The sequence below is a fragment of the Eretmochelys imbricata genome, chromosome 6, assembly GCF_965152235.1.
Source record: "Eretmochelys imbricata isolate rEreImb1 chromosome 6, rEreImb1.hap1, whole genome shotgun sequence".
Classification (NCBI taxonomy): Eukaryota; Metazoa; Chordata; order Testudines; family Cheloniidae; genus Eretmochelys; species Eretmochelys imbricata.
In genome coordinates, this window is record NC_135577.1 from 78,965,275 (window position 1) to 79,037,363 (window position 72,089).

A 72,089-nucleotide genomic window follows, 5' to 3' on the forward strand; every position below is an offset into this window, starting at 1 on the left:
CTTACAGGCCTTCACAACAACTTTTATAGTTCCCTGAGTTTCTTGTAACAAACAGCACAATTGCGGATGGGTTTGTTACATGTCTGGCTTACTCATTCTTTGCCCCTCTTTCTTCTCACTCTCACAACATCTACTAATTGCTGTTCATTTCATTTCTTGTCTTAAACCTGCAATATTTAATTTCTTATCAAAACTTCCATCAAAACGTTTTATGACTTGCTTTTTACATGCTTCATTACTGACAGTTTCTTCAAATCCCCCATTCTCTCCCTCCAAATCCTCTGTGTCTGATACTTCTTCTATTCTTAACTCTCCAGATTGTTCAGTTTCCTGTTGTTCTTCCTGTCTGAGTTTAGCTCTCAATCTGGTGAGATTCTACCTCCACTTGTTGTGGGTTGTTCTTCCCCAGGTCCCACCATAGCTACTGGAATATCTGGAATTATATTTACAACATATACAGGTGGCAACTCCCAGGGGAGACAGGTTTGTAGAAATTTTGGTGGTGCCTCCCAAACTCCACCCCCTGCCTGCCTAAGACTCTGGGAGGGAGTTTGTGGGGGAAGGAGGGAGGTCTAGGGTGCAGGCCCTGGGCTGGGGCAGGGGATTGGGGTGCAGGATGGGTGAGAGGTTGGGCTCTGGGATGGAGTTTGGGTGCTGGGTGCAGGCTCCAGGCTGGGGCAGGGGGTGAGGGGTGCAGGAGGGGGTGAGGGGTGCAGGCTCTGGGAGGAGGTGGGGGACTGGGGTGCTTACCTGGGGCTCCTAGGCAGGGTGGGGCGGGGCGTCTCTGTGTTTTGCTACCACCAGACACTGCCCCGCAGCTTCCTAGACAGACCCACCCCAACCAGGGGCTGCAGAGAGGGGCTGGCAGCCGTGTGGAGCGAGCAGACAGGAAGCTGCTCAGCTCCACTGAGCTGCCGGTGGTAAGTGTGGGCCCCAGGCTGTTTTAAATGGCCCAGGTGATGTGGGGGGGGGACGCCCGGGGGCGGAAAGTGGGGCTGAGGGAGAGACCAGTGCTGGAGCTGGGCCCATGGTGCCTGGGCGCATAGAACTTGCTGCCCATGGCAACTCCATCTCCACACAGTTATCCTCCTCATCTACTCACATCTGCTAATTTTCACCTTCAATATTTATTACCTGATAATACATAGCCTCCAGAATGTCAGAAGTTTGTTCTAATACCTGTGTTCTTTGAGCCAGCTCTGTTGTTCTCACTTCTTGCCCAAATGAACGTTCCTGACCCATTGCTCTGTCTCTCCACATCAGAATTTCATAACTAGCCTTTTGTAACTGTTGCTTGCTGTAGCTTAGGTGTCTTGCCAAACTGTCCTTTTGATCCAGGAGTATGGAATTTACTTCTCTTGTCCTACTAAGTTGTTCTCTCAGGGTATGTCTACACTACGGAATTAGGTCGAATTTATAGAAGTTGATTTTTTAGGAAGCGATTTTATACAGTCGATTGTGTGTGTCCCGACTAAGCGCATTAAGTTGGCGGAGTGCATCCACAGTACCGTGGCTAGTGTCGACTTCCGGAGCGTTGCACTGTGGGTAGCTATCCTGCAGTTTCCACCGCCCATTGGAATTCTGGGTTAAGCTCCCAATGCCTGATGGGGCAAAAACATTGTCGCGGGTGGTTTTGGGTACATGTCGTCAGTCGCCCCTCCCTCTGTGAAAGCAATGGCAGACAATCGTTTTGCGTCTTTTTTCCATGCGGACGCCGTACTGTTTTCAGCAGACAGTGCAGTAGGACTGCTAACCATCGTCATCGAACCACCACTTCTGCTGCAACTCTGCTCTCCTGTTCTTGTCTTGATAGCGAATTTCTCCATGTTGGCTGTCATGGGCTCCCACTTTCGCTCTGCTCTCCTGCTCTCATGAATCCACCTCACAGGTCCTCTCATCATTCTCTATAAATATCTATTCTCGTGGCATCCGTCATCAGCCACCGCTTCCACTGCAACTCAGCTCTCCTGCAGACGCCATACCATGGCAAGCATGGAGCCCGCTCAGATCACCGCAGCAGTTATGAGCATTGTAAACACCTCGCACGTTATCCTGCAGTATGTTCATTACCAGAACCTGCAAAGGCAGGCGCGGAGGCAACGGCAGCACGGTGACGAGAGTGATGAGGACATGGACACAGACTTCTCTCAAAGTACGGGCCCTGGCAATTTGGACATCCTGGTGGCAATGGGGCAGGCTCATGCTGTGGAACGCCAATTCTGGGCCCGGGAAACAAGCACAGAGTGGTGGGACTGCATAGTGTTGCAGGTCTGGGTTGATTCCCTGTGGCTGTGCATGCATAAGGGCACTTTCATGGAACTTTGTGACTTGCTTTCCTCTGCCCTAAAGCGCAAGAATACCAACATGAGAGCAGCCTTCACAGTTCACAAGCGAGTGGCGATATCCCTCTGGAAGCTTGCAATGCCAGATGGCTACCAGTCAGTCAGGAATCAGTTTGGAGTGGGCAAATCTACTGTGGGGGCTGCTGTGATCCAAGAAGCCAACACAATCACTGAGCTGCTGCTCTCAAGGGTAGTGACTCTGGGAAATGTGCAAGTCATAGTGGATGGCTTTGCTGCAATGTGATTCCCTAACTGTGGTGGGGCGATAGATGGAATGCATATCCTTATCTTGGGACCAGACCACCGTGCCAGCCAGTACATAAACTGAAAGGGGTACTTTTCAATGGTGCTGCAAGCACTGGTGGATCACAAGGGACGTTTCACCAGCATCAACGTGGGATGGCCAGGAAAGGTACATGACACTCGCATCTTCAGGAACTCTGGTCTGTCTGAACAGCTGCAGCAAGGGACTTACTTTCCAGACCAGAAAATAACCACTGAGGATGTTGAAATGCCTATAGTTATCCTTGGGGACCCAGCCTAACCCTTAATGCCCTGGCTCATGAAGCCGTACACAGGCAGCCTGGACAGTAGTCAGGAGCTGCTCAACTACAGGCTGAGCAAGTGCAGAATGGTGGTAGAATGTGCATTTGGATGTTTAAAAGCACGCTGGCACAGTTCACTGACTCGCTCAGACCTCAGCGAAATCAATATTCCCATTGTTATTACTGCTTGCTCTGTGCTCCACAGTCTCTGTGAGAGTGAGGAGGAGACATTTATGGTAGGGTGGGAGGTTGAGGCAAATCACCTGGCCGCTGATTACGCGCAGCCAGACACCAGGGCGATTAGAAGAACACAGCAGGGCATGCTGCGCATCAGAGAAGCTTTGAAAACAAGTTTCATGACTGGCCAGGCTACGGTGTGACAGTTCTGTTTGCTTCTCCTTGATGAAAACCCACCCCCTTGGTTCACTCTGTTGCCTCCGCAAGTGGTGATCAAAAGGGGGAGGGTGGTTGGCTTACAGGGAAGTAAAGTCATTATTGTTTCAAATTCATGCATTCTTTATTAATTTGTCACACAAATAGGGGGATAACTGCCAAGGTAGCCCAGGAGGGATGGTGGAGGAGGGAAGGACAAAGCCACATTGCACTTCAAAACTTTCTGAATGCCAGCCTCTTGTTGCTTGGGCAGTCCTCTGAGGTGGAGTGTTCTTGGGCGTCTGGGTGAGGAGGCTATAGAACTTGGGGAGGAGGGCGGGCAGTTACACAGGGGCTGCAGTGGCAGTCTGTGCTCCTGCTGCCTTTCCTGCAGCTCAACCATACGCCGGAGCATATCAGTTTGATCCTCCAGTAGCCTCAGCATTGCATCCTGCTTCCTCTCATCATGCTGCTGCCACCTCTCCTCTCACACGTCCCTCCTGTCCTCATGTTCATTTTGTGCTTTCCTGGACTCTGCCACTGCTGGCCTCCACGCATTTTGCTGAGCTGTTTCAGTGAGGGAGGACTGCATGAGCTCAGAAAATATTTAATCGCGAGTGCATTTTTTTTGCCTCTTATCCGTGCTAGCCTCTGTGACAGACATGATAAGGGGAGCGTTGAAACATTTGCAGCTGTGGGAGGAAAAAAAGGGAGAGTAGTATTTAAAAAGACACATTTTAGAGAACAATGGGTAGACTCTTTCATGTGAACCAAGCTGTTAACATTACATAGTACATGTGCTTTCGGTACAAGGTCGTATTTTGCCTCTTATATTGAGGGCCTTCCAGTTTGGTGTGAGAGACCACACACGCAGGGCCAGGCAACAGAATTCGGAGTGCAGGCAGCCATGGTAAGCCACAGTCTTTTGGCTTCTTTAACCTTCATAACATGTGGGAATGGTTTCAAATAGCAGCGCCCCCATTTCCCATACCAAGCACCCATTGTGTTGCCCATTTAAAAAGAGGGGCTGTGGTTTTCGGGTTAATGTGCAGCACAAACCCAACTAACCCCCCGCACCTCCCAATTCTCTGGGATGATTGCTTCACTCCTCTCCCCATCGCATGGCTAACAGCAGGGATGTTTTTTTTTCAGCCACAGGCAAGCAGCTCAGCAGGAACGGCCACCTCTGAATGTCCCCTTAATAAAATTTCCCTATTTCAACCAGGTTTCAGAGTAGCAGCCGTGTTAGTCTGTATCCGCAAAAAGAAAAGGAGTAGTTGTGGCACCTTAGAGACTAGCAAATTTATTTGAGCATAAGCTTTCGTGAGCTACAGCTCACTTCATTGGATGCATTTCAACCAGGTGACCATAAATGAGATCACTCTTCTGAGGCTAACACAGGGAGATAAAGAACAGATGTTGCTTGATGCCAGCAAACATGGGACCATACCCTGCTGTGCTTTGTTATGCAATGATTCCAGACTACATGCTACTGGCCTGGTGTGGTAAAGTGTCCTGTCATGGAGGATGGAATAAGGCTGCCCTCCACAGAAACCTTTTGCAAAGGCTTTGGGAGTACCTCCAGGAGAGCTTCATTGAGGTGTCCCTGGAGGATTTCTGCTCCATCCCCGGACACATTAACAGACTTTACCAGTAGCTGTACTGGCCATGAATGCATCCCAATTCTTCAGAGCAAATCAAACATTAAACACTATTGCTTTTAAACGCTGTACTGTAGTTACAAATGTGCACTCACCAGAGCTGCCTTCTCAGCCTTCAAGGTCTGGGAGCCTGCCTTGGGAGGGTATTGGATCCAGGGTGATAAACAGTTCCTGGATGTTGGGGAAAACAATTTCATCCTCCTCCTCCTCCTCCTCATCTTCCTTGTCCCCTAAATCCTCGTCCCTGTTGTGTGAGACTTTCTGCTTCCAGGAGTCCACATACAGGTTGGGGCAGTGGTAGGGGCACCCCCTCGAATTGCATGCAGCTCATCATAGAAGTGGCATGTCTGGGGCTCTGACCCAGAGCGGCCGTTTGCCTCTTTGGTAGGCTTGCCTGAGCTCCTTAATTTTCACACGGCACTGCACGGGTCCCTGTTGTATAGAATCATAGAATATCAGGGTTGGAAGGGACCCCTGAAGGTCATCTAGTCCAACCCCCTGCTCGAAGCAGGACCAATTCCCAGTTAAATCATCCCAGCCAGGGCTTTGTCAAGCCTGACCTTAAAAACCTCTAAGGAAGGAGATTCTACCACCTCCCTAGGTAACGCATTCCAGTGTTTCACCACCCTCTTAGTGAAAAAGCTTTTCCTAATATCCAATCTAAACCTCCCCCACTGCAACTTGAATTTGTTGTAGCCTCTGTCCTTCATGCTCTTGGAGATTTTTTCAAATATTTTGGAATTTCGTCTTTTGGAACGGAGTTCTGATAGCACGGATTTGTCTCCCCATACAGCGATCAGATCCAGTACCTCCCGTTGGGTCCATGCTGGAGCTCTTTTGAGATTCTGGGACTCCATGGTCACCTCTGCTGATGAGCTCTGCATGGTCACCTGTGCCATGCTGGCCAAACAGGAAATGAAATTCAAAAGTCTCTGGGACTTTTCCTGTCTACCTGGCTAGTGCATCTGAGTTAAGAGTGCTGACCAGAGCAGTCACATTGGAGTACTCTGGGATAGCTCCCGGAGGCCAATACCATCCAATTGTGTCCACGCTACCCCAAATTCGACCAGGCGATGCCAATTTCAGCGGTAATCCCCTCCATCGGGGAGGAGTATAGAAATCGATTTTAAGAGCCCTTTAAGTCGACAAAAATGGCTTCGTCGTGTGGATGGGTGCAGGGTTAAATCAATCTAACGCTGCTAAATTTGACTTAAACTTGTAGTGTAGACAAGGGCTCAGTGTGTCACTAGTCTCCTGCTCTCTGGACAAGGCTTGTCTTGTCTCTTCCAGTTGCTTTCTTTTAAATATTCTCCCCAGGATATTACATGCCAGATATACGTAATCCATGGCTATTCCTTTCACCTCTTGAACTTTTTTCTATACTTTTTCCTTCTCAAAGAGGGAACACATTAAATTCCAAGGATCTATGGGCCCAGAGGATGCCAGTGCTTGGTTTTCCAACTAATCCTCCCCCATGGGTTTTGATGTAGTTTCTCACAAAGGCCTACAAGGACGTTTGTGGGTCTGTTAAAACACATGCCTGAACAGATAATTTATTCTGTTCCATACTTTCCTTAGAAAAATTATAGAAGGTGTCTCTTCCTTGTCCTGATAAATATGTTATAGGGATTTCTCTGTTTGAAAAGGGCTTGTGGTGCTTACTCCTCCTGTAGCTGTTTTACAGCTGGAGTACACCGAGAGGAGGGGTGGTGACCCAAGGTAACCCCTCAAAGTTTTACTTGATCCTCCATCGGTGATGCAGTCCAGAGGAGTCTAAAATTCATGGAGCTTATTAACAGATTTGAGGAGTTTATGACTTACAGATGACGGTGGAATATCTGAGTCATTCTGCCATATGTGAGTGCTAGGGTCCTTTTACACAATTGCAGTCTCCCTATTTCTTTCCCCTGAACTCAGTTCTTACAAGATCTCACAGGTAGACAAACAAAACAACATAAAATGCAAGCAAGCATAAATGAAAGCAGGAAATCTCCATTTTAGTTCATTAGGACTTTTGATCTCTATATATTTTCTTCTCAAACTTTTGTTTCTTATTGGTTTTGTGTATTCTCTATGGCCCTGCTGTTGGACACCAAATCTGTAGCCTTTTATTTTATTTAAGGTTAATCATACTTCAGTGGGTTCAGCTCTGGCAGCTAGAGTCTTAAGTTCAACAGAGTTTTATCTCTGTTTGTTTTAGATTTAGAGTTCATAGGAACACATGAAACCATAGGCAAATAAATACAATGACGAGCATTTATCTTTTAGTAATTTTATTAAAGTTACTGACAAAGCTATAAATGTTACAGCATATGCAATTCCTAAAGATAAGTATAATGGACCAGTTATACCTACCGACATACTCACATCCTCCTAGATGGTGCTACTGTTGGCCCTCTCATGGCTTGACCATCAATATGAGAGTGGTCCCTGTTCTGGGCAAGCTTTTTTATATTGTGAGTTTGTCTATACCTACATTCTGCGCATGTACATGAAAGTGCCAACCCTCTTTTTCTATTGGTTTGTGGACCCTGGAAACACAAGGGATGCCAAATTCTATAGTGTGGGTAGATTTTTGTTAACATTGACATACCACCTTTATTCTTAGGTCAGGGCACATGTTAGAGACAACATTTGGTATCACATAATTTTATAATTTAAATTTAATCTTCCCAGCTATACTTTTGAAATATTACTGATTGGTACCTCTTTTCCATCATCTTTCAGGTTATTTCTTGGTCATTGACTTGAGTCATCATTTCTTGTTTCCAAGGCCCAAAATAGCTAAGCTAAAGTCTTGCAGGCTTCAGCCTATAGGTTTTTGCATTTCAGCTTGTCTGTCTTATGTCTACCACATAGTTCCTTTAAATACTGATCAATCTTATACTTTTATAGTCCTACAGATTAACTCTAATTAACATACAGTGACTATATGTAATATAACCTAACATCACATGATAAATGAATAAACGAATACTAAACTAAAATCATTGGTTGCATTACTTATTTCCAGTCTGAATTTGTGTAGTTTCAACTTCCAGCCACTGGAACATCTTATACCTTTCTCTGCTAGCCTGAAGAGCCCATTAGCAGATATTTGTTCCCCTCATAGGTATTTATAGAGTGATCAAATAATCCCTTAACCTTCTGTTTAAGATAAATAAATCAAGCTCCCTGAGTCTATCACTAGAAGGCATGTTTTCTAATCCTATGATATGATAATCTTGTGGCTCTTCTCTGAACCCTCTCCAATTTATCAACATCCTTCTTGAACTGTGGGCACCAGAACTGTACCTAGCAGCGGTCACACTAGTGCCAAATACAGAGGTAAAATAATCTTTCAATTCTTATTTGAGATCCCCCTATTTATGCATCCCAAGATCCCGTTAGCTCTTTTGGCTACAGCTTTGCATTGAGAAATCATATTCAGCTGATTATCCACCAAGATCCCTAAATCTTTTTCAGAATCACTGCTTCCCAGGGTAGAGTCCTCCATCTTGTAAGTATGGCCTATGTTCTTTGTTCCTAGATGTATACATTTACATTTAGCTCTATTAAAATGCATACTATTTGGTTGTGCCCAGCTTACCAAATGATCCAGATCACTCTGTATCCGTGATCTGTCCTCTTCATGATTTACTACTCCCCCAGTGTTTGTGTCACCTGTAAACTTTATTAGTTTACAGTGATAGGTTAGGGCAGCTGGGGCTGAACTGGCTTCTATCTGCCTTAGGACTGGGGTGCGCAAAAATGGTTTAAAACCACATTTTCCCTTATCCTTTCCAGTTCTGTGCTAAGTCTGGGACAAAGGGACTACTAGTGTAAGTAAGAAACATGTGTGTGTTTGCAGGTTTGGGCCCTTAAATGTGTGTCATTTGTTCATTATTTTTCTCTTTCATTTTCCTGTTCTATTTCTTTCTTATCCTTTTCAGAATTTGCAATTGTTTATTTCCATCCTTCCATTACCAGCTCTTCTCTGTGATCTGTTTAACCTCTGATTTACTTTTATTTTTCACTTCTCCTTCAGGGTTTTAATGTATTTATTTCATTTCAGTTTATTTCCCTCTTTCCATCTTTCTCCACATTCCGTCTCTCCCCCCACTCTGCCATTATAATAATGTATTAGGAATATTTTATTTTAATTATTCTTTTATTACTGTTGCCTCCCTTAGTTGCGGTGCCTTTGTTTTCTTTTTATAGAATTGTGTTTATGGATTTCTTTTCCCCTGTTAAAATATACTCTTCAAATGTGCCCAGCTTTCTAGGGTAACCGCAACAGGGTGGCAGTTGGAAGGGTCTGAACACACTGCAGGCTGAACTAAACCCCACCCGGGGGGGGGGGAGGGGGGGAGAGAAGAAGACAGGAAAGATTAAGGGCTGAGGGCGTTTCTGTTTATGTTCCCACCAAAGCTATGGACTCCTAGTAATTCAGTGGGGCCAATTCAGAGTCAGCTGGGAGGGGAAGAGCCTGGTTGATTTGGGGGCTGTAGGCTGCCCTTCTTGCCTGCTCCCTGAGGGCAGTGGGGCAGTCTGCCTCCCCTCTCCTTACGGTGAGACAGGCCTCTCATCCACATGGAGCCATGGGCCCCTGCCCCATGGTAACTATGTTAATCTGATTGGAGCCCCCATGGCCAAGCCCTGCACTTGCCATTTCCCCCCCACACACCCAAGGGGTGCCAAGCAAAAGGTTGCTTCACTTGGTGCTTGCACGAGACTGGGTGTGGGATGGGTACATGCCTCTGACATCCCCAAGGTCGGGCACAATGTGTGACAGGGACCCAAAGTGAGGGGCAAGAGCAGGAGAGACAGGGCAACTAATTGTATAGGATGTGTGAGCATAGACTGTGTGTGTTCAGTTCTTAGGTGATCAATGGCAAATCTTTTCCCCCAAGTTTATACTGTCAGAGATATTTGTATGACAACAAGACATGTGTTTCAACTCACCTGCTCCCTGTTGCCCACATGAAACAGTGGCTTGTTTGTGATGTCACATTGGTTACTGTGGGAGTGTTAATGTTTTGATACACTTCTGTTAGATGATGTCAGCAAGTTGCATAAGGGGGAACAAAGGCTTTTCTGTTAAGATCCTGGTGTTATTCAACTTGCTTGTTTTCTTGTGCTTCAGTGAATGCCTAGAAGACTACATCTGGCCATTTAAAAGGCCACAGAAACATACATACTTTAAAGGTAAGCCTTCTAATGTTATGTTACTCCTAGTCAAACAAAATATTTACCTTTCTGTGTCAAAGGGCAGTTTAAATTAAGTTAGTAAAGCAGCGTCCTCTCATGCACCCCAGCTACTTGATGCTAATATGTTGCTGTATTCGTCTGTTACTAATTTAACACAGAATCCTGGAAATCAGCAATAAAAGAGCCTATTATGGAATCTTGTCCCTTAGCCACTGATTATACTCTGTGATGCAGAGCATTTTCTAGCTGTGCTTTAAATGTCTCAAGCAACAGAATGTCTTTTGGGACACTATTGCCCAATGTGAATAATCTCACTGTCAAGAAGTTTTTCTTGGTAGCCACCCTAAACTTTCTTAATTTCGTCCCATCATTTATTTACCCACAGTAGAACCTCAGATTTATGAACCCCTCAGGAATGGATGTTGTTTGTAACTCTGAACAAACTGTTATGGTTGTTCTTTTAAAAGTTTACAACTGAATATTGACTTAATACAGCTTTGAAACTTTACTATGCAGAAGAAAAATGCTGCTTTCCCTTTATTTTTTTTTTTTAGTAGTTGATGTTTAAAGTAGTGTACTGTATTTGCTTTTGCTTTTGTTTTGGTCTCTGCTGCTGCCTGATTGTGTATTTCTGGTTCCAAATGAGGTGTGTGGTTGACTGGTCAGCTAGTAGCTCTGGTGTTTATAACTCTGAGGTTCTACTGTATTTTATTATTTATTATTTTTTTGCACAGTGCCTATTGCCATGGCATCCTTCGCATCTTAATAGCATCTCAATTAGAAACAACAAATTTAAATCAGTAATATTGTAGTATCTACAATGATACTTCATTAAAGCTCAGTGTAAATTCATGATGGCTAATTATACTACCATTTTGCCACCCTAAGTCATTTCCCACTATCCGTGATGTTTAACCACTTCATCTTCATGTATTTATAGATGGGTATCACAATTTCTTAAATCTTCTGATAAAGAAGCAGTTCTTTTAACTTTTCCTCAATAAACCCCAGCACCATAGCCATTTTTTTAGTATTATTTGAACTAGTAGTATTCCAGTCAACCTACATTTTTCTGGTGCTGCGGTGCCCAGAGTTGAATGCGATGCAGAACAGAATGCAGTATTCCAGACATAGTCAATTTATTTTGTTCATTAACTGTTTTGACAGTATCCTGATCCTGTTGTTCTAGTTTCCTTAGGTGGAGCCTTATCCAAGCATCGATTTTTTTTTTGAGTAAGGTGACAATTGGGAGTTCTGGTTAAAGGTACCAATTTTTTTAAATATATTTTGTGTTATAATTCATATATGACAAGTGATACTACTTTAAAATGATTATTTATATAGTGCTGTAGGTATGTGTAATTACTATTTAGAGACAATTACAAAATAGTACATATCTTCCCCAAGGAACTTACTACCTGAAGGCCCAAACCTTCATGTGCGTAGTTCCAACCCAATGGGACTATGTACATGAATAAGGATTACTCATGAAATTGGGACTACTTGTGTAATTAAGAATAGATTCATAGATATTTAGGTCAGAAGGGACCATTATGATCATCTAGTCTGACCTCCTGCACAACGCAGGCCACAGAATTTCACCCACCTACTCCTGCGAAAAACCTCTCACCTATGTCTGAGCTATTGAAGTCCCCAAATCGTGGTTTAAAGACTTCAAGGAGCAGAGAATCCTCCAGCAAGTGACCCGTGCCCCATGCTACAGAGGAAAGTGAAAAAACTTCAAGGCCTCCTCCAATCTGCTCTGGAGGAAAATTCCTTCCCGACCCCAAATATGGCGGATAGGAAGGACCGTCTTCTGGTTAGTGCACTGGACTGGGAAACAGGAGATTTGGGTTTATCTCTTGGCTCCACCCTTATTGATAAGGCTTGGTCAAGACACTTAATTGTTCTACGCCTCAGTTTCCCCATCTGTCAAACTCAGATATGCCCTTTCTGTCACCTTTTATCTGTCCCCGGGACAGAGACTCTTTCTTACTCGTGTTTTTACAGTTCCTACACAATGTGACTGTCATTTCATGGTAACCTTCAGCTACTACTGTGTTACAAATAGTAAATAGAGCTAGATGGAAAACTACCTTTTCATTCCACAGGAAATACTCACTTTTTGACATTTGCCTTTGTTCTGAATCGGAACAAAATATTGAAATTTCAAAATTTCTCTCAGAAAATTTCCAAAAAATTTAACTTTGGAACATTACATTTAGATAAAGTTGAAACTTAATATAGAATATTAAATGCTAAATTAATATATATATGAATGTTATATTATAACATCAAAATGAAATGGAACAAAAAGAGTAAAAAACCAAACATTTCAACCATGTTGAAATGAAACAAGAAAGTCAAAATAATTCATTCTGACATTTTTCTGTTGAAAATTCTGTCTAAATTGACACATTCCAGTGAAACATTTTGATTCTGGCAAAACTCCATTTTCTGATGAAAAATTATTCTGTTGAAAATTCTTTGACCATCTTTAATGAATAACAATATTAATTTCCTGACTACATGAAAATGGAATTAAGGTTGAAAATCCATAGCAGTAATTTAGGGTAAAATAAATTACATTGTAATTGTCCCAAAAACTGGCATTTTAAACTCAGGAAATTAAGAATTATTATTAAACTTCAATCCAAATGTGTTAAGGTATGGACATGAACAGTTAGGGCACACCGAAACACCTTAACTCTATCCTATAGTGATAACATCCAAAAAGCATATGTTTTTGATTAAGGCATTTTAGTGCTTGTGGTCTCAAATTAGATTACATTGATTTTGAAAGATGCATTCAAATTTTTTCTTTTCCCCTCACGGTGCCACTACAGAGCAGAGTGAAGGTTGTCTGGATAAACTGCATTTCCACATTTTAACATATTTGAATTAACATATAACAGTAAAAGTAGTCCAAATAAAACTTTTTTTGGGAAAAAAAACTTTTATGAGGAATCCTTTGTCACCTTTATGTTCCTGTAGGATACATAATCACCACTAAATAGCAACTGGAGTCCTCACAAGTATAGCAGGATGCACCAAGATGCATTTAGGGTTGTGTAATATTTTAGGATGTATAGTCTTAATGTTTTCCCAGGCTGCTGGAAGAGAGAGCAAGACAAAAATAAAGGACCTGACAGCTCACAACATATGTCTCAGTTGAGGGGGGGCAGGGGAAACAACTATTATGGTGGTTCTGGCCCCGACCTTATTGGGCTGTCATGTAACCCGGGGTTCTTTCAACCCAAAGCTCTTGGTAACTTTTACTCGGTGCGAGGTGGTGTCAGAAAATAAATCAGGGGCGACATGGCTGTCCGACCGATAAATGACTGGCACAAACAGGACAACACAAGAGTGCTTTCACTTAAAGCTAAACTTTAGTTAGTCTCAAGCACTTATACACACGTCCACAACAGGTTAGTAAAACACCCCCAACCATTGATAATTACCAAAGCTGAGTGTGGCTCTCGAGTGGCATAGCAGCAGACGTGAGAAACACAAGATGCATCCAGAGGGAGAGTCCAGTCCTGAAGAGACCCACCACTTCAAACTTTTCCCCCTTTATTTATAAATTAGTAATAGAATGACATGTCCTCGAAAGAAAACTTGTCAAGCAAGCAGTTTCAATGGTCAAGAAAGAGGCTTTCTTCTGATTCATTGATTAACCAGGTGTGGTTTTTTCCAGAGTTTGCAGCCTTGAGACCCCAATAGACATTCCTGGGACACATCCTGCTCTTCTTCTAAAATGCATGTATCAGCAACTTCAACACAATTCTTATCAGGAAGGACGTGGGGTCAAGCTGTCCTTTCTTTGGCACCCAAAACCCCTCCCTTCCCCGCTGCCTTGGTTAAACTGAGACTGCTGGATGGCCAATTTACAGCCTGCTGACTTGGCTGCTTTTCGCAATAAGCCATAGTGGTTTCAGGCACTTTACTGGTTTGCCAAAGTGTGGGACAGTCAAAGAAATCACAGACTCCCAGCATTGGGCTTCCAGAGGAAGTAGCAGAGAAAGGGGCCAGCAGGTACTGAGATTGAGCAGAGCTGGTTCTAGTTGCGTACACACGGTATCTCCCAAGCCAGTCAACAAGCAGCAGGAGTTGACCTCATTCAGCATTGCCTGTTGGCGTCCTGAGAGGTTACGTGTACCCTCCGAAGGCCTGTGAATAAGACCTGGATTACTTTACACTGTTAACATCATATGGTCTTCCTGCCTTACTAATCTTCATTGTGTTCCTTATCTGGAGTCATATTTTCTTGTAGTTTAAAAGCTAGTGTCCCACACTTAGCCTAGCTCTATATAGATAAGTATCTGAATTCAAGACATTCTGGGCTGGGAGACGGGTTCTAATTTAACTTTTCTTACACCCAAGGCTACACGTGTGACTTGAGAACTGTATTGCATTTGATTGTTTTGTAAAATATAGGAGTTAGATTTGCTTTGCTGAGAGAACTTTTTTTTCCCTGAATAGGAATTTTTCTTAGGAAGTAAAATATGTATAAAATATCCTTTAACAGTACCTGCCCAAATTAACCCCTATTTTCTATCTGTCTCACTAGGTTCAAGATGGCAGATTGCAGCTGCCTAATGTGGGGAATATTTTGGCTCATCATCCTGGTGTTTTTTGGCTGGCCCTTAAGCATTGTCTTGGGTGGCCTCTATGGATTCCTCTCCCCTCTCACTACCTTAATAGGACTGGATGACTTCAGTGAAGCACTGCTGAAGGGAGTAAATCTGGGGAGACAGTGTGCTAAGAATGTACAAAATGGCAAGCCCCTTTGCTGAGCAATAAATACAGAATTTCAGCTGACAAGCATTTTACTGTGTACTGCACTGGATTTCAGTTATTCTGTTAACCTTAAAATGTTTGCATTTCTGTACAAAAGTTGTTTGGTTCTTGGATAATGTATAAATGGCACTTGATAATCTCTGAAGGAAACTCTAGCAATGCTGTTGTTTGTCTTTTAAAACCATTCTTCCTGTTTCTGCAATGAGCTATGATGCCGTCTTTACTTGTTTGTGTACACAAATTGAAATTAGAGAGAAGCCAGAACTGAAACTCCAGGCCTAAACCTCAAATTCATGTTAGGATTAGCGGCCACAATTCTCAAAACTTGGGTTCCAAACTGTGGGCACCCACATTTGAAAACATTGTCCCAGAGCTCAAGTCAGTCTAATGGGCCTAATCAAGAGACACTCACATTTGGAAAGATGGGAATCTGCGTTTGAACCCTGTTTGGGGGAATATTTGGCTCCTGAATTTTATTTGGCCTTGTTATAAAATATGTGAAAGTTAGATTGGGCGTTCTTGTCAGATCACTGTTTCATTTTAGTATTTATTCATTCATGTATATATTTAAATGGATACATAGCTTAATTGTTTATAGTAGTCATTAGTTTTCTTTCCACTTTACCATTTTGTTTGATGCTAATTTACTAGGCATATTTATGATGGCAACTTTGTTTGAGAGCTTGCTACACTGAAATATTAATTTCAAGTATATTCATAAATCAGTTGTCATAAATACAGACATTAGAGTTTCTTTTGCTTTGCCATTTTCTTATTTTATGATACACTAAACTATAAGCTTGAAACATTATCCAGCCAGTTGTCAAGAATCTTTAAAGACATGCTAAAATTTATAGAAACCAAGTGTTCTAAAAGTTTTCATTCTGTCTTTATATAGCTTATCTTTGCTGCGTATCTCCTCTCATATTTTTGTTACAGTGAACATTTGTATGGAACATTATCTTTGGGTTTAGAAGAGCTTATCTGTTCCTGCTGCAGCGGACATTAGTTGGATGTTACTGAATGGGTATTCGTTACACGGCAGGGTGAAATTGGCATATACTTTCCTGGGCATTTCCAGTAATCGCTTAGAGACACGACCTCTGAAAGCCAATTGCCCAGTGGTTAAGGCGCTCACCTAGGATGTGGGAGGCCCATGTTCTAGCGCCTTGTAGTAACTTGAACCTGGTTTTCCTCCAGCCCTAACCTCTGGACTAGTGGCTATTCTGGGGGATCTCTTTGGTTTTGACCAGAAGTTCCAACCTGGACTTGAGAAACATTCTCAATTAAATTTTAATTGAAACCAGCATGTTTCTGCAAAATTTCAGATTCAATGAATTAACATTTTCTAATGGCAAATTGTTTTGTCAAAAAATTCCTGGCCAGTTCTGCTTTGGACCATTACTCTGTGCTACAGTTTCTCCATCTGTAAAACGGGTATAAACAATATTCCTTCCTCTCACCATGGTGATCTGAAAAGAAATCTATTAATGTTTAAGAAGCACTCACACTACACTGATGAATAGAACTGGGCAAAAGTTTTTCAGATGAATAGTTTATTTGCTGAAAGATGAAGTTTTGGGTTGACTGAAATTATTTGTGAATTAGGGTTAAATTTGTAAAATAGATTCAAAAATACTTTCTTGCCTCCAAAAATAAAATAAAATATATATATGCAAATACCCCCCACAAAAATTAAATAAAAAATTTATTTTGCGTCAAACAAAATGTTTAATTTGACCTGAAAAGATTTTTTTTTCCATTCAGCCACCAAACTGAAAAAAATCAACTCATCTCTAGTGATAAGTGTCACAGAAAGCTTATAAAGAAATTTATAATTCTGTCTTCAGAGTAGGGGTGGAATAGTGTGCATTAAATAAGGCTGGGGGGGACATACAGGACAATAAGGATAAAACAAAATAGTGCATAACTACTCTATCATTATACACTGAATGAGGTAAGGGTCCTGAGGAAAAAATTGTATGTGACCATGTAATTATAGACTGTATCATAATTAGAGTTGGGACATTTTTTTCTGGTGAATAGTAAATTCACCAAAAAATGCATTTTTCAGCAAACAGAAATGATTTGGCTAATTTGTGGCCAATTTATGGAATAGTTCCATCCAATTTTTTTTTGGGGGGGTGGGGGGAACTGAAGACCCCTTTACAAAATGGGGCAGCTGGCGGTGCCCCTATATAACTTACAGCTAGGATAGGGGAGATCAGGGATTCAATGCCCCCCTCTGCTTGACGCAGAGAAGGGATTATGAACTTGCATCCCCTGTATTGCAGGTGAGCTAACCCCTATTCTGGGGGTGAGTCTCAGTATCTCCTGTTAAAGCTGTATAAAAATTGGTCCTTTGAACAGGGATCTCTCACATTTCAGGGGAATGCCTAGGAGAGCATCCATCACCAGCACCACCTCCCTTCTCCTCCTGGTGTTTTGTGAATCTAGCTTTTAAAATACCTGCAAACAAAAGGTCTGGGTGCATTGAAATGTTTTGTTTGATCTCAAATGAACTCTTTTAATTTGCCAAAATGTTTTGGCATTTTCAAATTTTGTTTTGAATTTTTATTTTTTGAAACTGCCAGTGAACTAAAAATTCAATGATTTGCCCAGCTCTAATCCCAATGTATACCATACAGGACGGCCTATCAAGATTACTAATTAGAGCTGGTCTGGAAGTTTTTTGTCCAAATTATTTTCCTACCCAAAAAAACCCCCTTTTCGCAAAATCTAAATTTTCGGTGGGAAAGTCAAAATGATGGCTCCTTGGCTGTGTCCTCCTGGAAGGCGCTTGTCCGTTGCACTTTCTGTTTACAAGCAGAAAGTGCAATGGACAAGTCCCTTCCAGGAAGGCGGTAAAGGTTGAGTGCCCCTAACTACCTTTTGAAATATCATTTTTTCGAAAAGAAATAAGCAACTGAACACATGAGTGTAGTAATGCCTCCCAATCTTAACTATAGCAACTCTGTAATGTCTGTTTCTGATCTAGGTACAACAATAGCAGTAACTCGTAAAATGAACTCTGAAGCATATCAGAGATTTGTACATTGCAAAGTACAATATATGAATATATGATTGATACAATCAAAGCTGTTTTGTCCTGGGGATTTTGAAGCACTGATTATTTCCCTCTTCACTTCTACTTCCATTACATGCCTTCTTTGTATTATTGTCTCTACCATTGGGCACTACTAATGTCAAGGCTATGTCTGTGACATTGCCTCAAAACCTTCCTGGAACTCTGCCAGGCTCAGAGTTAGAGTGCTGAAGGAGCTTTGCAAAGGATCTAGAATGGTTCCCTGTGGGTCTTTTCCTCTATTGGCCTTAGGTACAAATTAGAGGATGTTTACAACTCTAAACTGAAATGAAGCTGCCAAAATCATCATAGAGTTCAATGGAACTGCTCCTGTGAGTAAAGATACCTCATGCATGTTTGCCAGATTGACTTTTAGTTATTCTTCCCTTTCTTTTCCTTTACTTCCTTCTTTCCTATTCTCCTCTTTCTTTCTCAATTTATTTTCCTTGTCTTTTTTCTTTGACATTTCTGGATGTTTTTTGTTTTTGCTTTGTTATTTAACACTCACCTTTCCTTATTATTGTTTATATCCTCCTATTACTCTTTCCTGTAAGATTTGGTTGTCCTTTGACTGGTTTCTTTCCTTTAGGGTTTCACTTATTTATTTGATTTTTCCCCCCTCTATTCCATCATCTCCCCTCCCCCCATTATTATGACCTCTTTTATTTTACTGAGTTTCCCTTTGTAGTTATAAAACTGTATGTATGACTTCACACCAGCATAAGTGACAGAGGGGAAGCTGCTTGTGCCTTTCCTATTCAGGGTCTGTGGAGGTCAATGCAACCCTCCATGCAAGCTAGGGCAGTCCTAACTACTGTACCTGTTGTAATAGTTCCTCTGTGTTATTGTAGGGGTGCAGAATTGCCACTGTGCAGGTCTGCCTCATTACACCCCAGTCCACCACCTCCTTCCTCTGGCTCACATCTCCTGCAATCCCAGAACGTTGCTGTGAGACTGTTGTGGAGGGGGTATTACTCAGGGAGTCTTATCTTCTCTAAGCAGTGCAAAGGGGCCTCAGTGCAAGATAGAGTCTGGCCCAGAGAGTTTAAGTGGCTTACCCAAGGGCACAAAGGATATCTGTTTCTGAGCAAGGTATAGCACCCAGGACTCCTGGCTCCCAGTTCCATAGCTTAACCAGAGGATCATTCTTCTTTTGGTAGCATCAGCTGTCCAATAGAATTCCCTCCTACAAGAAGCATGCCATGTTGTGTTAGTGGCAGAGCTTATGCATTAGCTTGTTGGATCTGTATGCCCATGCTGTAATCCTGGAGCCTGAACTGATCCCAATTCGGCTGAATGAGGGGTTAATGCTGAGTGATGTGGAGCACTTCTGGATGATGAACCCTTCTGTCTCTGCTGCATAACACAACTTGGTTATGTTCTTGAATGACAGTGTGTCAGAATAAGAATAACACTGGGATCTCCCACCAGGCGTGCAGAATTCTGCCACTGGACCGCTTGTGTTTTTGTAATAACCCTATATTTTTCCCCATATATTGTCTTTGGGAGTAAGATTGATATTGGTATGGAAGGGTCCTGAATTAATTAATATTATATATGTTTATTTAAATAAATGTACTGTACAAGGCAAAGGCAATATATAAAAATGAATATTAAAAAACCAATAACCTCAGAGAGAGCTTTATTAAACATTCTATTCCAAGACAAGGCCACGTATATAGCATTTAGCTTTTCTTTCTTCACCTTTCCTGCATTAAACAACTAGGGATATTCTCATGAAAACAAGAGCTTTTTTCCTTTAGAGTTCATCTACTCCTGCTGCCTATTCCCCTCATTAAGTCATAAGCTGTTTGTGACATCACATTAGTTGCTCTGGAAGTAGTGATGTTTTTACACCCCTTTGCAGGATCATGCTCAGTCAAGTTGCATAAGGGAAAACAAGGGCTTTTTGCAAGGTCCTTGTGATATTCAGCTTGCTTGTGTGTTTATGCATCAGTGAATTCCTGGATCAGAGTGACTTTTCATTAAAAGGCTGCAGAAATCTGTGTCTTAAGGTAAGCCTTTTATTGATCTATTTTCCTATTGTTATAGTATATAGTCAAAGTATTTAAATTTTAAAGTAGAGCCCTACCCCTGCAAGCCGATCCACGTGGGCAAACATACCTGTGCAGAGACCCCCTGAAACCAGCAAGACCCCACAGATACCGAGGCCTGCTCACACAGATCATTTTGGAGAATCTGGCCTGCCCTTTCTCATCACAGCTATTTGATACCCCATTCTCATACTCTTTGGGGTGGAAGGATGGTCTAGTGGGAAGGGTATTGGACTTGGCCTCAGACTCAGGAGATCTGGTTTCTATTCCCAGTTTAGACAACAGCTTCCTGTGCAACCTCACATAAATCAACTTAATCTGTCCTATTCTTCAGTGCCTCCTCTGTAAAATGGGGCTAGAACTTCCCTAACTCACAGGAGTTTGGGGAGGATAAAATCCATTGAATAATTGGGAGATGCTTGCATGTTACAGTGATAAGAGCTATATTAGTAGATAGTTACTAACTTTAACCACAGAATCAGGCCATTTGTCACTGTACAACTATTACTTAAAGTACAAAGTGTTCTAGCCTTGCTTTAAAGGTCTCAAGTGGTAGAGACTTCTACCATTTCCTTTGGGAGACAGTTTCCCAGTCTGACTGATTTGTGTACACATCCTTAAAATTCACCGTGTTGTTTATTTGATCTATTTATTGAATTTCACCCAGTGCTGCTTGTTATGGCATTACTGCACCTAATCAACAAAACAGTCTGAGTCAGAGACAACCAAGTAACCCAAAGGAGTGAGGTGCCCAACACCTACTGAATTTCAGTGGATTTAGATGCCTAATCCCCTTACCATCCTTTGAAAATGCCAATCTAAAGTTATACACTTATAAGATCTACAATGATACATAAATAAAGGCCAGAGTAAATTCATTCATTAATCACAGTAAATAACTAAATAGGGTTTATCACTCTAAATAAATGTCTCTCAGTTGTTAATGTTTAACCCTTTTAGTTATATCCGAGCAACAGCCATATTAGTCTGTATTCGCAAAAAGAAAAGGAGTACTTGTGGCACAGCTGTAGCTCACGAAATCTCATGCTCAAATAAATTTGTTAGTCTCTAAGGTGCCACAAGTACTCCTCTTTTTTTAGTTACTTATAGTTACTTATTTCTCTCCCTCCCTCATAATTTTCTGACAGCAAAGCGCATTTAGGGTCTGATCCAAATTTCATTGAAGCTAATGAGTGTTTTCACTGATTTCAAAGGGATTTGGATCAACCCTTAAGTCTTTCTCACAAGCACACTAATAATTTTTGTTGCTGTTATTTGAAATCCCTCCAATTGATCTACATCTTTCTGGTATTTGGGTGCTCAGAACTAAATGCAATATTCCAGGTATAGTCAGTTCACTTTTTGCTGAAGGCATTTACACTATTCTGACCGTCTTGCCATAGTGTCTTCACGTGGCGCTTGTCTGATCATCAATGCTTGAAAAGGGTGAGAAGTCTCAGAAGTCTGATGGAAGGTAAGGACTTCTTGTTTTGTTTCTAAGGCCCAGATCCCCAAAGGGACATAAGTTTTATGATGCTAAGCACCACAACGCCCAACTTTTCAGTGCCAGAAAAATCACTGGTACAACAATGTGATCTGTTAGGTGCGTAGGCTCCCTCTACAATGCCTGGGAGAGATAGGTGCCTTAGAATGTAATCCACAAAACTCAGCACTCTAGGTGAGTCTCTTCCTAAGGTAGCTAATGGGAGCTGCCAATGAGAGGGGGGTACTCTAAGCTGTGCCTCCTCATGGAGATGAGATGCGCCTAAGTCCAGGCTGCGGGATGGTCTATCTCTGCCTGTGATCCACAAACCAGGGAAAATAGACATTTGGCCACCTACATTGCCTCTAGGACCTGCATGCTCAGATGCTGCCTAATTCCACACAAAATGGCTGGAGGGAGTGGGCAGAGAAGAAAGAGGAGGAACTCTCTTATAACCCTTAGCCCAGTGGTTAGGGTACTCGCCTGGCTGTGGGAGACCCTGATTTCAGTCCTCCCCTCTGCCTGATGAGGAAAAGGGATTTGAACAGTGATCTGTTACTTAGGTGAGTAAAGTAGAACCACTTCAATAGGAGAGACTGAAGGAGACCCATGCTGGACCATCCTACAGTCCATGGCATTCGCTGGGGGGTGGCAGATCCCTGTTCAATACCCTTCTCAGCAGGCAGAGTGGGGACCTAAACCAGTGGTGTCCTATATCCCAGGTGAGTACCTTGAACTCTGGGCTAAAGGAGCAGTTGCTGCTGCTGCTCCTCCTCCTGTGACATCTTGTGCGGCCACTGAGCACGCCTACTGGATTAGGCCCTACAAGCAAGATAGGTTGTTGAACACTTATCTTCTCTGGCCAGCTCTGGAGCTCAGGTGGGAGATAAGCACCTGGGCACCTAGACTGGGAGGCAGCAGCTCATATGTCTAGAGGTGGAAACGTAGGTGCATAGGGAACTCTTACTGCAAAAATGTAGCTGCCATATGAGTTTAGGTACCTACAGGGTTAGACGGCAGCTGAGCAGGGGTTTTTGTGGATTCCAGCAGTGCCTAAGAGTGGGACTTGGTGACTAAGTCTGAGAGTTAGATGGTTAAGTACCTTTTGTGGAGTAGAGCTTAAATGGTTTGTCATAAATTATATGTTATGGGTGAGACTATATTACAGACATAAGGATCTCTGACTTCAAAATAATTTCTGTTTTAGACAGCATCATAAGTGTTCACTGCTACTTGAACAAAATGGAACATCCCTGTCTTGAAGAGCTTAGAACCTAATGAGCCACTCCTGAAAATCTTTTCTCATACAAGTAGTCTTGCTGAAACCACTGGGACTTTTTGTATAAGGAAGGGTTTGCAGGTTCAGCCTTAAACACCTGATCTTGAGGCACTGTCTGTTTCCATTGGCTCTTATGGAAGTTTTGAGGGGCTGATCCCTTCTCAGGATTAGCCCCTCATGCAGACTGTGAATTCCAAATGCCTACCTCTGAATTAGAGCTGTTTGGAATCTGGGATTCCTGTTCAGTGAAATTTCAAATATAATTTAATTCCAAATGGGAACCAATAATTGAAATTTTGGAATTTCCTGCAGAATGAGAATTCTGAGATCTCATTCTGAAAAAAACTGAAACCATCCCTTGTTTCAAACTTTCTGAAACTTTCTCAGGATGTGTGGCCCTCTGGCTGGGGGGTTCCCAGGCCTTTAAAGCTGGCCAGATTTTCCCCTAGTGGGCTGCCCAGCTCCCTAGCAAGCTGCCTGGCTCCCAAATTACCAAGCTCCCTGGGCACACAGGGGCCCAAATTAAGGTCGCACAGGCAGCCTTATACGTGGCTTTTCCTACTTCTGAGTTCTCAACTTGGCAACTTTAATGTTCTTTTCATGTAGTCATTTGTGTGTCATTTTATTATTTATATTGCAATAGTACCTCATGTATGTCAGGAACCCACTGTGCTCAGTAATGTTCAGACACCTAGAAAATGACAGTCTCTAACCCAAACCACTCTCAATCTACAATAAGACCTAACATGTGGGTGAGACATGCAAGTAGGCAGGGAGGTCGAAGTAACAATGATAACAGGATGCATCAGTATAGACTAGCTGTGTGTCCAATTTGTAGCTGTGTAAGCAGATCGTAGTAGCATAGCACTATTTTTCTACAGTGTTCACATTAAGCGTACAAGGGAGGCTGCCATTTTTGAATGGAGCAATATGCTTTATATGTTTGTAAACTGAAAATATTTATAATCGGAGATATCAATAATGATAAATTAAAAACAAATTCTTGTTCAGATAAATCTGTCTTGCTTGAAGCTATTGCACAGTGTATAAGTAATTAAATAGTTAATAGTTAATTAAATAGGGCCCTGCACTTGGGTCCCGCCCTCTCCCTCCCCCCACATGTGTCCCTTACCCACCAAGACCTAGACTCATTCTCAGTCTTTCTTTGGCATAGTGATTATTCAGGTATTTTATACAAAGCGGAACAGCTTCAGCAGGAAAGAGTGAGACCTATGGACCCCATGTTACCCTACAGCACAATGGTTAGGGTACTCACCTGGGAGTAGGGAGAGCCAAATTCAAGTCTTTGCACCAATGACTCTTTATTCAAAGTAGTATGACTTCAGTGGGAGAAACTCAGAGAGATGTTCCCCAGAATATCCTACTGGTTAGGCCACTCTCCTACAACGTGAGATGTTATGTTCATGGTATACACAGAGAAGTTAGATAAAAACATAAATACTCTTTATTTCTTACAATTCAGAACCCTAATACACACAAGAATCCCAAAACAGAGAGAGAGGTAAAGCAGGCTGCCCTAAAGCAGAAACACAACTCACCCCACCTTACTCTAGGTTGGCTGTCTACAGACTGACTGAGGCTAGACCCAAGTTGCATGCTTCCAAGGAATGCTCCCTAGCCTGCAAGCGGGACAGGAAAAAGTCCTGAGAATGATAAGTGATAGCTTATGCTTTTAATACAGTTTTCAGTACACAATCTGGAAGACCAAAAGTTCAAATACATGCTCCACATAAGGCAGCAGGGGGAACTGAACGCTGGTCTTATTCCAGGTGAGTACCCTAACCACTGAGCAAAAGGAAGACAGTTATGCCTTCCTTCTCTTCTGGCTGTTTTGTGAATCTAGCTCTTCATGCCCTTTGCTTTTTATTTAAAAACTTCCTGAAAACAAAATGAAATGTTTTGTTTTGGATCAAGTTAAATGTTTAGTTTGTATCGACTTTTTTGATTCGTCAACATTTTTCAAAAGTTTGTTTGACTCAAATCATAATTTTTTTTGGATGTCTGGGAACTGCCAGCAAACCAAAAATTAGTTCTACGTCGAGCTCTGGATGCAAGGGTTTAGAGTGGAGCAAGAGAGTCACTGAGACCAGAAAAGACTGTGGGTATGAAGGACCAAGTGTTTCCCACACAATATAACATCTTCCCCAAGAATTTGTTTGCGTTGTTTTGAAACTGCGTCCCCACTCAGCTGTGCAGCAGAGAAGTGGGAAGAAGGAACAAAGCTGAGCTGAGCTAGCCCACCTAGCAAGTGCCTCTGAGCACCTCAGAAACTTTCCCAAAAATTCAATCCAGTTTTAAAATTGGTTGGCGTGCTAGAGTGGACAAAGTCCTGGCCACCAGATTTTTTTTTTTAATAGCAACTTTAAAGCAGATTTTACTATACTGGTTACAATCATAGCTCCAGCGGCTGGAGCTGTGTACATGAAATGGCTTCAACTGGTTTGAATTTTGGGAACTATTTTTCCCTCCAACACAAAACTGCTGAGAGATGCGGCCCAGATGGGGTTTTAAAACTGGTTTTTCATGACAGCTGAAAAGGATGAAAGGAATGACTTTGAGTGAGGGTGGAAGAGAGGAGATTTATGTGGGGTTGGTGATGGAAAAAGGGAGAGCTTGACAGCTTTTAAAATAAAAGGAAATGTACCAAATGGCTCATTGTGAGAACAGAGGGCTAAACCTTTTGGAAGAGCAGCAAGGACGAGCAGGGGTGAAAAGACAGTAAGAGGAGAGAGAAACCCCATTTCTGCATAATCATAATTATTTCTGGAAACTCAGTAATATCTGAATCAGAATACTTTGGCCTGGATTTTCAAAGCTTGGTCCCTAAAGTTGGGCTCTAACTCTAATGTTAAGTGTGTAAATATGGATTTACAAGCCCAGTTTTGAAATTTTGCCCTTAGCATTTACATAAGCACCTCTTCATCTAAGGATGGAGTGTGAATGAATACGTTTCAGAACCAAGGCCCTAAATGGCACACACGGAAATGTGCATACAAATAACTGCTCTGTAAATCAGGTCACTGTGCTTACAGAGGGGGGTGTTGTCCTTATTTTGTATCATTTAGATACCAAGTGAGGATTGGAATATTGCATTTGGATTGCCTTTGCTGACTCAATCTTATTTGTTTGCTATATATGATTGGCATAGAGAAAAAGAAAGAATAGAAAGAAAAATGTCAGATGTATTTGGCACTAATCCAGATTATTTTGTAATGTTTCAGTGAGCGCTTTAAGACAAGCTGCTGCTATCTGATGTGGAGTTTGCTCTGGCTGTTCATACTGGTCTTTTTTGCCTGGCCTTTAAGCATGGCCTTGGCAGGCCTTTATGGATTTGTCTCCCCTTTCATTACATTGGTTGGACTTGATGACATTAGCGACGCTCTGCTGCAAGGAGTAAATGTGGGGAGAGAGTGTGCTCAGAACGTCAGAAACGGCAAGCCCATGTGTTGAAGATGGCATTGTGTCTGGCAAGGATTCTGCTGCTCACTCCATCAAATGTCACACCATCGTGTTCATCAAATGTCACACCATTATAAATTTCTCATTTTTACACGGTGAATTAAAGAGCTTTTATTTCAATGTAAAAGGTATTTGGCAATTTTCCCCCCACACTTAATCTATGAAGGACATGGATTTAATACGACTGTTTTATAAGCTTACAGTGGAGGTTGTGATCTTTCATATCTACACAATGAGTTATGATGACAACCTTATCTCTGGAAATACAACATTCTGAAATATTGCCTGGAAGAGAAGACAGGGCCAGGACGCTGTGCCCAGTCTGTGCTTTGATTGCATCCCTATGGACTGGGGAATGAATCATTCTCACCAGAAACTAAGCAGCCTCCATCCAACTGAAACCGACTGTGCCCTTTAGCTGGTGAGAAGGTGTGATAAGATATTTCTCCCTGGGTAACCAATTAGAGTCCCCACTGGTGGCCAGGGGGAGAGGACAGACTGCATAGGCAAGCAGGCAGCCAGTGGCAACACATAATCCAGGACACAATCTCTGCAGCCCAGGCAGGGTTCAAGTTTTGCAAGTTCAGTTACACCAATTTTGAGAGAGATCAGTGTAGGTTCCTCCAGGCAGAACATTATGTTCCACTGTCAATTGGATCTGGCTGTACTTCATGTGCATGCCTCCTTTCAATTGTCCACAGCCTCCTTCGTGTCAACAGCAGAACCCCCAGAACAACAAGAACATATCCAGATTTGCTCCCCAATAGCACAATATTCAGAACTTCCCTATGTTTTTTCCTCCCTGTGAATAATTGACTTAGAGAGCTCCCAGGCTTGTCTTTTGAAGTGTTATGAAGGTTTCCTTTGAGGGTGAGGTCTGAGAAGTCAAATATTGAGTGATCGTTTTGTGAAATGTTCACCTACAGGTGATATGGTATTGTATGAGGTATATCGCGTGCTACGATAAGGATGTGTAGGACCTATGGATAGTGAAAGGAGTATTGTGGAGGGGTGTTGATGTTCACAGCAAGTTTTGCATCTGTCGTTATGGCAGGATCTGGTGCCACTTTGAGTTGGTGTGTCCTGGTCTGTGGGGAGCTTGTTTCTGATGATCAGATTGGAGAGACTGGGGGGGGTTGTTTAAAGGCCAGAAGTGAAGGTTTGGGAAAGATTTATTTCAAGATGTTGTTCCCAGTGAGTATGGGTTGTAATTGTTTGATGATACCCTGTATAGAGTTCCAGTGTGGGGAGGCAAGTGACGACTATGAGTGTGCAGTTGTAGGATTTTTTTCTGTATTGAAGCAGGTTCTCTCAGGGTATTTGGGTGGCCTGTTCCATGATGTAGTCTGTTTCTCTGGTGGAGTGTCATTGTCTGAGGAAGCTGGTTTTAAATGTGTTAAGATGTGTATCCCAGACTTTCTCCTTGGAGCATATTCTGTGGTCTCTGAGTGTCTGGCTGTAGATAACAGATTTCTTGGTGTGTTTGAGGTGGTTACTGGCTCTGTGAACATAGGTGGCTTTCTTGTATATTGTTGTTTTTTAGGGGGCCATTGCTGAAGCTGATCATGGTGTCTAGGAAGTTGATGATGGTGTGGGAGTGCTCTGTAGAGAGTTTGATGGATGGACGGTGGCTGCTGAAGTTGTGGTGGAAATCTATGAGGGAGTTTAGTGTTGGATTGAGATTCACTTACTCAGGAGATGGGTCTAACAGATCCTCATTAAGGCAAAACACTCAGAAAGTACTGATCAGTTGCTTATAGTGGGAAGTTCATTAGGATGATCTCATCACAGTTGCCTCTGGCAACTTCAACCTCCCTTTGTTACACAAACTTATTTATAACTTTTTGCTATCTTTTCTTATACATATGTATTAGTCTGTCATTTTCATCTTAGTTCAAACCGGTCTTTTCTAGCTCTTTAGTTACTTTATTTTTATTTTTTCTTACGAACATGATTACTCTGCAATTTCTTACACGTGTGCAGTTCTGCTTATGCTATTAAATGTTAACAGAATAGACCCTTAAAATTCACAGAAGTTTTCTATCAGAAATAAATATGCCTTTGCTCCAAACATTTAGGTTGTCTGTCCAGATGATGAAAATATTATTGATGTATCTCAGGTATATTATTGGTTTTCTGGTACATTTGTCCAGAAATTCTTCCTCAAGGTGACTCATTAAGAGCTTGGCATATTGGGGAGCCATCCTAGTGCCAATGGCTGTTCCCATGGTTTGGACAAAGTGTTATGTTTTTGAGTGTTATGGGTGAGGATGAAATGGGAGTTTAGCAATGTGTTTGGGGGTGGATATCTAAGTGTTGTCCATTGTCTTGTAGATATCTGAGGCAGGCAGTGATGCCATCATTGTGAGGTACATTGGTGTAGAGGAAGGTAACCTCCAGGGTGACAGGAATGGTGTTCTGAAGGAGGGTGTTAATTTTGCAGAGCTTCTGGAGGAAGTTGGTTGTGTCTTAGAAGGAACTGGCCCTTTATGTGGTGAGTGGTTTAAAGATGGCTTCTATGAGTGGTGATAGTCCTTCAGAAAGAGTTTCATAACCAGATATGATGGGTCTGTCTGGGTTTCCTTGTTTGCGTATCTTGGGAATATGTAGAAGGTCCCTGGTGTGGGTTCATAGGGGATGAATTTGTAGAGTTTCTCTTGGAGTTGTTTGGGAAAGGATTTGATGATGTCCCTAGATTCCTGTGAACTGTGGTATGGGAGGGACTTCTTTGAGTTCTTCATAGTAGGTGGTGTCAAAGAGTTGAAGTTGGCCTGTAACACAAGAACCCTCCCTTGTCCTATGACTGCAGAGTTGTTAACTGCCCACTTCACTTTGAATGGTGTCTTGCAAGATGTGTTAACTCCTTGTGCTAAACAAGTTGTTCTACCTTGTATTTAGCTGTAACATTCTGAGTGCATTTCCCAGACCTGAAGAAGAGCTCTTTCACCAACAGAAGTTGGTCCAATAAAATATATTACTTCACCCACCTTGTCTCTCTCATATTTATTAAGTTCATATTTTTACATAAAACCCTATGGAAAAATAATTGCACATCCATCATCACCTGCATAGAAAATCCAGAAATCTGCTGAAAAAGCTTGTTTATTTTTATTGTATTCTGAGAGTAAAATCTGTGGCCTTTGTGGCATACAAAAATTGCAAAACTATGTTCATGATTTTCATGACCCAATTGTCTTTTCTGGGAGGTATAGATCTTTTCATAAAATCAGAGACAAGGAGTGAGAAATTGCAGAATAAGGGTACAAGCTTGAGAAATTGTCTCTGTAGCAATTTGCATTATGGTCTTCACACACTGCAGAGTCCTTTCCAAATCTGCTTGTGCCAAGGATTAGTCCTTTATTGGAATGGTGCATAGTCTGAAGCTTTAGATTTGATTAATGAACTGCTTTGCTGCTGATCCTTCACTGCAATGTTACTGCATTCCTTTGGGACAACATTTCAATCAATAGGGTGTTAGAATTTAGGTCATACCTGGGATGCTCAGCAGCAAGCAGTAATTTCAGGGCTCAAAACTTGGACCAGATGCCTATAAGCCAGAAAATGGTAGGAAAAAAAATAGAGCTGCAGTAAAGTCTCAAGATACCTGGCCCTGAATTTATAAGATTAAGACTAAGAGGTAGATACCACAAACAGAGAGGAGGAGCATAAGGTAAAAGTGAGACAATTGTGCTTAGGGAAATAAGCAGCAGTCCTTTGTCTGCCTAACCATTGTACCAGAGGTTTGCAAGACTGTTCTTTTCTGTTTTTTTGGGGTCAGGATGTTTTAGAGCCTTGGAAGAGCAGGAGATAAGGAGGTTTTAAGCAACATTTGCACCTGTTCCTCTATCCCGGACTGCTCTATGACCCCAATGTAATTTAGATAGCCCTGGGGCCTGTCTAAGTTATGACAGCCTTCCTAGGATGCCCTTCAGGCCAGAGTTGCCTGAAGTCTTTGCAGTGCTACCTGCTGGGCTCTGCCCCTGGCAGAACGCCTGTGTTGTGAGGGAGTCCTTGGAAGGCAACCTTACAACTGTCTTTTGCTATTTGGGAATGGGTGGGAACCTCCCCTGTCTAGACCCTGTGCTTTTAAAGCCTGTTTATGCCACTCTGGCCGTTTCACCCAGTGTAAAGCAATGTTGCAAAGATGGGGCTCTCACCCTTTATTTGTGAATGGCATGTTGCAAATAGTTCTTAAGGGCCGGAGTTTCAGTACTTCCTTACACTATTGCTCACATCCACCTATATTTTCTGCCCCTGCTGCTATCAGCTTCGTAACAAAAGTGTTTTGGATGCATCTCTAGTATTCTATGCCCATTTCATTATTTCATCATTTCAGGGCATTCTTAAGACACTTAAGGTTACTTACAGACATGCAGCACTATATGAGTGAGAGAGACACATAACTATGTGAAGGGTCTAAACACAAAGGAGATGATACATGGGGCTATAAGTAGGACAAATGTGATGAAACTAAGAAAGGGGAAAGTTAGGATGAATATCAGGTGAAACTGCTTGACAGTTAACTGCTTATTAAACTGGGGGATAATGTTTCACGGTAAAGGGAGGAAGCTCTGTCACTTGATACTTCAAAATTAGATTGGACAAAACATGATAAAATGTGTCATAGGGAACAAGTCTGCATTGGCAGGAATGATCTAATTCTCTTTTTCAGTTCTAGCTTCTATGACTAGAGTGTGTCTGCATATATCCCACATATGTGATGATGATAGTCATATGATAAATTTGTCATGTACCTTTTAATATTCTTGCCTGCACTCTGCCCACAATTCAAACTCTGCTGGGATAACTTCTTCAAAAACCATACATAGCTTCAAACAGCTGCTATGGAACAAAATAAAATCTGTCAGAGATTTTTCCTGCAAATGTACAAGTTCTCATAAAAATTACATTAGCCCGAGTCTCCAGAAAGGCAATATTCAGCTCTGATCCAGTGACACATTTGATATTTCATGGTCCCTTGGGGTTAGATATAGATGCTTTATAGCACTGGAGTGTGATGAAGCTTTTGTTCCATACCCTAGTAGATTGAGATATTGGATTTTAAAATCATGACAGTATTACGTAGGTAACAGGTATTCAATATATTTTTTAGGTTTCTAAAATAAATTAGTTATAATTTTTCTCCCACACAGAGCTCTGCACAGTGGATTTCGTTATAACGAAGACAACTGATTTTACAGGGGGAAGGATGCAACAGTTGTACTAATGACATTTTAAAAACTTCTATAACAGATCTTCTGTGAAATATGTGGCATATATGTATACACATGATGGTTTAATGTGATGAGAAGGATTCATTTGCACGTATGTAGATATATCTATAACATCTGTAGATAATCTAAGGAATAGGTTGATAGTTTATAAAATGTACTCAGAAAGGGAGGCCTGAGCCAACAAACTCTTTTACTGGATGCAGTGTTTACTGTAAATAATTACTATACCTGGTAGAAAATGCTTCCAGAATCAGGGCCTTATTTTCCTACTGGTCTCCTTCCTTTACCTAAAATACTAAAGTGAATAGGAGATGCTAGATATCTGGGCTACAAGATCATATTATTGGTTTTTTAGCATGCAAGAGCTAATAGTCCACTGTTTGTATTCTGATTGCAAATCTAAGTCAAAGCAGTTTCGTGTTGGTTTGAATATCCCATCAAATTTTGCTTGCAAAGGAAAAGCAGACTTGCTCCAAGTAGCGCCTGAGGTGCTATGATTGAGAAATGAAGTGGTTGCCTTAGTGCACGTATGGCACTATGCTAATGAAAAGATGTGTGCTTCTCCATTAACATTTGTTAAACACTTCACAGAAATCATAGAATATCAGGGTTGGAAGGGACCTCAGGAGGTCATCTAGTCCAACCCTGTGCTCAAAGCAGGACCAATCCCCAATTTTTGCCCCAGATCCCTAAATGGCTCCCTCAAGAATTGAACTAACAACCCTCGGTTTAACAGGTCAATGCTCAAACCACTGAGCTATCCCTCCCCTGTTCAATCTTAATATTCCTGAAGGACAAACTCTTTTTGGATATGTGAAGATCATCGCTATTGCAGCTCCTCCTACTATCTCATAATCCTGTCTGCTTGCTTTTCCTTTGCCACTAATATACTGCTTGGGCTATGGCTGATTCTTAAGAAATTCATACTGCGTAAAGAGACTCTAGTCATTTCAATATCTGGAAATTTTCCTCCCTGGATGATAATGGGTTTTGTTGTTGTTTGTTGATTTATTTATTTGCTGCTGTAACGACCCTTTTTGGCAGACAGCAGGATGATTTTGACCAAAGAAACGAGTCTATCTGGGTACTTTTGAAATGGCTATGAGGAAACAGGTGCCATTTTGGATCTAATACATGGTGCAGTGCCCTGTGCCTTTGACCTTGCCATGTACAGTAAGGAGAAAGAGATTATTTAGCTTTCAAGGGCATCTGGGTTCTAGTTTCAAGCCCTGTTGTGTTTTAATTAGAAAATTACAACTTGAGCAAGTAGGAGTGAAAGCAAATATACATTTATAAAGGAAATACAAAGGAAAGGTCAGGCATAGGACCAACTGTCCCTGGTAAATCTTGCACACAAGTGACAGCTTTATTTGTCTCAGTTTTGAGACACACACTTTCTTTTTCCAGCCAAATGAACATAGGATGTGACAGGGAGGGTCTGAGATTGGAGGAATTCAAAGTGGCTATCAGTAACTGGCTTCCCTGTAAATACTGTAACACCTCTGAATGGAAGGACAGCTGAGATAACACTGTAGGCTAATCTTTGGCCTTTTTCACCAGCAGTAATCTCCCACGTTATTCAATTTCTGCAGAAAAGATGGACTTTAGGAAGAAGGAAAAAGAGGGCAAGAACAACTTGACAATACACGTGGGAACCTGCCACTGAATCAGAAATGTAATAAAAATGGAAAATGAAGTATTAAAAATTGTTATTAATTTGAAACCATACCCTTCCCCACACACTCTATATCCTATGTATAAAAAGATATATAGAAATCTCTCTATATATAATTATGTAAAGTATTTCTATAAATCTCTTTCCTCTGTCTAATCTGTTTATAAGTATATACTTACTTTGTGTACCTTGCCATACCAAAATTTGATTTGATTTATTTTTTTATACCAAATACCAATAAACTTAATGAATGTGAACTCTGTCTGTCTGTCTCTGATTCCCAAGGCAGAAGATGTGAAGCACAGCCCTCCACTGCAATGACCTCTTTCTGTCATTGTAATTTACAGGCTTGAACCATCCTTTCATATATATCTGGGCTAGTTTTTATGTATTTTTAAAAAATTGTAACTGTGTCTCACCAGAAACAGCGTGGGTCTTCTCAAGGGAATTAAAGTAAAGCAGCAGCCAACTGTGCCTAAGATGCTTGTTGCAATATCTATAAAGTTGTGTTCATAAATGGGCACAATCCCAAATTGAGCAGAGGAGCGGGCTGGGACAGGTAAATCATCCAGAGCTAAACTTCTGATTAACTATTTATGCTATTACACAATACTTGTTGACTCTATCCTCTCTGTAGAAGAAATTTAAGGTGCAAGAGCCTCTGCCACCTCCTTTGAATGCAATATAGAAATGAATAGTGTGACTCCTCAGTGATTTCCACTCACCACAGCCTTTGTTTGAGCCATTTCTCAGTGCAATGAGAGCACAGAAAAACTGTAGCTCTGATTACACTCAAAGACCTTTCCTCTCACATCTTTGAAGATGTATTTGAGTGTTTGACAGAAGTCTTTTGCAGCATCTAATATGTTTCATGCACAAGATTTGTAGCTGAGTGACTGATCTGACTAACTGAGCTGCTGCTGCTTCCTTCCCCCCCCCCCCAGCCCCCTCCATTCCCTTGGGCTCAATTTTTCCTTCCCCAGAGTGTACAGCAGAGACAGACATTATCATGTCTGGGTAGCTTACAAGCTGAGCTCCTGAAGGACACAGTACTCTGCAGTATAATAAAGTTCCTTTAGGAAACACGTTGACAATTTGTGCCTTCACATACCAGGCCAAACCCACTCAAGGGATGCCTCTCCAGTCTTTCTATTTTTAACTGGGAAAAAAAATCCTTTAAGATATATGGATCTTCTAGGTTCCACTGCTGGAAAAAATTATCAATGTGGATGTTTCAACAGAGCAGGAAAACAACTGCCACATTACATTAATACCATGGCTGTTTTTGTTCAAGCTGTTCCCATCTTTCCCCAAGCCCCTCTCCCATACATATCACTATGCATTACTGATTCAGTGTGCACTACAAGTACAAAAATGGGGAGTTTATATATGTTATTGTAAGCCAACAGATCCTGCTTTGCACTGCCTGTTGCCTGCCAGAAGCAAAAGAGGGCACAATTTTTTCTGCGTGTATTCACTAAAGTTTAGAGAGAATTTGGAGTATGCATTGCTTCTTGCTGAAGCAATACAGGAAGAATATACTGCCGTCTATCTTAGTACAGGAGCAAAATCTGAGATTGTACCTACCAATGAGAGCTTCACTCATCAGCCTGCTCACCTGCTGTCCTTAAATATGGGCTGCTCGAATATCCTTTTCAATAAAATAAAATAAAAAAAAAGCAAAGAAGCCACCGCCACCAAACAAATGTATTTTGAGATTAATGATCCAACTATTATCCTCTTGAAATCTCACTCCTGGTTTGTCCCAGTTGCTTACTTCCCACACTGCAGTGACACATGCCAGACACTATGGCAGCTAGAGCTTAATTCATTGATCTTTTTACAGCTTCCAGATTATTTAAAACAGCAAGATGGGCACCCTCCTTTCATTCATCTTTTTAAAAATATTGACTTCCAGAACAAGTATGCATGATTTTTCACATGGGTTCCCTATTTGGCCATCCCATGTGCTGTTAGAATGCTACCCCCTTGCTTTCCTTACATGGCCTGTGAGCCCCTGACTGCTCTCGCCTGCTCTGACTTTTGCCTTCCCTTGCTCCATTAATGGCTTCACTGCTACTCAATGGTGTGAAGCCGACCAAATAAGGAAAAGGTGGCTGGCTTGTCCCTCAGGAGCGTCTGGCTGCCACGGCCGCTCGGGAAGTATAAATTGGTGTATCTCCCTCTGAGTCAGTGCCCAGCTTTCTCTCAGGAACTCCACGCAGTAGGTGCTGATCTGGTGAGTAGTACCGCTGACCAGCCATCAGTCACCTTCCCAGCAAAGCAGCTGCTCTGCTGAAGGCATCTTTGGGGGAAATGAGAAGATCAGACTGACAAAGAGGAGACAATTTCTGGATTTCTAGATACAACTGTGGAGGAGGCTGCTTTGCACCTGTAGCACAAAGGCTAATTTTATTTCTTTTGGGGGGTGAGGGCTGGAGGGGGCGGGGGGACTGAAGCCTAGAAACTTTTCATTCATTCATCGTTTCATTCATTGCTTTTAAAATAATATTGGTTGCCGCCGGTTGGCTGTCTGGGGAATTATAGACGCTACAAAGAAGTTGTGTCTGAAATCCCCCTCCCGCCCCCCAGGGCAGCTCTCAAAAATTGCTAGTCCTTCCAAAAAAGATCTTGGAAGACGTGTCTTTAAAATAATTCTAATCGTGCTCTGCTAGAAGTAAAAGTGCATCTGGAGATTTTATATATATATATATAAAATCAGCTAATATTTTTCCTCAGCTCTTCAAGGGGGGGTGGCGAATGTGGCAGCGTCCCGCGCCCCGTCTGCGGTTATTGCAGGCAATCGCTGAGCTGCATCAGTAACCATAAGGAACAGGCAACAGTTGCACGGCAGGGTCTGCCACGAGCTTACCCCGTGCGTGTGTGTGTGTGAGAGAGATCTAGAGGGTGACTGATTGTCTAATATCTATCACGGGGCAGTTGGGAGGGAGGGAGCAGGTCCCTTGTTGTTCCGGCAGGACCTGGACGGGCAGAAGACAGCGGAGTGTGCTGGGGGGAGCTCTGGGCTGGGCAGGATGGAGGGGTCTGCAGGCTGCTGCCTCCCCCGGCGGCTGCAGGGGCTCTGGTCACGCGGCTGGGCTCTCTTGCAGATCCCCGCCTCCCGCCCAAGATGTGTGACGACGAGGAGACCACCGCGCTCGTGTGCGACAACGGCTCCGGGCTGGTGAAGGCCGGCTTCGCCGGAGACGACGCCCCCAGGGCCGTCTTCCCTTCCATCGTCGGCCGCCCCAGGCACCAGGTAATGGGCCCAGCAGCGTGCTGCGCTCAGTGCAAATCCCCCCTGGCCCTCCGACTCGCCCCCCGCCGCTGAGCCCCACTCGAGCCCCACCTGCCTCTTATCCCCGCCGCTCTCTGCCGAGCCCCAGCGCCCTTCCCTCCGATAGTCTTCACCCCAGGGGGATTCCCCTTCTCTGAGCCTCCCCAGCGGTCTCACTGGATTCCTTGCCAACTCCCCACTCATGTCTCTACAATCCCCCCCCCATGGTCTTTCTCCTCTCCCCACATTCTTCACTTCCCCCACTATCCCGCTCCTCTCCTTCACTTCATTCTTCACCCCACTTAGCTCATCTTCCTAGTTCCTCCTTCCTCCCATGGAACAGATCTCCAGCTGGTGTAAATCCATCTAGCTCCATTAATTGAATTTACATCAGCCGAGGACCTTTTCATAGACCTTCACCTCCCCACCCAGCTCATCTAACCCTTCCCACCACTCCCTTTGAATTCTTTTTCTTTTCTTTTCTTTCTTTGATTCATGTCCTCTGTTCCTCTGGAACTCTTTACTCGTTGCCCCAGACACGTTCCCCTTCCTCATATCCCCATAATGCTTCTTTCTTTCTCCCATTCTCTTACCTCTCCATATTGTGAGCATCAAACCAGCATATAGAAAACTTTTAATAAACTGTTCCCCGGCCCCAAGAGATACAACTTCCATGCCAAAAAATATGTAAAAGCTCAGTGATGGTGTTTGATATTATGGACTCAATGATGAAAAGATTAATACAGTTCATCTTTTTGTTTACTACACAAGATAAGCCCCTCCTTCTCTCTTTTATTTAAAATATACTATTTGGCATGATTTCCAGAATGCAACAGTTGTAACTGCTTACTAGTCTGTGAATGATTATGGCTATTGTAGTGGATGTATTTCGCTGTCATGGAGATAGCTATAAAAACTTTCTCCCATCCATCTATCCATAGCTTCATTTTTCATGATATTGTGTGGTTTGCTTTCCACCATAGCCTTAGGTATGTGGGAATGAACTAGTTGACAGGTTTCAGAGTAACAGCCGTGTTAGTCTGTATTCGCAAAAAGAAAAGGAGTACTTGTGGCACCTTAGAGACTAACCAATTTATTTGAGCATAAGCTTTGGTTAGTCTCTAAGGTGCCACAAGTACTCCTTTTCTTTTTGTGAACTAGTTGAGTTTTCTTGTTTTGTATTTGTCACTTTAATTGATTAAATGAAGTAGGATTTTTTAACGAGAGTCAGCCATGTGTTGACTTAATTAATATTCAAAGTAATTAATGTTGCTTTCCATATTTAACCACATTTTGGCATAGTTCATGTATGTCTCCCTGCTTTATCCCAAATAATATACTTAGCTCTTTGGCATAAATAATTCTGTGCTTAATAATGGTGTTTCCCTCCTAGAAAATGTTTCTTTATACTTTCCTCCATTAGGGTGTTATGGTTGGCATGGGTCAGAAAGATTCCTATGTAGGTGATGAGGCTCAGAGCAAGAGAGGTATCCTGACGCTGAAATATCCTATTGAACATGGCATCATCACCAACTGGGATGATATGGAAAAGATCTGGCACCACACTTTCTACAATGAACTGCGCGTGGCCCCTGAGGAACACCCTACCTTGCTCACGGAGGCCCCCCTGAACCCTAAAGCTAACCGTGAAAAGATGACCCAGATAATGTTTGAAACCTTCAATGTGCCAGCCATGTATGTGGCAATCCAGGCTGTCTTGTCCCTATACGCCTCTGGTCGTACCACAGGTAAAAAGATAAGTGATTGCTATAGAAATTTTTCCTTTCAACTCCTCAACTCCAAAAGAAAACAGAAAATTGTGAGCAGTCTCTAAGGCATTCAGATTCACAGTAAAATAGATGTCTTTCAAATATGGTACTGGTAAAAAATTAAAATAGTCCACTGAATGTGCAGAAGGATTTTCCAGTGGTTAGGGTACTACCATCGGACTTGGAAAGCTTGGTTCAATTCTTTGTTCTGCCACAGACTTCTCATGAAATCTTGGGCAAGTCACTTAGCCTCTCTGTGCCTTATTTGAGCCTGTACCCCATAAGGGTGTTCTGAGGCTGAATATATTAAAGATTGTGAAGTGATTTGAGACCTGCTGATGAAAAGGGCCATAAGAAATTGGTATTATTAATTTATCCGTATTGCTTTAAAAATGAGCCTCAGTTGCCTAATGTCTATGTCTATACTAGAGACCTTACAGTGGCACATCTGTACCAATGCAGCTATACCGCTTTAAGAGCTTTCATGTAGCCACTCTGTGCCGATGGGGAGAGCTCTCCTGTTAACGTAATTAAACCACTCCCAATGAGCGGCGGTAGTTCTCCTGCCGACATAGCACCGTGCACACTATCACTTATGCCGGTGAAACGTATGTTGCTCGGGATGCGTTTTTTCACACCCCTGAGCGACATAAGTTTTGCCGATATAAGTGGTAGTGAAGACATGTCCTGATTCTCCTCTCACTTACAGTGATGTAAACCCGCAGTGACTACTATGAACTCACTGAAGTTACACTGGTATAATTGGTTTGAGCAGACTCATGCCAAATACTTGGACTTCAGTTTAAGACAATGATAGCTGAGATCGTGCTAGTAGAGGTACTGAAAGGATCTTGCTCGGAGTAAATGGAGAGTGACTGTTTCAAGTGAATGATCACTCTGAATCTTCAGTAATAGCCATGCTAGCAAAGGCAGAATGAGCCAGATCCGTTTTAAGTGTTGAATACAATATAGCGCTATGCTGATTAACATCACATTACATATATCTTCTTTTCTTACTGACTTGTGTATTGAAAGGTCATGTGATTTCTGAAAAGTTAGATGCTTCCAAGTGTATCTGATCTCAGTCATTTCTCTCTTCCAGGCATTGTTCTTGACTCTGGTGATGGTGTCACCCACAACGTACCTATCTATGAAGGTTATGCTCTGCCTCATGCCATCATGCGTCTGGATCTGGCAGGCAGGGATCTGACTGACTACCTCATGAAGATCCTCACTGAGCGTGGCTACTCCTTTGTGACAACAGGTAAGTACATCTCATCCTCATCTCTCTCAAGCCACCAGGGAACTTCTGCCTCTGGCAATCCCCCTCTTCAGACCTTGACTTACTTTCTGTGTTTCTGCAGCTGAACGTGAGATTGTCCGTGACATTAAGGAGAAGTTGTGCTATGTTGCTCTGGACTTTGAGAATGAAATGGCCACTGCTGCCTCCTCTTCTTCTCTGGAGAAGAGCTATGAATTGCCTGATGGTCAGGTGATCACAATTGGTAACGAACGTTTCCGCTGCCCAGAGACTCTCTTCCAGCCATCCTTCATTGGTAAGTGCCCTCAAGGACTCCGCTTTTGACCATGAGACCAAGTGAACTGCAAGGCTTGGAGAGCCCCCATTCCTTATCTACTTATTCAGCTAAATTTGGCATAAAAACAAGAAAAAAAATTGATTAGATTCTCCAGTGCTGCTAAGCTATGCTTGGCACAAGACTATTGAGAAGGTGGCTGCTGGCTGAGCACTTGGTTAGTTTTTTGGTGCAGATTAGAACAGCCTTTGAATTGCAACTGCACTAGCTGTCAGTGCCTCCCTGTGGCCATTTCAGCAGCTGTGACAACCCAGGACATGGGAACACTTCAGTAACGCTTCCTTTTTCCCAGATAAGTGCCTGCACTGGGATGCATGAGGGGGTGGTGTAGGAGCCTCTATTGTGGCTCTGTACTACCAGAAGACCCTATTACAAAGGGGGAGCCTTCCACTGACTCAGTCTGCTTTGTTTAGGCTACTTTTATGCTGGAAGCATGACAGCCAAGCCTTTTACTTTTCAGCTATGCCAAACTGATCTTTACCAAACCTCCTCCCCTCCCCACAAAAACCCACTACTGTAATTACATTAGGGGAGATTCTTAGCTATGGTAAATCAGGGTAGCTCAGTTGAAGTCAATGGAGTTCTGCTGATTTGCACTAACTGAGGATCTGGCCCACACGTAAATTGCTCCTATTGTGCTGATGTGGCATAATTATAGGACTCTGTCCTTGCAGAAATGTTATTGCTCAGATACAAATGTCTTAGTATTAGTAGAATGTCACTGTGTCATGGGAGATTTTCCATCAGGGTGAATTTTTCAGAGACAGTATTTGAAAGGTTTGTGTCTTATACTTACTCAAAGACAACAGCTGCTTCCACTGAGAAGTGATGTTTCAAAAAGAGAGGTCTGCATCTATGTATATGTCTTATAATTAAACACTGTCATGGCTAAGATTTTAAATTCTGCTGTAGAGCCAAAGAAATCTGATGGGTACAACAAGTGTTTATAGCATAAACCCTGTGGGTTAAACGCAGTTGTTCAGCAGCTGGCATCTCATTGCAGATCTAGTTTCATTGCTTTCAGGAAGCACCTGTTAAATTAATACGTCGGAATGTAACCTATGTACATTTGCTTCTGATGTCTTTCCTCTTTACACGCATTGCTATACCCCTTGTCTGTGCCTGGAACATCTCTTGTCTTGATAACTGAACCTTTCTGGCCTGGCCTCTCCATTTTCTCTCTTCTCCAGTCTATCCAAAATACTACTGCTAATGTCTTCTTCTGCTCTGCTCTGCTCCTGTTTTTTACCAGATGAAATTAAAGCTCTTTGTCTCACTTTCAAGGCCCTACATAATCACCAGTCATTTTATATCTCTTCTGTCATTTCCTCCTATCCCCCCTCTCTACATATATTTCTGTTGATCCTCTCTTACTGCTCTATGCTGTGCACTTTTTTTATTCTGCTCCACACACACTGAGAAGCTTCCCCCCACTGTCTCCAGCAAGTGACCTCTCCTTTTTAAAACTTACTTGTTTTAGGATTCTCCTTTGTGTTAGTCTCCTATAGTAATTATTATTAACCAGTACTTTTAGAATAAATAATCTCTCCACACCCTCCCTTTACCTAAATCATTGTCATGTGTTTTGTTTTGTCTCTATTATATTGTAACTCTTTCAAGACAGGGATGGTATCTTTTGCTATGTTTTATGACGTACTTTTATGGCACTGTAATAATGCTTATTAATAATAGCTATAAATGCTCACAGATCTTTTACACAAAAATTGTCCCTCCTGTATAGTTTGCTGACCTATCATCTTGCCTTTCAAGGTATGGAATCTGCTGGTATTCATGAAACTACCTACAATAGCATCATGAAGTGTGATATTGACATCCGTAAGGATCTGTATGCCAACAATGTCCTTTCAGGTGGTACAACCATGTACCCTGGTATTGCTGACCGCATGCAGAAAGAAATCACTGCATTGGCTCCTAGCACTATGAAGATCAAGGTGAGGGGTTTGGTGTCATAAGAAACAGAAATTGGGGTAAAGAAGTATCGCATTGGACTAAATAATTAGTTTGGGTAGTGGGAACAATTCAATAGTGAGACCAAGAGCTGAGGATTAATTGGGAATAACTTGATTGAAGTCAGTGGAATTATACTGATAAGCAGCAAGTGTTAGAAGAGGAGAGTCAGGCTGTAAATTGCTATTGAGAATATTGCATATATTGTGAACTGGCTGCTGGAGTTGTTACCAGTGATAAGATAGGAAAGTTCTTTCATAATTTTATGTAGTCTGTAGCAATTTGGTATATCAAATCACTACAAAACCCAGGTAGTGTTGGAAACTCAAACTCAAACTGTTGAACTGATGAGGATTTTGTTGCTTATCCTTCCCTAGATCATTGCCCCACCTGAGCGCAAGTACTCTGTCTGGATTGGTGGCTCCATCCTGGCATCTCTGTCCACCTTCCAGCAGATGTGGATCAGCAAACAGGAGTACGATGAGGCTGGTCCATCCATTGTCCATCGCAAGTGCTTCTAAGTGCCTTTTCCTCAATTTACCTCCCACTCAGGATGATGACATTATGCTTCTTGGAGTCTTCCAGCAATCCTTCCTGAACTCTCTTCAGTCATTGTACAGTTTGTTTACACACCCGTGCAATTTATTTGTGCTTCTTCTAATATTTATTGCTTTATAAATAAACAAGATCTGGGACTTGCAACCTACAAATGATTTTGTCTTTTTTTTTTTCCTTTTTGCTCTAAAAATTAAGCTGTATACAAACTGGGGTTTGGAAACTAACACAACACATCAATGTCTTTGATGGGTGGGTGTCCTTTTTAAATGATGTGATTATGGGCACCCTATCAGCCATGATATATTATTAATTCAGATTTTTTTCTTTTGGAACCTGAAACAAAAGAAGCATTTTATAATAAAGCTTATAAAGAAGTAGTTTGGGGGTAAAACCAGTAAGTGGGACAAGTGGAAGCAAATCACTCACATTCATTCTTTGGGTTTAAATGTGATTTTTCAATTGCTAATTGGATTAGTTATAATCCAAGTATTTTAATACCAAAGTCCTGCATACCAAACACAGTTGGAAAAGGATAATTATGTTCATATGATCAGTGTTATTTAAAACTAATTAATGTAAATCCTCAACGCCTAAAGAGCCCCTCCCTCATCTCCCTCATCCCAAGTGTCTTCTGAAGGTTATACACATTTGTGATTAAACATTAATCCAAACTGACAACTTGACTCCTCCCTCACCTCATCAAACCCATCAAAAATTCTGAAACAAGGACAGGAAAGCTTTATTGTACAAGAACCAAACAAAAATTTGAAGTCAAAAGTAGTATAATATACAACTATTATACAGTGCTTAATTTGTAATGAAAGAGGTGCCGGGGCACAAGCAACTAAGTGCCCAGACTCAAGCAATTTTTTTTACTTTCGTAACTGACGTGGCAAGCCCAGAGGTGCCGGGGCTATGAACTGCCAAACCTAGAGGTGCCAGGGCTCAACCCTGGCAAGCCCTGGCACAAATGAAGCACTGCTGTTATACTAATGATTATTTTTTACATCACCTAGAGTGCCCTAGACACTTTTAAGTCTTATTCTCCATCTGATCCAGATATTGAGATGGCTTTTGTAGGCTTTTTTTCTGTTCCTCACTGTTTCTTTTCATAACTATGCTGCTGGTTGGTTATCTTTTAAAAATTAATAAATGAAATGCGTAGTACGAAATTATTTGGGAAACTTTGGCTTCAATATTATCATTAATCAATAGCCTGTTATAGAATACATACAGAATGGGATTCACCTAGGCTTGATTTAAGCAAGCACTTAAGCACATGCCTAACTTTAGGTGAGTGCTTAAAGTTAGGCACGTGGTTAAGCGCTGTCCCGTATCAGGTCCCTGTAGAATGATTGGGCTTTAAAGGTGTTAAAGCTCATGTTTAAAATAGGTTTCATACTAACTTTATATTATTCAACTGCTATACAATATAAGAATAATAAATAATAAATTAAAAATAGATGACATGCACGGAGCAAGAGAGGCTTTTCCCCTGTTTTTCCCATTTACTATTCTGAAGTTTAATTAAAACTTTGGATACTTGGATGTAATCTGTGGATACGTGGGAAAAAAGCACTTTTTGTTATACAGAGCTGTATTTGCCCCTGTGAATATATGGAGATGTTTTTAGTAAACTTTATTTGTACTGTTTATAATTTATTGTACCTTGGAATGGTGTAAAAAGGTGGGGCTGTAAGAGTCTGCCATTGTTATACATGTAGAATGTTTTGTTAAGAATGAAGAGTAACAAGCACTTTCTCAGCTCTGATCACGAGAGTTTTTGGGGAGAAGGTTAATACTGGCTTCTAGAAATACCGGAGCATGACACTGTGCACAGAATTATCAATAATTTTTTTTTAAATAAGTCTTTCCAGTACAGTAGAGATTTGTTAATCAGCACATCCCATAATTTACACCCAAAACCAACAGACATCCTCCTCCTTCTCAACCAGGGTTTAACAGCATTGCACCATTCTGAGGCTCACATGTTGAAGAGTTTGGTACACAGCTAGAGTTTGGTAGTTAATAAAATATAGTACATAACATTTACAAGTGTACTATGAAGTATCAGTATGAATAATTGAAACCAAATGACAATTTGCCAATTAAATTACAAATTGTAATGCAGAATCCTTGCTTTTTGATTGTTTGCTTTCTTACTTGCTAATTTGCAAAATTCTGTCAGCCCCACACTGCTTCCAACTAAGGGAAGCTCAAAATGTTAGGCAAATATGCAGAGAGAATCAAAGTTAAGAGACAATAGAACTGTGACTGGCACTGACATTTGGGTCAGGTGTGGCAGGCATAAAGCTGACAGCATGTTCAAGACTGTGAGTAGCAATTCATAACAATGGGCCTTTGAGCATGCCAGAGACCTAAGGATGTCACTAGTTGCTTGATGGCATTAACAGGATTCCTCTCTAAAGACATTATTGGATGAATCATTTATGGCTAACGGTGCATTGTTATGGGCAGCAAAGAACATGCCAAAATATGGTGGATGGAAAACATCTAGGCAACAAGGGAAGGAGATTGTGCTCTTGTCTCCTCTCTCTGCCACTAGGGCAAGTGTTTCCAAATTAGGGTGACCAGACGTCCTGTTTTTAACGGAACAGTCCCCTATTTACGCCCTCCTGCAGGTGTCCTGACTTTTTTTTAGAAATGGGCAAATTGTCCTGTATTTTCTGCCTGCTCCCCATCAGCATTGGCAGGTCCTGCTGCTGTCCAGATCCCTGCTCGCCAGCCACCCGCCCACCAGTGGTGAGTGAAAGCAGGGGTTCGGTGGCCGATGATGGGTGTGGGTGTGCAAGGCTCATGGTGAGGCGAAGCTGCAGGGCCAGGCTGCTCCTGCTGCTGGTCCGTCAGCACAGCTCCCACTGCATGCTGGCTCTTGGCCAGCAGAGCCCTGCCCTATTTCTGGCTGGTGCTGGCTGAGCACTGCAAACTGCAGTAGCCAGTGAGTATGGGCGGGGCCTCAGGTGGCGGCCAGTTACGTGTTGCCTCTGCTGCCTACCCATCAGTCCTTTATATGCTCCTCCTGTCGCTGTCCTCTTCCTGCTTTGTCCACCCCGACTCCACTGCTCCTCCATATCCTCCCTGGCCCTGGTGGGGCACCTTCTTCTCCCAGTGCTGTGCAGAGAACCAGCCCCTGGTCGGAGCGCTCAGCTCACCAGCAGCCTGGCCGGAAGGCTCCTTCCTTCCCACACTGCCTCTGGCTGGGCTGGTTCCCCAGGAAAGCCCAAGACCCCCTGGGTCTGGCCAGGAGGAGCCATGCCCTGCATGTGCCAAAGCCCCGCGCAGCGCTACAGGGAAGCCTCTCCACCCCTCAGCTAAGCTCTGGAGTGGGAGGTAGAAGCGACTTCCAGCCTGTTCCTGCCTTGAACCTGCAGGCTCCACAGCAAACCCCGGGGCAGGAGTTTAGCACCCTCTTCGCCTGCTTCTCTCTACACCACCCTGGGTCCTGCCCCTAGGGAGCATGGAGCTGCTCCATCTCCTAGGCACCTTCCCCTGTTAAGCCACCTGTCTGGCTGGGCTCCACAGCTGCTGAAGCCCCTGCGGTCAGGTTCCCTGGGCCCTGATGCACAATGCATCCTTAGGGCTCAACCCCTTCCTGCTTGCGCTGTAGCCAGGGGACAGGAGGCAGCTGGGTTATGTTGGTGGACAGCAGGGGCCTGGAGGTGCTAGCTGCCTTTTGATACTGTGCAGGCAGAAACAGACAAGCTGCTTCCAGCCAAGGGGGTGGGAGAGGGAATGTGACCTCACATGCCCCCCCCCCCGCCCACACATGTGCCACGTGTTCCCAAGGCACAGGTACCGGGATAAGCTAATCTGTCCCAGGGGCCCAGTCAGGAATGGAGGGCAGAGAGCACTAGATGTGGGGGAGGGTGGGTCTGTCAGTCACTCCCCTTGTGTGAGAGTGGGGTACGGGTGTGTGTGTCACCTCTCCCCATGTGTTTGGGGGGGAGGGATGTGTGTGTCACCTCTCCCTCTGTGAAGCCTAAAGCCTTAAAGATAAGAAGGTAAATAAAAAGAATCCCACTCTCTATATCTTTCTAATGGGGGTTCAGTCAACTTGATGTTAATTTGAATGTTTGTACTGTATAGTTCTGATCAATTGCCATTGAACTTGCTTGAATACAAGTAATTTTACCAGGTGTCCCGTATTCAGCATAGGGAAATATGGTCACCCTACTCCAAATTTCCAAAAGGCTGAGTCTGCCATATTGGAGATGTCATTTCTATTATCTGATCTTGTTCAGCCTCTTTGTGTAAGACAGGGGGACTTACACTACCCTCCCTCTTAAATAACGTGTATGATGCTTTGGTCAGTTAGAAAGGACTATAAAGTATACAGAATTATTAATACACATTAGTAAGAGCTATGGTTAGAACTCATAACTGCTTTCGTGCTCTTAGGCCAGCATATTTTCCCCTAGGCTAAAGAGTACTTTACTACTGGGGCTGTTGTAGTTATCCCTTAGCAGCTCTAGCATGCTGCACTCTCCATGTAGGGAGCTCTACTGGGCCTGAGAGCATGCTCAGTGCAGTTGGCACCCAGGGAGCTCTGTAGAGTTGGAGCATGCTCAGATGGCATATTCAGAGATTTTCACAGCCGGCATCTAACAAGCTTTACTGAGCATGTACAAATGGTGATTTTTCAAAAGCTTATAATTCAGTTAAAAAAGGATGGCATTCCACAGGAATGGAAAAAAGGGCAGCTCTCTGGCAGGACCATTTTAAGTTTGTGCTCCAAAACCTGGAGATGCCAGAGCTCTTCAAAGAAATGGTAAGACAAGTTTTTTAACTAACTCTATTCTTGAAAATGGCAGAACTGTTTCTGCTGAAGCTTAAACCAAACCAAACAAACAAACTACAAAAAAAAAAACCAAAAAAAACCAAACACTAACAACCAAATTCAGCCTGAGGCAGATAGCAAGCATGGAAAACATGCACTTTAGTGGTTTAAGTTTAGCAAAATTATAAGCAACTGAAAACTTGGGCTTATAATGGATCATATCAGGGGACCTCAAGTGATTCACTGTCAGATATGCCTATAATAATATATCAGTACATAAAATAGGGAATGTGGTGCTGACAGACCAGATGCTAGCTCATGCCAAGGTCCCTAGGCCTCATTGAACATTGACAAATGCATAGCTGGAAACCAGTCTGGCCCACCTGTGTGTTAGCATTGTTGAAATCAATGTTAAGTTTATAAGAATGGGTTTAGATTTGATGAAATGCTTGTAGGCTACTAGTAATATAACTTATACTATCTGTAGCCTATGGCATAAAATTATATTGAGTATTTGCATTGTAAGCCTCCGTAATTGTGTAACTCACCAAACAGGAAAGAATTAATTAATGTCACAAGCTGGTCCTGCACACAAGAAGGTCCACTGAAACCAAATGAGCCACTGTGAAACATCAAAGGACAAATAATTTGTTCATCGCCCTCTCCCTCCCACAACCTCACATCCATGAAGCAGGGACCTGCATGTGAATTCATCCCATCAGCTTGAACTTTGGGGGAGGGGAATAAAAATGCCTAACAAGAAGGAACGGGGTCTCACTATGCTGAATTCGGAGAGGATAGTATTTCTAAGCATAAGTTGTTTAGGTTGGGTTAGCCCTAAAGGACATATAGAATTTGCATATATAGCCGCTACTATTACCTTTTGGAACCTAAGACTGTAACTCATTTGTGTGTGCATGGTTACCTGCTTTAACCTTGTAAATAACTCATCTCTTTTCCCTAGTTAATAAACCTTTAGTTAGTTTATTACAGAATTGGCTACAAGCACTGTGTTTGGTTTGAAGTGAAATTGACCCAGAGTAAGTGACTGGCTCTTTGGGACTGGGAGTAAACTGAATATCGTTGTGATTTTTGGTGTAAGGGACCATCCGTCACAAAGGCAAGCTTGCCTAGTTGGCAAGATAGACTGGCGTACCCCAAGGGGCTGTCTGTGGCTACATGTTAAGGCTGTTGTAGTGCTTGAGGAGTTCACACTTGCTACTTGGCTGGTAAAATCTAAGTACAGAACACACAACCAGTTTGGGGTTTGTGTCCTGCTTCTCCACAGTGTGGCCTGAGGTTGGCACTCCCGGTGGTGAGCTGCTCTAGTCGGCTTAGAAAGGAATGTATTCTGTGATGGGCTAGACAAACTGGACCAGGGCTGGCAGGGGTTAACAGTGACAGGGTGAAGCTGGCCCTGCCCTGCAACACCTGCCAGCAATACAAAGCTTGAGGTGAGGAGGAAATCAAAGGGCAGGACATAGGTTTTAAAATGGTCAGAGCAGTAACGCCCATTAATTGCAACAGGAATTTTGTCTTCGTAAGACCTACAGTTTTAGGCCTTTAGTGTATCACCAATTATTTTTGGTGTTCTCCTATAAAGGAAAATGTTAATAATAAATGTTATTCTCAGCAATACAGAATAGTTGTTATTGAACATATCTGAACAAAGAGAGATTATGCTAACAGATAATTAACGGATGGCTTAATTGTGTGATTAAACTATATATAATGCTCTGTTATAGCAACATTGCCTGAAATGTATTTAGCAGACATCACAGCAAATTGATGTAACTATTTGTAATCTTATTTTTCTTCAAAGAAACCATTGGAAAAATCTATCATCGGGCTGAAATACACCAAACACAATGTGAGGAATGGCTGAGGGGAGGGCAATTATACTTTAAACACACCTTTCTTTGATTATTTTCTGACAAGTAATATTAATATAGAGGAAAAACTGAGACAGGAAGAATATGCAATGGCATGGCATAAAGGTTTCATTAGCATGATGCTGGGAGGAGTGCATTTGAGATGTAAATAATATATTAAGGTAGTGAAGCTAACCAATACCATCTAGGCAATGAAACAATAAAGAAGGAATGTGGAACTTTGTTCTGAATTTCCAAGCTTTTATCAGTTTGCATCACAAAAAATATAATGTTGTCAATGTTAATCAGTAATACATTATTTATTATGAATATAGTGGCTTTCTTCCTAAGGGATTCCCAAGTGCTTTACAATCTACAGTCTCCCTTGTGCTTTAAAGGCACTTCTAGCATAGCAGAATTGGAAAAGCATGTCAAGGACCTATTTAATTTAATACTGGGGAGGAGGGGTAGAATTGGAGATGGGGTCCCAGGTCATATAATTCTGTGGTAGCCATTGTGGTAGAGACTCTCTTTATTTGCACTCTGTGGCTGTGGCATCTGTCTGGGCTGTGAAGTTCCAGAAGAACATACAGTAGTGGACTCAGGAGATGGCCCCATATTATTTACTAGATGGACTCAAAGGTAGGGCTGGTCAAAAAATTTCAATCAAAATACATTATTTAAAAATTGGGTTTCTGTCTAAATAACAATTTTCATGGTAAGTGTCTGCTTTCCTTGGAAATTTTTTTTTTCTGTCACAAAACTGGAAGCCAAAACTTTTAGGCTGAAGCCAGAAAATTGTTCAATTTTTTGGCAGTTTCTAGACAGTATTATTTCACTTGCCAAAACCCGAAAAAAATGGTTTTTGGTTTTTCGATGAAAAGTCCACACATGGGGCGGGGAGGGGGAAGTTCTCATTTTCTCACCAGCTCTATTCAAAACTCTATAGTTCTGAATTGAGGTTTATAAATGCCTACAACCGTGTTTACCCAGTGAAAAGTAGCTACTATGTTTTGTAAATGTATATTTGGAAAATACCATAACTATTTCTTCCCTGTACACATGATTGTGGATGCACAGCCATAGCCAGAAGATTTAAACTAAGCTCCCTACCCACCCCAGAAAATGCTGCTTCTGAACAGGCAAAGAGCTGTTGAATGACACAAAGTGAACCCTTCCTTTAAGAACAGAGCATGATGCTTTGCAGGTCTCTGAGCCCCTGGTGGGCTAGAGGAGTGAGAAACTTTCTCTGGGATTAGAAACTGTGGTTCCTGCACTGATATGTAGGACAGCAAGTTGATGCCTGAGTGGGTTTTTCCAGTGTTTCATACAGTAGTGTTCTACTTTTGAAAAAAAAGATAGTGAACGCAACTGTGACCTCACTCTGTGCCAAGTTCAGTTTAGTTCAATCAAAGATATTTTTTCAGTTAAGCACATGCTGGTTTGAGGGCTCATCAAATGTAAAAATTGCCTAATCCTATTTCTAATTAATAAATCTCTTGAAATCAGTGAGTCGCTGAACAACAAGCAGAACCAGATGGTAAATCAAGTACAATAACACACCTCTACAACCTTAAGGGTTACAATTAATGTCACTAATTTTTAATGTACAATCCATTTGGAGGGGGAAGAGGGATATTAGCCAACTCCTGCGAGGCTGCTCTGCCACTTGGGGTCCTTACAGTGGGAGAGGCCGGGTGGAGATTGTAAACTGGGGGAATGTGCCTTTAGCTCCACAGAGATGTTCTGATAGTATTGATAATCTTTTCCACTGACCCTCCTCTCAAGAGCAGCCACAGCTAGGGGGAGTTACTGGTGCTATGTCTCCATTAGAGCTGTTTTCTAGAGAGTGGAATGAGGCACCAGGGCACAGAGCCAATGTGGAGTAACATTGCCTCCACACAGATATATCTGGCCTCCCATGGATCCCCCAGCTTCCAGAGAGATCCCTGAGAAGCCATAAGTCTAGCGCACTAAAGGGGAAAATCTGTTGAATGATGAGGGAGGAGCTCTGTGAGAAGTTTCCTTTTTGTGGTGGTATTTTCCACAACAACCTCTTTGTGGGTTTTAGTTTTGCCTCACAACATGCCTGTGAGGTAAGTAAATATTCCCATTTTACAAATGGGGAAACTCAGAGGCCACTTTTGGGGGGAGGGAATGTTAACCTCTCATTTTGCATGCTGAACTTGAGACACTTAACAGCTGATTTTCAAAGTGTTTAGTGCCCACAACTCCCATTGACTTATTGGAGTTGTGGGCATTCAGAATCTTTGAAAGCTAGGCCCTACATGCCTCTATAGGCACCCCAAATCAGAGGCCACTTTTCAAAGCTATCATTAGTGACTTGCTCAAGGTCACAAGAGAAGCCTGCATCGGAGCCAAGAACAGAATTCTGGCCTTCCAATTGCTTTTCCTGTGCCTTAACCAAAAGATGGTCCTTACTCCCACTGGCACAGCAGTTTGGCGGTCTAAGTGCTATATTTCAAGAACGAAGATAAAGAGAAAAAAACAAAGCAAGGGAGATCAGGAAGAAATAGAGTATAATGGATGGATGGGCCTTTCTAACTGGAACATTGATGGATGGTTTTAATATAGAGATTTCTAAAAGAAGTGGTGACACTGTGCATGCTGGTATGCCTAAAATTAGACTGCCCAGCTTTGTCTGGATTAAGGCATACATGTGTTGCACCCCTGTCCACCTGCCTGCTTACTTCATGCATGTGAGCTGGGAGGATATTGAAATGCTAAAGAAATTTTCTCTCTCAGATGTTGCTTGTGTCTCCTGTATGGATATATCTGCAATGACAAATGTAAAGCCTTCAGTTTGCTGTTGGTGGGTTAGCCAGCTGAGAATGGAGATTTAAGCAATATTATCTTTTCCTTCTAGATCTGAAGGAAGTTACAAGCTAGAATTTTAGATATACACTACCTGCTACACATGTTGCTTCCTCATAAACTGTATTTACACAGGCAAAATGGATAATTGTACAGACCAGTGGGTATTTATGCAACTGCTTTTTGTGTGTATGTGCATGCAAGCCTAGATGAGCAAAAGTGAGCTTTCAGGAGCCAGGGGATGTAAAAGCAGAGTGTGAGGGCATGTCTACACTGCAAAAAAAGATTTGGAGCAGAGAGTCTCAGAGCCTGGATCAACTTGGGTTTGCAGGACTTGTGCTAGGGATGAGTGCTAAAAATAGCAGTGTAGACATTTGGGCTTGGGCTGGAGCCTGGGCTCTGAAACCTGGCGAGGGGGTGGGTCTCAGAGCCCAAACCTGTACTTCTATTTTTAGCCCCAGAGTGCAAGCCCTGGAAGCCTGAGTCAGTTGACTCTGAGACTCATTGCCATGGATCTTTTTCTTTTGCAGTGCAGACGTATCCTGAGTTTTGAAAACTCAACCCAGGGTAGACATTTCACAAATTCCTAATTCCCGTTTTCAAAAATGACTTTTTGATATAGGGGAGAATGCAACCACGTGTCCATATTTGAACATTCAAGGATCACCAAACATCATTGTCCATTTTAAAGGTTGTGATTAAAATGCACTGGATTTACTTTTAAATTCAAATTTCTTGTGTAGTTTAAAAAATACAGATGTCATATGTAGTGAATTAGTTCATAAAAATGTCCTCAAAGTCTGGTTGTTTGGTGGTTGTGGGAATGCTTTGAAATTATTTTAAGCAGGCTCTTTCTCCATTGGTTCAATGGAGAAGGAAAAGAAACTTACACAGATTACACCGTTTGATTGATACAGAATACATTTACATCAGTACTTGATGAATGACATCAGAGGTTCTCCAACCAGAGACATGAAGAAAACTAAGGGCTAAATTCCTGCAATCCTTATTTATGGAGGCAGCATAGTTCAATGTAGATAGTGAGCTGCAGTGGAAACCTGGTGTGACGGGTTCCCTCGGGGGTGCCACTTGGAACTGAGGTACCACCGAGCCCACCTGTTCCAGCAGCCTGGGCTCCCTTCCACTATCCTGCTGAGCTAGGCCCTCAAGCCTCCTCCAGCACACACACAGGTAGGGACATGCCCAGCTGCAGAAAGACACAGACACTGAAATCAGCTAGGGAATTGCCCAGCACTCAAGTACACACTCCCTCTGGAGTTTAAACCCAAAATTGTGTCATCTTGTGCTGAATAGAGAACTGTACAGCATAAGCTCATGAAATTCGCTCCCTCCCTCCATGCGGAGGAAGATATGCACAGATTTTTGCTCCCCAGTTATGAATTCCACAAACAATTTTAGAGTAAACAAAAACAAGTTTATTAACTACAAAAGATAGATTTTAAGTGATTATAAGGTATAGCAAACAGATCGAAGTAGGTTATTGAGCAAATAAAACAAACACTCATACTAAGCTTAAGGTACTAAAGAAACTGATACAAGTAGCAAATTCTCACATAGCAAATGTTGTTTTAGGTAGATTGCAGAGATTCTTGGAAGCAAGCTGCTTTTGCTTGCAGCTTAAAACTCCAGGTATTTCTTTCACAGGCCAGACACCTTTTCAGCCTGGATTTAGTCCTTCTCCTCGCCCTTTCTTTCTTTCTTAGATGTTCACAGCAGTCATCCTGGGCGGGGATTCAATGAAGAACAGCCCTGATTATGTCACTCTCCTGCCTTAAATAGGTTTTGCATTTGGCGGGAACCTTCTGTTTCCAAACTTAGTTCCCACACCAGTCACTGGAAAAACACTGGTATTCCAAGATGGATTCCAGTACTGGGTGACTTGATCACATGACCCTGCAGCCATAACTCAAAGTTTATTTGCAGCGTCCACAGGAAGGCTTTCCAGGAAAGTGGGAGATTAGCATCTTCAGAGACCTATTGTCCTCCCTAATGGTCCATTAACTTGTTCCCAGCTAGCCAGCCAGACTGATTGCATTCTGTCTGGTGGACGTTCCCCAGGTGCAAACACTTTTGTAGTACAGACATATAGTCAATATTACTAACTTTAGATACAAAAATGATACATGCATACAAATAGGTTATGATTTGCTGAATCTGATTATCTTTTCCAATGATACCTCACATGACCTATATTGCATAAAATACATTATGATTATGACACAATCATATTATAATATTACTATGAATATGGGAAGCAGTGTCACACCTGGATTCTCTTCCCAGCTGTGCCATTGTCTCTCTCTGTAACCTTGAGCAAGTTACTTTGGCCAATATTTTCCAACAGATCCTCTATTTTTGGGTATTTCCAGTGCTGGATAGTTAACTTCAGACACTCTTGAAATAGGGCTTTTATGGAACTTAAATGGTGTAAATAAGCGGTTTTCAAACTTTTTTTCTGGCAACCCAGTTGAAGAAAATTGTTGAGGCCTGTGACCCAGAGCATGGGAGGGGCAGAGGGTTGGGATGCGAGGGTGAGGGCTGCCAGGTGGGGCTGGGAATGAGGGGTTCAGTGTGTGGGAGGGGGTGGTGGGCTGGGGCAGGGAGTTGGTGTGTGGGATGGGGTCAGGACTCTGGGTTGGGGCCAGGGATGAGGAGTTCAGGTTGCAGGAGGGGGCTCTGGGTTTGGAGGGGGCTCAGGGCTGGGGCAAGGGATTGGAGTGCGGAGTTGGGGCGTGGGCTAACCTTGGGCAGCTCCTGGTCAGCGGCACAGCAGGGGTGCTAAGGCAGGCTTCCTGCTGTCCTGGCACTGCGGACTGCTCTGTGCCCCAGAAGTGATCAGCAGCAGGCTCTGCTCTTACGTGGAGGTGCACTAGTGGCTCTGCGTGGCTCTCGCCTGCAGGCGCCTCCCTCCCACCTTCCATTGGCCGGTTCCCAGCCAATGGGAGTGCAGAGAGTGCTCGGGGTGGGGGCAGCGTGCGGAGCCCTGTTGCCCCCCCGTCTGGGAGCTAGACCTGCTGCTGGCCGCTTCTGGGGCACAGTGCAGTGTCAGAACAGGCAGCGATGAGCCTGCTTTAGCTGGGCAGCACCACCGATGGGACTTCTAATGACTCAGTTGGTGGTGCTGACCAGAGCCGCTGCGACCCAGTGCCTTACATTCCGCGACCTGGGTCGAGACCCGCAGTACTGGGTCGAGACCCGCAGTTTGCAAACCATTGGTGTAAATTACTTGTTCTGGCTCCCTGCACAGGAGAATTTCTCCCTGCATGAGGCAGAGTCCTGCGTCAATAGTTGTATACAGTAAATGAAGACTCTGTCAATGCTGTAAGGAATTAGGTTCTTGCTTTGCAGTGGGGAATGATTTATTTCAGTATGCTTCTTGCCTGTTTCAGGAACGTATGTAGGTCTTTTTTCTGTGGATTGTATACTACTGTATAAGATGGCCACAGCTCGCACAAACACCAGGCAAAATTTGTTACAGTGACAAAGTGACTTAGGAATTTATGACTTAAGTCCTAGCCCTACTGAAATTAATAGCACTGTTCCCATTGACTTCAATTGGGGCATGATCTCATCCTGACTTCCATTTTCAACAGTGACGTAGGCACTTAAGAGCCTAAGTGACCTATTGATTTTAAATGGACTTAGGCTCTTGAAAATTTATCCCTGCATGGTTAAGAGGAAAGAATTGTAACTTTTGGATTCACTGATAAGATGGATAGGTTGAGATAGAGTTTCTCTTCAGGACATCATAATAGGGGCAGAGTTAAGGTGTTTGGGTGCTTTAACTGTGCATAATCATACAGTCAAGTGTTGGATTTCTTTAAGTTTAACCTTTAACTCTGATTTTCCTGGATTCCTAATGCTTGGCAAAGTTTGCTTTTTAGTTATTCTTAGATTATTGATATGTAATGTTAGTTCCATTTTAACACAGATCTTTTGGAATATATTTTACTCATATTGCTGGTATCTATGTATAACAGCAGTAGTGCAGTTAAAGAAAAGTAAATATGAGTGAAAATAGTTCCTGAAATTGTGATATATCGTCTGATTCCTTTGACAGTCAGTAAGTTACTTTTAAATTGGTGGGAAACATCCCCAAAATATATTAAATGATTTCCTCAAAACTGACTAACAAGAAAGGGAATGTCATGAGGAGCATCATCTAGCACACACTACATTTACTAAATCATACACTCCTTATAGGACATGCTCTTCCTGATATGTTTCTGATACACCACTGGGTTATTACCAATTTACACTAGCTTAACCCCACTGATTTCAGTGAAGTTAAAATGAAGTAATGCAGTGGTGGTTCAGACCTTGCATGTTTAGGCATAAACAATTTGTGCAAGATGAAAAAGCTGAGGGAATCTGCTATTACTTCACTAGCCCAGAGGCTCCTAACTGTGGGATATGTCTTCCCTGCGGAGTTAGTCAGGGCTACGGCTAGCTGAAGTGTTGCCTTTCACCCACCTCTCTCCACACAGATAAATCTCTAACCCAGGCCTGAGGGTGCTTTCAGACTGAGCTAGCAGGTTTGGCTGTGGGCACAGACTTGACCTTGGATTTCACTTCAGCCTGGGCTGGCAACCTGCCTACTTTGCAGTGAGAACACAGGCTAATCAAGCCTGGGTACTGTTAGTCCTCTGTACTATCCCACAATTTCAGCTAGGATGTACTTTCTTTCACACTGCATTTTAACCCTGCGATTGCCTGCTCCGTTTCTGCTGCACTTCCATAGCATTTGAACAGAGGTGCTATGCAAGAAATCCTCCTCCAGTGCTCGCTTTTGGCCAGGAGCTGTGGAGTTTTGTCAGGAAGATCCATAATTTGGCAAAATATACCCAGAATGACATTTGTATGGTTGGTGGGCAGGAAAGAAACAGAGAGGTGGAGCAGTCAGACGGATGCACTACGAATCATTCTGTGGTTTGCAGACTGAATTCCTTAATCACATTCTCATTAAAAGTTCTTGCTGCCAATTGCTGTTTCCTTTCACCTTCAGAACTGATGTGTTAATCATGAGTAACTTCCCTTGGAGGCTATTTACATAAAGTATTGTTCATATGTCCTTGCCACAAACAGCAGTTACACGCTAGGCAAAAGAGCAAGAAAGCACACCCTGCAAATGAATTCATAGAGAAGTCAAGTTTAATGCACCATTAAGACCTATGGGATGTCCAACTATACGTCCATCCAGCACATGGCCCTGTACAGCACCAGTGTGGGTGCAGTTACACAGATCTGGCATGGCTAGCGCTTTGCATGGGGAGGGTCCCTCTGTACTAGTCAAGCCCCGGTGAACTCTGTACTGATGACATAGAGGTGTGAAACATTTGATGAAGATCTACAGAGAAGTGGCTGGTCATATGATGTTGGTTCTCTTCCTTGTTTCCAGCTACTAAACTGTAGTAAAAAAAGAGCTAAAAATATAATGGTATAATATATAATATGACTTTTTCATATACTTGATTTCTGTGATTATCACATGGAGGTATTTTGATTGCAAATGGGTGTCTTATGAGACAATGTTTCTATTCAGGTATGGTCCATACTATGAAAAAGTTCAAGAGTCCCTGCACTTGGATATTTACAAAATCTGTTATGCCTCTTTTCATACAAAGTCAACTAGATATTTGACTGCCATCTGGCTGGAATATACAGTATACTGCAGTATACTGCAGTTAATGTTAGGCTATAGCTTCTCAATTATCATCTTTTCCCAGGGTATTTAGGTATCCTACTATAAAATCTGTATTTTACAACATTTTTTCACCTATATAGCACCCAGGGGACAACTATGGCAATAAAAGGATTTTTTCCTACTTGGATGGTAATAAGGTTATTTTAAGTCTTTGTGAATTGCTTGATTGAATGTTATTTCTCTCTGACAACCATGTGTTTTATTGGCCATTAGCACACAGATGATTCAGAATCAATTCAGTTTGGTATCCAACCTTTTGCAGCCCTGTCTACATGTGATATATGGGTACATTTTTCAGTTTGACTTGCAAAGTGACTTATGTGCTCTTGATATCTTGTGATTGTGTCGGGCAATGAGGCCTAGAGCTTAAAAGTTGTCTTAGAGTAACAGCTTTGTTCCTGGCCATAGTACCTGGGTTTTCCATTCTATCTGCAATTCTAAAGAAATGCAATCACATTTCCAGATATTTGCGCCAAAAGTTCTCTTACCTTTGTCCCAGCGATGGGTTTCTGACATGCTAAAGAATTTTAGAGGCCATGATTATATAGATGTGATTTGATGTAAATAACAAATCTGGAGAGAGATTGTAGCTGAAATGAGAAGAGTAAATCGTTCATGCCAGATACATCACAGAGATGTCCAATCTTATTCAAAATCTATCAAGATTCAGTAGCCTACTTCAGAGGACGGCACATGTCTGCTTTTTATGTATTTTGCTTAAGGGCTTGAATTCTGCTCTGCAGTTTGGGATTATGAGGAAAGAAAAGAAGAACTGAAATATTGTAGGTGATAGTGTGAAATACAATCCTTTTATTGTAACCGTTGTCTAAGTGCCACAGAATCATGCTCACACAATGAAGCCTGATTTAATAATTTATTTCTATATGTGTAAAAAGTGCCTAAAGTAATGTACAAAGCAAGTTCTTAATATATTGTGTCACACTCATTATTTTCAAAGAATGCAGAGATAGGTTTACATTCTTTTCTCTTCTGATCTAACATAACCTCACTCACTGACAATAATTGTGTGGACAAATTTGTCCCTTTCTTTTCCATGCAACTGAGTCCATACATTCTGCTCATTGTACCAATACCTTAGAGAAATAGGGACTTATTTTCAAAGCTTATTTTTGTATAGAGACAAGATGTAAAATGATCAGGAAAAGTACCCTGGAGGTTCTCCACTTTGTCAAAAGATATACTAAAGGTTTCTCTACTGGGCCTGTCCACGTATACTAATATAAAACAATGAAACAAGAATAATTTAACTTTGAGTGCCAAATAAGACTATTCTTGTAAGTTTCTTATACAAACAGCTACACACAGAGGGTCAATGTACAAACTCCAAATAGGGCTGTGTGGCTACAGAGAGGCAGTAGGTGCTATTAAAAGCTTGACATTTATCTTTCACAGTAGTTAAATTTACCATGGTATTTGTGGTATTCCCCAGCCTAAGTATAGGGAATGCCACAAATTCCGTGGAATAGATAATTACTGCAGTGCAAAAAATGTGAAGGTGCACTGTACCCATGGTTGCACTGGGAATTAGAAATAGATTGTGTTTGTCAACAAACTTGCAGTTATAAAGCACCTTTTATCTAAATGGATCGGAAAGAGAATTACAAAGTTTGCTGGCTGATTGTACAAACTACCTCTATCGGAATCACTTTGGCCATTGCTAAGGTTCTATCACCCTTAGAGTAAAGTCCAGCAAGTATTTGTTAGTGCCGCAAAAGGTTACACAGACACTTAGTCCAAAAGTGCAGAATGCTGTGTGCAAATGAAACTGCAACAGGAATTAGAAAGGAAGGTTGGGTTTTGTGGTTAAGGCACTTGAACGGGACTTAGGAGGTTGGGTTCTGCTCCCAGTTTGACCATAGACTGTCTGTATGATCTGGGGCCTCAGACTGCCATCTGTAAAATGGGGTACTAATGCTTCCTTCTGCCAACTCTTTGTCTTGTCTATTTAGAGTATAAACTCTTCTGCACAGTGACTGTGTCTTTCTACTTGTCTGTAGAGCGCCTAGCACAACAGAGGCCCCATCTGAGATCAGGGCCCCACGTGTGGTTGAAATAATATGGAATTCAGATAGGCAAAATGGGATTTAGCCAGGAAACCAGGATTAGCAACCCTGCTCTTGCAAAATATGCCATATGATTTGCCATGAGCATAGACAGTTGGAACCTTGCATTTATTTCTTATCAGAAAGATGGCACCTCCAGCAGCACACTCTCTCCTAGCACTATGTTGAGCACTTGTTCAGTTCTGACTCAGCAAGTATAATAGCACTTGCTGAATTAAACCATCTCTTCTTGCAGAACTTGGGTTTTCCCTAGATGCCTTCCATTCGAGTACTGAGCCTGAAGCTTCTGAGAATTGATGAGAATTAAGCCTGATTTGGGGTAATGGCAGAAGATATTTTATTTGGATTTGTAGTCGTATCAGAACATTCAGATCCAGGCTAGATACATCTTGTGCCCTATTAAAAGGGTAATGGACACAAGTCATTTCATTTCAAACTTGTTAATCCTTGTAACATTTTAATTAGTGGCTTTGAGAACATATGAATCCTTGAATGCTCAAGCTTTTCTTAACTGGATTCTCTGCTGTGGGAAGCATAATGAATTTATTTAAAAGACCTAGAGGCCTGGTAAACGTCTTACAGGAGAGACCTGGCATAACCAATCATATTGTCATTTCTAAGACACAAGAGCCAATCTTGTTGTCCCGGAAATGAATAGTATTAGTCGCATACACAAAGGAGAGCATTAATAAAAAGTATATATTATAGAATAGTTTTTCTTATTCTGATAGTGTTAGAAGAAAGTGACTATTTTATCATTTTCACATGGTGCTGTGTTCTAATGGGAGTTGGGTACCAAATGCTCATTTGCGGCTTTGAAAATTTTCCTTTGGCACTCTTCTGCCTCAGTTTCCCCATATGTAAAGCAGGGCTCATATTACTTACCTATCTACCTCACAGATGGTTTCTGAACATGAACTAATTAATGGCTGCAAAGCACTACATTAGTGCTCAGAATTATTTTATGTCTAATATTCTTAGGGCCCAATTCTGGCTCTCCTGAGTAGAGCCCTGCACTGATACAAAATTTGCATCGGCATCTGGGCCTCAATCCGCAAAAATGATCCACCGATATCTGCGGATTTTCAGGGCTCTACTCCTGAGGCTGAATGACACTAGGACAGAGGAAGAGGTACGCTGCTGCTGCACCAATGCCTGGAAGCAGAAAGAGCGTACGGAGTGGACTTTGCTACATCTTTAAAAAGTTGAAACGAGCTTGTCAGTGCAGATGAACAGAGCAGGGCCATGGCCCAGACAGAAAACACAATAGCTGGGGCTGCTCAATGTTGCCTTTTCTCAGAAGAACTGGGAGATGCGTTCTGCCTGTCCCCTGCGCAAATGTGCTGGAGAGTGGACTCCCATAAGCCTTCTTCCCCTTTTGCACAGCCATGCAGGGGCAGACTTAATTTAGCTCTTACTTTCCAGGGCAGTCATCTTTCAGACTCCTTTGATTTAATACTTCATCTGGGGAATAGCAGACAAATCTCCATCTTTCGTGTTCTTCCAGAGTAGGGTTCTCTAATGTAACAGTGATAACACCTAAAGCATAGTGATGAAAGCACATGGGAAAGAGGGACATTATCTAGCTGCATCCATGTTCCTAAAAACTTCTAATTGTCAGGTTTTCCCAAAACATATGTAGCTTTATTTAAAACATGACTTGTTTTAAATTCTTTTGAAGAAGGAATATTACTCACCACAACTTATTTTGCTTCAGTAAATATTTTCCTTGGAAGCCTTCACTTCATATACGACATATTGCTCTTAAATGTAAACCAGACATGTTGCTTTTTACTGTTAATACCACTTGTTCAGAAGTTCTAGGGAGGAGCTCCTCAGCTGATGTAAATCTGCACCATGCTTTTGACCTGGAGCCAATGGAACTATGGTAATTTAAGCCTTTAAACATTTGTATAGTTGTTTTCCTGGATTTTGTAACTCTTCCTTGTATATTTCTATCAAATGTGTTGGCTGAAAAAGAGGCAAGAGGATGTACTCATGGGTTGTATTCCACTGAAAGGCACTTATATTAACTGTTGTGGGGATTTTATACATGTGAGCTAAGGGGAAGACTGTGATCTCAGTAACACTAGCTTCAGTTGAACTAATTTGGATTTACAGGTGAAAAAGAGATCAGAATCTGACCATAAGCCTCTATATAAAAGCAGAGAAAAACTGTTTAATGGACTAAAGATTTGGTCTCCAGTTCTAATCTGTGTCCCAGTGTCATGAAAAGCCTGTAACCCCGGTAGATTTCCTAGGTGGAAAATCTGCTGTTTGCCTGACCAATGTTGGGGTGCTGTAGGTAGCCACTCCTTTCATCTCCTCAGAGTGGGGGTGTAACAAGGGGCAGATTACATGTGTGACTAGACTGCTCTGTGATCTGGTTATTTTTGGACTGTGGAGGAACCCATGAGCAGCACCACAGCTGTCTTTCCATTTGCCGGGGGCTATGCTGGCCTTTGGATCATCCCAGAATCTGGAGGCACAAAAGTGGGGTGAAACCACCTTTGTCCTGTTCTCTCCTGAACTGCCCCTTCTGAAAGGGGCAACTAAAAATCTGGGCCTTGTAGCCTGATTTAGGGTGTACTCATCATATTAATTTAATTTATTAATTTAATTCTTATTTGATCTAATTAATAATATTAATATTAACTGGGAGGAGAGGTAGATAGGCTGGAGGGTAGGGATAGGATACAGAGGGACCTAGACAAATTAGAGGATTGGGCCAAAAGAAATCTCATGAGGTTCAACAAGGACAAGTGCAGAGTCCTGCACTTAGGACGGAAGAATCCCATGCACTGCTACAGACTAGGGACCGAATGGCTAGGCAGCAGTTCTGCAGAAAAGGACCTTGGGGTTACAGTGGACAAGAAGCTGGATATGAGTAAACAGTGTGCCCTTGTTGCCGAGAAGGCCAATGGCATTTTGGGATGTATAAGTAGGGGCACTGCCAGCAGTTCAAGGGACGTGATCGTTCCCCTCTATTCGACATTGGTGAGGCATCATCTGGAGTACTGTGTCCAGTTTTGGGCCCCACACTACAAGGAGGATGTGGAAAAATTGGAAAACATCCAGCGGAGGGCAACAAAAATGATTAGGGGACTGGAACACATGGCTTATGAGGAGAGGCTGAGGGAACTGGGATTGTTTAGTCTGCGGAAGAGAAGAATGAGGGGGGATTTGATAGCTGCTTTCAACTACCTGAAAGGGGGTTCCAAAGAGGATGGCTCTAGACTGTTCTCAGTGGTAGCAGATGACAGAACAAGGAGTAATGGTCTCAAGTTCCAGTGGGGGAGGTTTAGGTTGGATATTAGGAAAAACTTTTTCACTAGGAGGGTGGTGAAGCACTGGAATGCGTTACCTAGTGAGGTGGTGGAATCTTCTTCCTTAGAAGTTTTTAAGGTCAGGCTTGACAAAGCCCTGGCTGGGATGATTTAGTTGGGGATTGGTCCTGCTTTGAGCAGGGGGTTGGACTAGATGACCTCCTGAGGTCCCTTCCAACCCTGATATTCTATGATTCTATTATCCTAATAATAATTATTAATATTAATTAGTATGGGTTTTAGGCTTACCAATCAGTTTGATCAGAAGATAAAAGTTCTTGTCCCAAATCAGGCTCCACAGAATTTATAAAGGACCCTCGGGGGTATGACAGGAAGCTCACACTAAGACAGATATAGCCTTAAAGACTTTTTCTTAAAATTGGTAATAATAAGTAAATGGTAAAGTACTCAGAGCTACAAAGTTACAATTGCATTACTGCTATTCAAAAGATACATATGATAATATAGTATTATATGCAACAAAGCTTTGGTTAATATACTCACACCCTTCCTTGATAACCTGATGGTAAGAGACACAGCCTTGCAGTTCAGGTTTCTCAATTCTTGAGTGAGAGATGCCGTGCTTAGAAGAAACTAATACTAAGAGTATCAAAACTAACTTAGGGTTTACTTGACTAATTTAAACTTAAAATCAAAACCTAATAAACAAACTAAGAATAAAAACTTCGGGAAACCAAGCTTAGCCTAATTCCCTTGAAGTTTAAGAAGAACAAGTATAGCCTACTAATAGTAGTAGTCATAGTAGATAAAGTAGAAAAGGAATACTCTTTTATGGGGCACAAGTGCTGAAAATCCTTCCTCCTATGCCCAAGTTTCATTCCTCACCCACAAAATGTTAAGGTATGCTTACCCCATAGGCTAGTATGCTTGTGCGTATGACATGTACATATGCACATAAGTTTCCTTGTGGTGTACCTGTTAGGTCTGTGGGTACAAATTGAAAACCCCCCTACGCCATTCTTCCATTGTCTATTGGTCTAGATAAAAGGTCCTAGACATATGCGTGGATACTTATCTAGGTAACAAGATATAGGTCAACTTTACTTTTCTGGGTAAACGGTCTTAATATAGATATGATAACTTTGCCTTAGCTTAACATACAGATTTTGTCCTGTAGGTCTCTTGCAGTACAGCCAAACTTACTTTAATATAAATCTATAAACCTATTACCATAAACCAAATACTTAAACTATAAGAAAAGATATATATGTATGTGTGTGTGTTTGTGTGTGTGTGCGTATATATATACAAGCAAGCAGGTTAATCCTATAGGTTACAGCCTTATTTGTGATTGTTAACATGAATGTCAGTGTGCATGACATTTGGCCTGTTTGTTTCCCTCCGAAAAATGGTGGCTGTATTATGCATTACCTTAAGTAGAATTGTGGACTCTTGAACTTGCCATTTTATTTCTATGTCCTTTATCTAAAATTACCTTTCAAAATGTGTGTAATATTGATATTAAATGAGAAAACTACATTTATGTTTTAAAAGCCTATTGATGTAATGCTAGGGGTGCATGAGAGAACAGACAGAAGTTAGGAAATGTACCACTTTAACTTTGTATTTTCTATCTGTGGAATATGATACAGATTTTATGTACACCATCACATACATTTTTGAAATACAACTTTTCACAACCACTGTAGCTGGGCACCTGAATAGAAATCTCGGGAGCCAGTTGCAAAGGCCATCTTTGCAGCATAGTAATCCAGCCCCAGGCAACCAACATAAGGTTGCTCTTCCTTTCTCCAAATCCTGAGAGCTTTACAGCCCCCAGAATGACTTAACTTTTCCTGCCTCTCCAGAATAGTGCATCCAAAGTGTGTCTCAACTTGCCACTTTTCCCACAGAGACCAAAAAAATGGGAGCTTTCCATCTACCTCCCACCCCAAAATCTCATGTCTCCCTCCCCTCAGGCATGGAACTACCTCACCGCATTTCCCCCTCCTTCCAAGGTTGCCCCGAATGTAGAAGAAAGCTATTCTGCTACTCATAAATCTTTCCCTCTGTGACACTGACAGACCAGCCAACCTGAGTATCACCCATAACAATTTAGCAAGAGACATTGAAATGTAATCAAGGCAATCTACTTTTATGTGAATTTCAAAGAGATGTACTAGACCAGTAGTTCTCAATGAGGGGTATAGGTATCCCTGGAGGTACTCAACTCAGTGTTTCTCACCCTGAGGGTTGCAACCCCCTGGGGTGTGTGTGTCTCAGGATGAGTTTAGAGGGGTCACAAGAGCAGGGCTGGCATTAGGGGGTGGCAAGCAGGGCAATTGCCCAAGTCCCCATACCACAGGGGGGTCTTGCGAAGCTAAGTTACATGCTTCAGCCCTGCCGCCTGGGGCTCGGGCTTCAGCCAAGGCTCACAAGTGAAAAACAGGCTCATGTATTTCACTGAAATGTAAGTACAATGTTTATATTCCAATTGATTTATTTTATAATTATATAGTAAAATGAGAAAGTAAGCAATTTTTCAGTAATAGCATGCTTTGACACTTCTGTATTTTTATGTCTGATTTTCTAAGTAAGTAATTTAAGTGAGGTGAAACTTGGGGTAGGCAAGACAAATCAGACTCCTGAAAGGGGTACAGTAGTCTGGAAAGGTTGAGAACCATTGTACTAGACCTAGGAGTACTGGTGGCACCTTAGAGACTAACCAATTTATTTGAGCATAAGCTTTCGTGAGCTACAGCTCACTTCATCGGAATCATACTGTGGAAACTGCAGAAGACATTATATACACAGAGACCATGAAACAATACCTCCTCCTATCCCACTCTCCTGCTGGTAATAGCTTATCTAAAGTGATCACTCTCCTTACAATGTGTATGATAATCAAGTTGGGCCATTTCCAGCACAAATCCAGGTTTTCTCACCCTCTGCCCCCCCCCCCCAACTCACTCTCTTGCTGGTAATAGCCCATCCAAAGTGACCACTCTCTTTACAATGTGTATGATAATCAAGGTGGGCCATTTCCAGCACAAATCCAGGTTTTCTCACCCCCCCCTTTTTTTCCAAAAACCACACACACAAACTCACTCTCCTGCAGGAAAAAAAAAGGGGGGGGGGTGAGAAAACCTGGATTTGTGCTGGAAATGGCCCACCTTGATTATCATACACATTGTAAGGAGAGTGATCACTTTAGATAAGCTATTACCAGCAGGAGAGTGGGATGGGAGGAGGTATTGTTTCATGGTCTCTGTGTATATAATGTCTTCTGCAGTTTCCACAGTATGCATCCGATGAAGTGAGCTGTAGCTCACGAAAGCTTATGCTCAAATAAATTGGTTAGTCTCTAAGGTGCCACAAGTCCTCCTTTTCTTTTTGCGAATACAGACTAACACAGCTGTTACTCTGAAACCTGTACTAGACCAGCAATCATTAACCCATTAATTTGAGGTAATGGAAATCAAGGGTAGATGCTAAGTGCATCTGTCTGTGTTTACCTATATCTTGTTAGAAGTTTAACAATGTAACCAGATTAGCTTTTAGATGACAGGTTTCAGAGTAACAGCCGTGTTAGTCTGTATTCGCAAAAAGAAAAGGAGTACTTGTGGCACCTTAGAGACTAACCAATTTATTTGAGCATAAGCTTTCGTGAGCTACAGCTCACTTCATCGGATGCATACCGTGGAAAGTTTAGAAGATCTTATATACACACAAAACATGAAAAAATACTTTTAGTAAGTAAGTTAGTAAAAAATACATATAGTAAGATATATATGTATACATACAGATAAGTTGGAAGTTACCATACAAACTGTGAGAGTCTAATTAGTTAAGATGAGCTATTATTACCTGCTGATAATAGCTCATCTCAACTAATTAGCCTCTCTCACAGTTTGTATGGTAACTTCCAACTTATATATATCTTACTATATGTTCCATTCTCTGCATCCGATGAAGTGAGCTGTAGCCCACAAAAGCTTATGCTCTAATAAATTTGTTAGTCTCTAAGATGCCACAAGTACTCCTGTTCTTTTTATATTATACATGTGGATGATTCAGTTAACCCTTAAGATCAAAGATGTTTGATACTGCAGGGCACTAATAATAACTGCATTGTCTTCAGCTTAACTATCTATGCTATGATAAAGTGCTGGCTAATTGCCTTATGTGAATGAATGAATGCAACTTGTTTACCTGTGTATGCATAGGAAATAGATTAGCTTCAAAGCAATGGTCCACAGACAGTTTTCACAGCCTATTGTTTCTCACAGAAAGGTCTTGCTATGAGAAGAGGCTTGCTAGCTTGCTAAAGAGCTATAAAGTAAAGCCCCAGGCTTTAACAGGGAAGATGCAAGCCATAAAACTGAGGTCTCCAGGTTTACCCTGGATCACCGTGAAATTCTCATGGAAGAACTTGAACAGTCTCTACACCTGGACTGCCGATTAGACTATAACCTTTTAAATTGATTCCCGAAAGACTTTTACAAATCAGCAGTCTCACCATCTCTGCTATGAAACTGACTGAAGGACTTTACATATATTTGTATGTATATTGATCTTCTAACCATTTGCAACTCTTTCTTTTTCCTTTAATTATTAAACCTTTAGTTTTAGTTACTAAAGGATTGGCACCAGCCTGATTATTGGATAAGATCTGAGATTCTCATTGACCTGGGGATAAGTGTTCGGTCCTTTAGGAATGGTGAACCTCACATATGGTTTCAGAGTAACAGCCGTGTTAGTCTGTATTCGCAAAAAGAAAAGGAGTACTTGTGGCACCTTAGAGACTAACCAATTTATTTGAGCATAAGTTTTCGTGAGCTACAGCTCACTTCATCGGATGCATACTGTGGAAACTGCATTATCACATATTGTGAATCAGGTTTTCAATAATCCCCCACCATATTAGAAGTGGCTGTCTAGATGGGAGTCAAGGGCTGGAATACTTAAAGGGGATTGTGTTTGGCTTTTTGTTAACCAGTATGGTGTTACCAAAGCTGTTTTGTTACTGGCTTGGTGAATCCAATTATAGAATAAACCACTAGTTTGGGGGATTGCCTGCCCTATTTCTTGCTGTCTGCCCTGAGTATGGCATTCTCTGTGTGATCCATCCAGGCACCTGGTCATGCCCTCTCATGCAGAAGGGTTGTCTCAGATATTTTCTACCTAGTCCCCCTACCACAGTGGCTGGGGAAAGGGTAAGCATGAGAAGGAGAAGAACCTGTTTACCAGAGAGACAAATCCACCACCAGCCCCTTTCAAGAGGCTGTCTTCCTAATCCAGGAGGGATGGCCTCAAATCTTCTGTAAGATTGCCTGCTGCATTGTCTTGCATAGTGGAACATGCTGTGCTAAATACATTTTCCAGTAAAAGTGAACTCCATCTGCATAGCCTGGATGACTCAGCTACCTGTCTAGTTGGTGGTGTTTGAATTAATTGATCTATCGTAGAACTCATGTTTTCTCTCATGCCTCGTTTGTCTATGTGACAGTCACATTTGATTTCACACTTTCACTTTGCCATATGTCTTGCCTTCATGCCTGTAGGTCATTTTGCACTGACAGTTCAGGTAGCATGGCACTGGACTCTGATAACTGGTTGGTATAATTAAACTAAATATCCTTCACAAATGTTTATTAAAGCCCTGTAGAAACCTACTTCCCAACAATTCTCTCTCCCTGGATTAGTTTCCCATAATCCTCAACTCATCTCTGACACAAGTGCTGGCTCAATATGCTTTACTTGATTTAAATGTAATAACAAAACAAATCTAATGGACTGAATCATTCATTTTTATCTTATTGGTATACCTTTACATGGGGGAAGATCCTAAAGCCCTTATATGCATATGTCACGGAGTCCCCGGGCGATGCTCTGGAACTGCTCCTTACAAAGCCAGTCAGGACTCTGGTGAAGTCTCCTCTCTGTGAGCAGCCTGTCTTCAGGGCAAAAAGCTCACACAGCTTCCAGCTTCCTGGGTCTGACCTCAGAGCATTCAGCATCCTCTGCCCCTCCGTGCGCTTCCCACAGTGAGTCTGCCCAGCCGGGGTCCTGGGGAAGCCAGAGGGTCCTGCGCCCCAACTTCGCAGTCAGACGTGACTCTTAGCCAGACAGTAAAACAGAGGTTTATTAGAAGACAGGAACACGATCTAAAACAGAGCTTGTAGGTACAGAGAACAGGACCCCTCAGCCAGGTCCATTCTGGCGGCAGTGAGCCAGACAACCACGTCTGCGCGTCACTCCATGTCCCCAGCCAGCCTCAAACTGACTCACCCTCCAGCCCCTCCTCCTCTGGGCTTTGTCCCTTTCCCAGGCCTGGAGGTCACCAGATTCCTTTGTTCTTCAACCCTTTAGCTATTACCTTGCAGGGGGGAAGGGCCCAGGTCATCAGTTGCCAGAAGACAGAGTGTCAGCCATTTATGTACACTGGCCCTTTCCTCTGCAACAATTACACCCCCTTATCCCACCACCTAGAGACTTAAGAAATGCATAGGGGAAACTGAGGCACCCCTACAGTATTCAGAGGAAACATTAAGAACAGTCCCATTTCATCACAGCATATAACTGAAGTCAATGGCAGTTTTCTGTGTGTAGAGGCTACAGTACTGACAAATTTATACTCTGAATTAAGGGATGATAGGGCCTAAACTTTCAAAAGCCACTAGTGATTTCAGCTTCTTCAAATTTTAGGTGTCCAACTTTAGACATCTTGAAAGTGTCTGGCTTTCAGAAAGTACTGGGCCATTCAAGACATCTCAAGTTGGGCACCCAAAAATGGAGGCACCTGCAATCAGTAATCATATCTGAAAATGTAATGTAGGGATCTTTATTATGTTACCTATGCAATTCTATATTACTGTATTCTACACTACTGTATTCTATACTACATGGCCAGAAAGGGTTAAGCATCCTGCAGAATAAATGACCCAAATTCAACCTTTAGAGACATGTTAGAAAAGTATGTAAATGGTAATTAGAGCCATTCCATGTTAGATAGGCTAGAACTTTGAAATGCAAACCTGTAGTGTTAGAAAATTAGAAGTGATACTAATTGTATGTGTTTACTTATATCTTCTTAGATGTTAGCCATGTAAACAGACCATACCTGTCTATTACTATAATGATTGATTCGGAAATCAAAAGGGAATATTAACATTAAATGAATCTTAGGTGAAATAGTGTCATTGTCTATACGTCTCTTTAAAGCTTGTGATAAACTGCTTAATGGATAAATTACCTTATGTTAATCCATGTAGTTCCGGTAATGTTTTGGAAACAGAAAGTTACATCAAAAGCCTACTGTTCACCCAAGACTGTACGGTCAAGAGGCTGCTAGCAAACTGTATAAAAGACTCTTGGGACCTGATCCTTTCATCTCAGATCTGCTTGATGCTTCATGCAGGGGAAGCTTGAGTCGTAAGACTGAGATCTCCAGTCCCATCTGGATCACCCTGAATATGCACATTGGACTATAACCTATGGATTAATTCTGAAATAACTCTTTGCAACTACAAAGCTCACCATCTCTACTATTTCAGAGTAGCAGTCATGTTAGTCTGTATCAGCAAAAAGAATGAGGAGTACTTGTGGCACCTTAGAGACTAACAAATTTATTTGAGCATAAGCTTTCATGGATCTGATCTCATAACTGTATTCATGTCTGTATGTATACTGATCTTTTAACCTCTCTCTCTTTTCTTTTAAAATAAATTTGAGTTTAGTTAATAAGAATTGGCTGTAAGCATGTATTTGGGCAAAATCTGAAATATTCCTTAACCTGGGAGGTAATGTGTCCGATCCTTTGGGATTGGTAAAACTTTCTTATATGATGAATAAGATTTTCAGTTATCCTTATCATATTTGACTTGGGTGTCTGGGTGGAGGCCTGAGGCTGGGTTGCTTTAAAGGAACTGTGTTGTTGGCTTCTGGGTAACCAGTAAGGTATTATTGAAGCTGGTTTGTGCTGGCTTGGTAAATCTAAGTATTGGAATATCCACCAGCTTTGGGGGTTGTCTGCCCCATTCTTTGCAGTTTACCATAATTGAATAACTTCAGTGTGGCTCTGCGGGGCCCTGGTCACAACTACTAAGACTGCAAGTTTAAAAGCCTTGGTGCCCTGTAGTTAGACAAGTACCCTGCCATGAGGGACCTGGGTTTGATTCTCAGGCCTGATCTCTAAGGCCTTGTCTACATTGTTACAGGAGTACTCCATTTCTGTATATATGTAAATAGATAAGGAGCCAGTAGATGGCACTGAAGAACATGTGACATAGCTCCTGGGTTTTGTAGGACCAATAAAACTTGTTTTTGTGTACTGCAAATGGCTTCCTCGTGTGCTTAACATGAGCACTTAACACACACTAGACATTTCCCCCTAAAATTTTCCACAGGTATTACTACAGTCCAACTCCACTGGTGCTAGCAATGGTGGAAAATTTTAAGGAAAAATATCTAATGTAGGCACACACTAAAACTGGCAGGGAATGGAAGAATACCATGAACACAACATACTGGGTGCCTATCAGGTAGAGAGGAAGTGCAGCTCTTTACTCTGCAGTGACCCCCTATGAAAGGACAAGTGGTTGCACTGTTGTACTGGAAAGGGAATTCCAACATGCTTTCCTTTACAACATGAGTCAACCCTGATGAAGGGGCTGTGGAGGTGGGAAGTGGGAAAGTTCCACTAAAGGAAAACAATTCTCTGCATGTCTTTTTATCTCATTAAAGAGACTCCGAAAACAGAAAATGAATCTATACCCTAAGGTAGCTTCTAGAGTAAAGCATTAGTGAATGATGAATATGAAATCATAAAGTCTGATCACAATCAATAAATGACTCTTTCATGCTCATACTATCTGTGTTCTAAGTACTGCCTTTCTCAGTGCTGACATATTGCACTGCTCTTATTGTATCTTGGAAGCTCATTGGCTTCATTGTTCTTCAGGATTTTAAGGGCCAGATCCTTGGGACCAGTTAAACTTCACTGACATGGAAAAATTAACCATGCGTTGTGTTTGGATCAGAACAAGCCTGAGGCTCCTTTATTGATTACAAGCGCAGCAGGGTAACAGCTCTAAATAGCTGCCCCCCCGATGCAAAGCACA

The 72,089-nt window shown here is 42.1% G+C and overlaps 1 protein-coding gene and 1 long non-coding RNA gene across 7 annotated transcripts; both read left to right on the forward strand.

Annotated features, from left to right (window-relative positions):
* Positions 1-350: 350 nt before the first annotated feature.
* Positions 351-16,737, forward strand: LOC144265900 (uncharacterized). Of its 3 annotated transcripts, XR_013346384.1 has the most exons (6): positions 357-483; positions 8,386-8,419; positions 8,707-8,741; positions 10,046-10,107; positions 11,300-11,374; positions 14,681-16,737. It is a non-coding gene; the product is annotated as an uncharacterized LOC144265900 (long non-coding RNA). The 3 variants fall into 3 exon arrangements; XR_013346385.1 differs by lacking the exon at positions 8,707-8,741; XR_013346386.1 differs by lacking the exons at positions 8,386-8,419; positions 8,707-8,741 and having other exon boundaries at positions 351-483.
* Positions 16,738-36,330: 19,593 nt separating this feature from the next.
* ACTC1 (actin alpha cardiac muscle 1) lies at positions 36,331-42,442 on the forward strand. Of its 4 annotated transcripts, XM_077820311.1 has the most exons (7): positions 36,331-36,459; positions 37,901-38,027; positions 38,139-38,225; positions 39,349-39,510; positions 39,611-39,802; positions 41,612-41,793; positions 42,187-42,442. In XM_077820311.1, exons 1-7 carry the CDS (start codon positions 36,331-36,333, stop codon positions 42,328-42,330), a joined length of 1,023 nt encoding a protein of 340 aa, XP_077676437.1. In that variant the 3' UTR covers positions 42,331-42,442. The 4 variants fall into 4 exon arrangements, with proteins under 4 accessions (XP_077676437.1, XP_077676436.1, XP_077676438.1 ...); XM_077820310.1 differs by having other exon boundaries at positions 37,901-38,225; XM_077820312.1 differs by lacking the exon at positions 37,901-38,027 and having other exon boundaries at positions 38,030-38,225.
* The last annotated feature ends 29,647 nt before the right edge of the window (positions 42,443-72,089 follow it).

Coding starts and splice junctions, on each gene's coding strand:
- ACTC1 (XM_077820310.1), top strand. CDS start 36,331: ATGTGTGACGACGAGGAGACCACCGCGCTCGTGTGCGACAACGGCTCC. Junction 38,226..39,348: donor CGCCTCTGGTCGTACCACAG/GTAAAAAGATAA, acceptor TCTCTCTTCCAG/GCATTGTTCTTGACTCTGGT. Junction 39,511..39,610: donor CTACTCCTTTGTGACAACAG/GTAAGTACATCT, acceptor GTGTTTCTGCAG/CTGAACGTGAGATTGTCCGT.